This window comes from Helianthus annuus, chromosome 9 (assembly GCF_002127325.2).
Source record: "Helianthus annuus cultivar XRQ/B chromosome 9, HanXRQr2.0-SUNRISE, whole genome shotgun sequence".
Taxonomy (NCBI): Eukaryota; Viridiplantae; Streptophyta; class Magnoliopsida; order Asterales; family Asteraceae; genus Helianthus; species Helianthus annuus.
The window spans coordinates 168,492,956-168,565,044 of record NC_035441.2 but is presented as its reverse complement, the minus strand read 5'-3'; the positions used below and the strand labels follow the sequence as shown (position 1 = coordinate 168,565,044).

General features: G+C 40.3%; 4 protein-coding genes across 4 annotated transcripts; 2 read left to right on the top strand and 2 right to left on the bottom strand.

Moving 5' to 3' along the window:
- Positions 1–18,069: 18,069 nt before the first annotated feature.
- Positions 18,070–30,891, top strand: LOC110879488 (ent-kaurene oxidase). Its single transcript, XM_022127947.2, has 7 exons — positions 18,070–18,220; positions 23,856–24,016; positions 24,124–24,285; positions 24,375–24,515; positions 29,523–29,777; positions 29,870–30,226; positions 30,314–30,891. Exons 1-7 carry the CDS (start codon positions 18,070–18,072, stop codon positions 30,620–30,622), a joined length of 1,536 nt encoding a protein of 511 aa, XP_021983639.1. The 3' UTR covers positions 30,623–30,891.
- A 1,646-nt stretch (positions 30,892–32,537) lies between these two features.
- On the bottom strand, positions 32,538–36,444 carry LOC110879487 (lysine histidine transporter-like 8). The gene is made up of 5 exons (XM_022127945.2): positions 35,952–36,444; positions 34,165–34,298; positions 33,471–33,898; positions 33,197–33,328; positions 32,538–33,114 (listed from the first exon to the last, which is right to left on the bottom strand). Exons 1-5 carry the CDS (start codon positions 36,320–36,322, stop codon positions 32,629–32,631), a joined length of 1,551 nt encoding a protein of 516 aa, XP_021983637.1. The 5' UTR covers positions 36,323–36,444; the 3' UTR covers positions 32,538–32,628.
- Positions 36,445–48,533: 12,089 nt separating this feature from the next.
- Positions 48,534–50,822, top strand: LOC118481825. Its single transcript, XM_035977118.1, has 4 exons — positions 48,534–48,890; positions 49,080–49,770; positions 49,878–50,317; positions 50,694–50,822. Exons 1-4 carry the CDS (start codon positions 48,534–48,536, stop codon positions 50,820–50,822), a joined length of 1,617 nt encoding a protein of 538 aa, XP_035833011.1.
- Positions 50,823–57,698: 6,876 nt separating this feature from the next.
- Positions 57,699–58,526, bottom strand: LOC118481824 (urease-like). Its single transcript, XM_035977117.1, has 3 exons — positions 58,282–58,526; positions 58,027–58,165; positions 57,699–57,932 (listed from the first exon to the last, which is right to left on the bottom strand). Exons 1-3 carry the CDS (start codon positions 58,524–58,526, stop codon positions 57,699–57,701), a joined length of 618 nt encoding a protein of 205 aa, XP_035833010.1.
- Between the last annotated feature and the right edge of the window lie 13,563 nt (positions 58,527–72,089).

The following is a 72,089-nucleotide window of genomic DNA, read 5'->3' as shown; positions in this document are numbered from 1 at the left end:
ACATTTGTTTCCAAGTTATATCAATTATCACCCGTCGGTACTGTCAGACCTGACTTGTGGAAATGTTACTCCTTGACCAGGTGGTAACAAATTTTGTATACAAAACCCCAACATACCTACGATAATTGTATTCTTACAAATACTCAATAAATGTTATTCGCATGGAAAAGTATGTAAGGTTTTGTAAAAACACTTAAAAAAAATAGGATTACTCACATTGTTGTTTTAGATTATCCTTTAGGGTTTGCTGGTGATAATCTATAAATTACAAAAATGCATGTGTGTTAGTATAATAACCCATTTTAACATTAGTAATACCCTCCCCGAGACGGCATTCCAACGACTACGTCGGGCAGAAGCACGACAGCCGTTACGGAACCCTAGATCAATCGGGCAGAGTATCTAATACGTCTCCAGGGGTTATAATACTTACATCGTAGCAGAACCTCGCTATTTAGGGGGTATAAGACTCGGGTATAATGCCCGCTATTTAATTTTGAGAGAAAGAAAAGAAAGTTTGAACGATCGGAAATGAAATCACGAGGCCTTCTTATATAGGGCTGAAAATTGAGTCTCTCGCGGCCCGCGTAGAATAAGCACAAGGCTTACGCGGCCCGCGTCAAAGCTAGGTCAATGCGTAGCTTGTCCGGATCACCACTCGGCTTGACACGATGCTGACACGTGGCCGCACCGGGGCTCGCCTGATCATCAAGCTGTCGCGGCCCATGTAGACCTTAAGGGTCCTTAACGCGGCCCGCCTAAACTTAAATTTTTCAATTTTTATTTATTTTTTAATGTTATGTTACATTTCGGGCTCGGTTTTCACATAAGGGGTGCATTTAAAGACATTTTGGGATATTTTAAATATTTTTAGGGTATCGGAAAAATTATCAAGGGTGTCGGTTCAGGGTTGTTATACAACGTCACAAAAGATGGATTCAAGGTCAACCCGGAAAAGGTTCAGGAGATCGAGCGCATGCCATCGCCTTCCACAATGAAGGAAATGCAACGACTAGCCGGCCGGCTAGCCGCGCTAAACAGATTTTTAGCTAGCCACGCAACTAAATCATATCCTTTCATCAGTACTCTGCGGAACTGCTTAAAAAAGGAACAGTTCCAATGGACCGCAGAGGCAGAAAACGCTTTCCGGGAGATGAAAGAGTGTTTGATCCAACTTCCAACTCTAACTGCACCACGCAAGAGAGAACCACCCATCTTGTACTTATCCGCCGCAGATAACGCTGTGGGCTCGGTACTCATAGTGGAGCGAGAGGGAGTTCAAACACCAATTTATTATGTCAGCAAAATGCTTAATGACCCAGAGAAAAGATACTCCATCATGGAGAAGTTGGTACTCGCACTGGTACATGCAACTCGACGGTTACGCTGTTACTTCGCAGATCACGTCATCACCGTGTTAACCAACTACAGAATTGGGCAAATCCTCTCCAACGCCGAAATCTCTGGGAGACTAGCAAAATGTGCTATTGAACTGGGCGCGCACACGTTGATCTACAAACCGCGTCCAGCAATCAAGGGCCAAGTCCTAGCTGATTTTGTCGCCGAAGTACCGGCAAATCACATCCAAGAATGCGAAGATGAACAAAACCCCACACCTCCACCATCCCAATCAGATATCTAGGCACTGTACACCGATGGTGCATCCAACGAGGACGGTGCAGGTGCAGGTCTGCGACTCGTCAGCCCCAATGGCCAAGAACTCACCTATGCATTCCGTCTCGATTTCAAAAGCACAAACAACGAGGCAGAATATGAGGCTCTACTAGCAGGGCTGCGTTTGGCAATCAAGCTCGGCGTCCAACATTTGGAAGCACACGTCGACTCATTACTAGTTGCAGGGCAAGTACGCGGCGACTATGTCGCGAAAGGGGATATCATGATCCTTTATCTCGAACAAGCCATGCAACTGAAATCAAAGTTCACCTTCTTCAAGATCCGCCATATCAGCAGGAGTGAAAACAAACCCACGGATGCACTTTCAAAACTCGCATCCACCAGCTTCCAACATCTGGTAAAGGAGATACGTATTGAGATCTTGCAAAATCCCTCGGCACCCCTACGCCAAGTCAACGTCATCCAGTACGGTACAACATCATGGATGACACCAATTATTGCATACTTGCAATCAGGTGTTACTCCCGAAAGTAAAGCAGAGGCACGTAAGCTGCAATACAAAGCGTGCCATTATCAGATGGTAGGTGGTATTTTATACCGCAAATCATACATGGGGCCACTCCTACGATGCGTTAACCCCCAAGATGCCACATATCTGATAAGAGAGATACACGAAGGAATATGTGGCATACATGCTGGCCCGCACATGGTAGTGGTCAAAATCATGAACGCTGGGTATTACTAGCCCGGTATGCACCTGGATGCGGTCAAAGTCTTGCGTAAGGGTTTCAATTGTCAGCGACACGCGCCCAAGGCTTTGCGTCCCAAGAACAATCTGATTCCTGTCACCACCGCATGGCCTTTCCAAAAATGGGCAATTGATGTGGTGGGACCTTTTCTAGACGCACCAGGTGCGGTGAAGTTTATCATAATGGCTGTCGACTATTTCACCAAATGGGTAGAAGCAAAACCACTGGCTTCTACCACCGCTATGATAACAAGGAAGTTTGTCTGGGAAGATATCATCTGTCATTTCGGTCTACCAATGTGCATCGTAACTGACAACGGCACTAACTTCGCTGCCGAAGATTTCCAAAACTGGCTAAAAGAACTGAACATTGAACACATATTCTCCTCCGTGGCACATCCGCAAGGGAATGGTCAAGTAGAGAGCATCAATAAGAGTTTAGTCGAAGGAATAAAAGCGCGGTTGGGAACAGCCAGACGTGGCTGGGTCGATGAACTCCCCAGTATCCTATGGGCTCATAGGACTAACCCGAAGACAAGTCACGGTGAGACACCCTTCAGCCTTGTCTATGGCTCTGAGGCGGTGATCCCCGCTGAAGTAGGTCTCCCGTCACCACGAATGTTGGCTATCAACAAGCTTGACAACAGCGATGAACGCAGGCTTGACTTGGACCTGCTAGAAGAAAGGCGTGAAAACGCAGCAATCAATGAGGCCAAGTACAAAACCAAGCTTGAAAAATACTATAACGCACGTATTCGCATTTGCATCTTCAACACGGGAGACTATGTCCTTCGCGACAATGAGGCCTCTAACGCAGAACGCACAGGGAAACTTGCCCCCAAATGGGAAGGACCCTATCTCATCCAAGAGATCTTGGGCAAAGGTGTATATAAACTACAAACGTTAGAAGGGGAACCTATCACAAGAACACAGAACGCACAGCAGCTTCGACGTTGTTACATGTAAGCTATGTTTACCTTCTCTATGTAACCTCATGGCCTGCAGGCCATTTGTCAATAAATAAATGAACAATTCAATGCAACATTGTTTATCTTTTCTATTACAAATGCGTGTTCCACTTTGCGGTATCTGCAAAAATAGATTAGCAAAATCTTCATTCGCGATACCCACACAAAGTGGTGACCACACACAAATTTTGTAATAAGCCAGCAAAGGCAAACTATCAATGTCTATCCGGACGGATACGCACATACGCTTTTTACAAACCTACACAATTCCTAAACCCTAAGGGGATCAAAACGGAAATTGACTACTACCTTACTCAACCGCGCTTTACAGCCAACAGAGTCATTCGTATACTTGCATATCACCTAGACATGCAAATGGCAAATTAAGACTTAATGTTATTTAAGGCCTTAAGCATTGGCCTTATCAAACATTAACTCACATATGTTCAAAAGCAAGAAATAAAAACACTTGTGCAAATTGAATAAAAGGATAAACTTTATATTCCAAAAGATTTCTACACCAATGCGGTGCACAAGAAATTTTACATAAGTTTTCCCCAACATTTACATCAAAAGGAAATAAAAAAAGGGCACGCAGGCCAATCTAATCTTCTTTTGTACCACTGGTGCCCGCATCCTCCTTTGAGCCACCAGCGGTTTCCTCCTCCTCAGGAGGTTCATACAACAACCGCAAACTGTCCACGTAATCTTCCGCCTCCAAGCATTTCTCAATATCTTCAACGGCGGAAATGGACAAGCTGTTATATGCATTAACAGTTGCGGCATAAAGAAGTTCAGTATCTATGCCCTGGAACCCAGATCTTTCATCAGTAAATTTGCTCTTGTAGAAAGGGTTCACATGACTAAGGCATTCGTTGTAACCAGCCTTGAACCCTGCCTCTCGGGCACGCTCCTTAAGCTCATTTACAGCAGTTACGTTCTCAGGCGCATCAAGAACGGTTCCAACAATCTGCAAGAATACAAATGACAAGGTTATTAAAGGCAAACTTCAAAATGGGGAAGACACCAGGTACTTACATGCCCAATGCCGTGATCACGCATCCAATCACGATCTGCCCTAAGCTGATTATGAGAGGTGGTCAACCTATCCCTAGCCTCTTCAGCCCGCCTAGCCCACGTTTCAACCTTAGTAACGTGGGCAGTCACCTCCTCAAGGATAGCCACACGGCTTTGCACATCCGCCTGTTAACAATTGGCAGTAAGAAGTATAAACACATCTTACATACAAGAAAAAGTAACAACTCGTGTGTAATCAGATTTCATACCTAGAGTTCCTCAATAGTTTTGTTCAACTTACTGTGGTCAACATCCGCCTCTTCAAGCACCTTGGCACCGCGTGCCTCCTCCTCTTTTGCCTCTTTTGCAGCCGCCTCAGCTGCAGCCTTTTCCTTCAACAAAGCAGCATTTGCGGCCTTGAGGTTGTTCAACTCCTAGCGAACACGGAAAAGTTTTTCATTCTCTCGAGAACAAGCTTCCCTCTAGCCTTTGCGCTCATCAAAAAGCAATTTTGCAAGATTACGCACCTGTTTAAGGCCGGCGGTTGCAGCCCAAGCCTCAGTCTGCTTCAGCTTTTCAAAAGCAGCTTTCTCCTTTTTCAGCTGCTCTGCACCTTCCCGAGCAGCTTTCACTAGTGCCTCAGCTTCAGCCCGCAGCCGAGCAGTTTCCTCCTCCTTGCGACCCAAGCTTTCATAATCTTCCATAATTGCATTCGCAATTATGAAACTTCTAACCAGCATGGAAGAAAGCTGGTTTACTCGGTTCCCACGAGGCAAACTGCGGGCCCGAAGAGTCTCATAAGGGGTACCCAAACTCCCCAAGAGTTCCCTACAAGCTGAGTGATTGTTGGAAACATCATCCCCTTTCATAACAGTCCAAGGAGGGCGATAATAATCCAAACCCCGATCTACCGCATAGGAGCGGTAATAGAACTCCAATTCAGTCTCTCCGGGCTGAATAGTGGGTTGATCTTCAACCCCGGTCCCCGTGGCAGTTGAACCGGACGCCTTCTCAGCAACGAGAGACTTAGGTTTCTCAGCCACAGGGGACTTCGGTTTTCCATCCCCCCGGTTTTCAGTGTCATGCGGATCGATTAAATTGTTGGGTGAATCCAACGTATCATCAATTGTTTGCACCGTGGGTTTCTGCGCGGTGTCGTCCGTATGCACAAACGGCGGGGTAACCACTTCAATCGAAAGACTTCTTTTATCCTCCTTCTGGGTTTCCACACCCACCGCTTTCGGAGAAGCCGGAGGAGTGGCAAAAACATTGACCGGTTCATCCCGAGTTTCTACACAAAGCAAAAACATTTATATGTTACAAACTGGGATAGCAACACTTGTGTAAACATATTGTCAACTTAACAGTTGTAACCGCGGGTTTGGGCTGCGAGATAGCAGCTGTCCGAGTTCTTCTCAACTTCGGACTTTTTTGCCCACCGGCAGCAGATGCATCTCCTTTCCTTTTCTTATCATTTGCGGGTTTAGAACTCGCAGATGATCCACCCGCAGCCGTACCACCACCTGGAACACCCAAACCCTTAAGGGTGTCAGACACTACCACGTAATCGTTGTATTTGCGTAAACGAATACGAGAGATACCTGCCACCTCCGGCACCAAAGGAGGAACAACAACCGGCTCATGCGGTTTCTTCGCTCTGCGGAACTGCTTATCACCATGCTTCTCCATGTGCTGCTTGGGGACGCCAGTGGCATCAGGGTCTCCCAAGGCCCCAAGATCCCCTGTGTTTCGTCCAATAACAAAACAATCAGCAAGGCCAACTTGTTTACAAAACACTAAAAGAAGAATGCACTATTGTACCTTTGCCTTGCGGCAGCACGGCCTCCATTGCGTCCCGGTCGGGCAACCGGAAGTTGTCACAAATGGTGTAGTTGAACCCTTCCTCACCATCCGCACAAGCCAATACCTCAACCTTGCCCTTGAAATCCGGACAAAACATTCTCCAAAGGGGAGCATCCTCTGATAGCACATATATAAAAAACTCAGTAATAAAAACAAGGAAGCAAGAAACCGCATGGAGAAAAAGGACACTTACCACCACTTTTTTCCCGCACTACGGGCCTTGCCTTCCTACTCATCCTTCCCAACATCATCTGCAGCACCCACAAATGCGAGTTGCTCAGTTTTTTCCACCTAATGATCCGCAACCTCGGGAACCAGTCCACCGTATCCGCCTTGGGGACGCTAATGTTCTCCGGAATAATCGGGTCCATCACATTCCTGAAGGTCAACCTTGCAGTAATAACAGCAGCTTTGATGTAGAAGAATTTCGTCTTCCACTTCGTTAGACCCTTTGGAGGTACCATTAGTTTAGGGCTACCGTCCCGTTGACGGAAAGAGAAGAAGCCCATCGACACAGTCATCTGATAAAACCGCCGGAAATCTCCGAAGGTGGGTTCTATACCAGAAGCACGAAATGTGTACTCAAAGTTTCGAACTTGAATCATCCCAAAAGGACTCAGAAGCGAGATGTGGAGTTTATACCACTCCAAGACCTCAGCAACAAACACAGTTAACGGCAAACGAAGGTTGCAGACGCTGAAAAAATCAGACCACATGGTCATATACCCCGCCAGAGCATCGGCGGCGGTGTCACCCTCTTGTGGGTATATAGCCCCATACTCCGGTGGCATCTGAATATCCTTCATAAGCAAGTCAAACGACGATCTCAACCATCTAAGTACCTGTAAATTCTCCTTCGGAGCATTACCTTCCTCCTCCTCCGCCGCCACCAGCGACGAAGGTTCAGGGTTTTCACCCGGAGTGGAATGTGAATTCGATGGTTCAGCCATCACGAAGAAGAAGAAAGAAAATGTAGGATGAGTTCAGGAACTTCGAAGAAACCTCACCAAAAAAACAAAGGGTTGATCGGAGAAGACGAAGGTTTTCACTCTCTCTAGACCGTAAATTTTTTTGAATTTTCGAAGAAGTGAGGGGAAACTCCAAACGGTAGGGGTGAGCAAATATAGGTCCGGACCGAAAAGAACCGATAACCGAACCGATATTGTACCTACCCCGACCCGAACCTAGGCATGTCAGTCTCTTGGTCGGTTCTGATTTTCAGGTTGTAATCGGGTCGGGTCGGTTCCGGGTAGGTTCCACCTGAAAACCCGACCTTGGAATTGGAACCGATTTTACATAATAACCAAGCAGATTAATCATTGGGCTTAGGCCCAATACCGAATGAATGATTAAAACATATGCAGCCAGAACGTAACTTTATACTTTAGAATGAGACCTAGAGATGAAGCAAGCAAGAGAAGACATATGATTAAAACATATGCACCCTAACTGGAAAGAACTTTATACTTCAGTCCAGGAGGTAGGTTCAATCCGAATGAGATATTTTTCATTTTACAGGAGTTAGCCATTACTGGAAAAAGTTACGGGTCAGTCCAACTCTGGAAAAAAGATATTTTAGCCCCGTCATTCATTACTGGAGATAGCCCCGTAACTCCTGGAAAAAGTTACTGGACTGAGATAACCACTAATGAATGACCTTCAGATATTGTTGCAACTCTGAGTTCTTTGTACTTCCGTAAGAAAACAAAGGCTCCAGGAGGGAATGTACAGACTACAGTGAAAGCGACTTCATGTTCACATGTCAGACTTCATATTTTAGCCTATATAATAAAGGTTTACAAAACATAAAAGTCGGGTCGGTTCTGTACCTGAATACCGACAAACCCGACTCATAAGAGAACCGGAACCGATCTCATATTATAGGGTATCATATCGGGTACTTATTTCATGGCTGATCGGGTATCGGGTCGGGTCGGGTATTCTTCGGGTCGGGTCGGGTAGTTGATTTTGCTCACCCCTACCAAACGGTTTCCCCTTTTATACTCATCGCAATTAATGTTGTACAGTAATTGAAACGTCGTGCATGAAAAGAACGAATTATGCAATGCCACGTGTACAGCGATGGTTCCGCTGACGGTTACCACGCGCGCGTAGCCGCCCACGCGCCTGACAAAAGAGACTTTTACACACCTGCTACAGTACATTAATTACCTTGGGCATTGCAAACGTCCTTTCGTTTCAGCACATGCCAGGTAAATCTCACCAACTTCTACCAACTCACACGTGCGATCCGCCACGTGTCCAACAAAAAAGCGACGACAACATTCAACGAAGCGGCATGCGGTTTCCCCGGTATTCCGCACCATAACCCATACCACATGTCGTTTTTTACAGACCCCTCAAAAAATAGAAAAATATATATTTACACTATATAAAGGGGAATAACCAATATCCTCATAACCCCACGAGCACATGTGGAATATGCAGAGATGACACACACGAGCCCGCACAGGTGTGTCAGATACTCAGAACCAGCGTTGTTCTTTAGACTGCGAAAACCGCTTCTCAGGAAGAAGCAAACCGCATTCCCTTCAAGCTTCAAATCCCTCGTGTCCGGTTCACAACCACAAAGGGAACGCAAACAGGTTCTCCATAGGGAAAAGGATAAGTATGATGAGCGACCGCACATCAGCAACCCTGACTCCTGATCCTTCAAGAGCTACATCAAAGCATAACACTCTTTTAAAGCGAGTCTTCTGTTACAAATCGCAGACACTCATGAGTCGTTGCGGCGAAATGTAACTACGCGAACGGTAGCTACGGAAGAGCCAAACTAAGTCATCACACGGATGAGCAAAGCTACTTCCAGAAAAACTACTTTCCAACTAAGCGTGAAAGAAAGTGGCTACAGAACGAATGCGGACGAGTTTCACCCAGGTTCCTAACTATCCAAGGTGATCTCGTTGAGCAACAAGCCAAGCAACAGCGGTAACAAGTCTGCTTATGACTTTGTTTGCCCACCTATGAGCCGCATAGAATAAACAATGGTGGGCGCTACCAGGCCTATGACCATGTTTATTTGCCCACAGTTCAAGTGAACGATTCACATTGTTCGACCAAACACGGCCAACAATGACGCAAGCCCCCCACACTGTTCGACCAAACATGGCCAACAATGTAAGGGAACGAGGTAACCGCAAAGGACGTGCAGTTACTTGAGAGCTAAACTGGGAGAACACGAATACCCCACTAAGGAGGGATCATCGTTCCATGTCCAGTTGATAAACATAAAGCGATAGCAAGGCACTTACAGCATTGCATCAGCAACCGCAGAGGTTACAACTAGAGTTGCGGACACTGACATCTTCAGTCACCGTCTCAAAGGTTGGTTCGGCACACCAACAGGTAGCAACCACCCCTGATGACATCAAAAAAAGGTAGACCATACTACCGGATCAAAATCCTCGGCTAAGAATTCCGCATCAGACGGAACTTACTCACCGGTACGGAAGAGACGTCACACGACTCTACCAGATTTCCCCGGCTTGATTTACTTGAAGCAGGAGCCATCAGGCTGGCCTAGAATCTTCTCCAACTTCCGAAGTACCCACTTGACCTCATAGTCCAGTATTCCTCCCACATGCAACCTACATGAGGAAACAACACTAGACTGGGGGGACTTGAAGGGGTATGGTCCCAGATCTCGCACCAACATGGCTGCGAGTGACCATTACCATTATCAAAAACCCCCCACCGACAAGAACTTATCTGTGTCCCTGCGGGCACATGCGAACACAGCGGTAGAATCCAATCGGTCAAGGGATGAGAAGACTTACCTTGTGTATGAAAATGGGTGTACACATAGCGATGCGGCTTAGCACCACACCCTGTGAACATTTTCGTCACGATGAGGGATCTGGACAACATCAACAGTCACCACAAGTGGCGACGCGGCCTGGCACCGCATCCCGCATATGTCTTGGCCAGAGCAAGAACGCGGAAACAACAGCAGTTACCGCTAGCAGCGATGCGACACGGCACCGCGTCCTGCTCACAAGGCAAGTGGGACTGACACCATAGAGCAAGTGGCACCAATGACAGTCGCCTGTCAGCCCATACGTAAGCAACAGACTGACACCATAGTAGGATGTGGCATCACCACCGTAACCGACAAGCCTGACACACCTGCAAGAGGCTGTGCGTTGTCAGTCTAGCCACTCAATTACCCTCCTTCACTCCTCGACTATAAATACCATCCCAGACCAGGTTTGAGGTATCTCTTCTCAACTCTCTCACTACTACTACTACTACTATCACACACTTTGCTTCACAAGCAAATTACTGATTCTCACGCCGGAGAGTGGTAACAAGGAGCACCCCCCACCCCATCCTCCTTGTTACGAGTCACAGTTTGTTTTCCTTGTGCAGGAGATAGACCGGTGGACGATCCAGCCACCGATCCTCGGAAAGAAAGGATTAACCCTATTTGACGAGACCAGTGAATTAACCTCTCTTGGTTAACCACTGTTTCATCAATCACTTTACAATTTCCACTGCTTTTTCCGGCCCATATTGAACTAGGGAGTTTGATTTAAATTGATTATATGCAAATTTTGAAAAGCATGACTCTCTTGCATTCAAGCTCAGATGTCGTAACTATGGTGGTATGTAGGTAGATGGTGGAAACTGGATTTTGCTAACGACTACCATCCATTGACACAAACCACCACACATCCATGATTCTGACAAGTGTGAGCATGCCATACCAACAACAGACACTTGCATAAAGGCTATTAAATAAGGTCTTTAGTGTTAGAGACTGAATATAGTTACCTATACAATGGCGGCATTTTTCATTAAAGAGATCGCTTATTTGGAACTAGAATTTATTAACCAATAAGTTTTCCTTCAAAATATTTTATTTCACATATATAGTTGAGATTAAAAATTAATCACAAATAAGTTGTAAGAGTGTTAAGGACTAATTATTAGGCACTAACATCAGTCACAAAAAAAAAAAAAAAAAAAAAAAAAAAAACCAGTCCTTAATATCAACAACAACTAATATATGAATCCCAAATACCAAGTATTCAAGACTAATTGATGTGCGTAAAATGCAACATATAAATTACGTCAAACAAGGCATAAAATCAACCCTTTTTTGATACTAATGTTGGAAAAAGGATCTTTCTTTGTTTACTTTTAATTAAAGGATCAAAAGAGCTTAAACGGATAAAGGGAACATATTAACAACAAAAAACCAACAAAAATACAAAAAAGAAGGATTGATACGACCTGCCGAACCCACATCCACATCCAAAACAACAAAAATAACAAAAACAGAAGCTTAGGCACGGGGCCGTGCCCAGTCAAGGTTCCCTGCAGAAAAAGACAACAACAAAAGATAAACTAACACTGGGTCGTGCTAAGTCAACATGGACCGTGGTCAACTCTAGGATTCGCAGAATCTGAGATAGTACAGCAAATACACTCACCACCGGGCCGTGTCCTGTCACCACGGGAAGTGTTAGTACAAAGATCTAACATCTGTAGTTAATAAAAGGAGAGAAATAGAAGACCACGGGGCCATGCCAGGGGGGCACGGGGCCGTTCCAAAACTCTGTTTCCAACTATATATAGAGGTGTTTGGTTCAAGAGAAAGGCATCCCTTATCAAACCACTTCTCTCACACTTGCCATCAGTCCACCGCCACTACAACACCAACACCCACCACCACCATCCATCTTTCATTTTTTAGAGTGAGTACTAGTCTCGGGATCCAAGATCGATCGTAAGAGTTCTTGTCAATCAAAGGCCATGCTTGGCCAAATCTCTTACATCACTTGGTGAAGACAAATCTTTTATGTATTACTTTTGATTTCCAATCTTTGGCAACTTTTTAATTGGGTATGTATTAATGACTTTAATAACTAGTTTTTTATATTGAAGATGAACTTTATTTAATCATTTCTTCATGTTTTGTTGATTCACTCATTCGTGTCTTTACGGTCTATATAAAGCACGTTAACTGTCTGGAAGGGGGTTAGAAGGGTATTTGGGTAAAGTTTTTGCCTCGTTTAGTGTATAGATCCTGCGGGGACCTGATTCAAGCTTATTAGAACTTCCCTTGAGACAGATAGCATCAAATCGGGGGAAGTAAGAACGACTTGTAATCCCTTATAAATAAATTACTATTAAAACTTTATCCGGCCTTGCTGGACTGTATCCCTGCTGACTCAGACCAATATGGCTGAGGGTAACGTCGTCTTCACAAGAGGGGCCCACCACTTCACAAGACGGGCCTACCACTTTTCGCCTTCACAAGAGGGACTGTATCCCTGCTGACTCGGACCAATAGGTTGAGGGTAACATCACCTTCACAAGAGGGGCCTACCACTAAACTTAGATAGTCTCTTAAAAAGCCCAAAGTGCGGAAATCATCAAAGGATACATAAAAGAGGAGTTTGAACCAAGTGATTTCTTCTTGTCTATTTTTTTTTCATTTACTTTTTTATTTCTAGTTTATCTTTTTAAAACTTTCAAAAACTTTTATCGAAATTTGGTTAGATTAGACGTTAACGATAAGCTGGTATTAAAAGCTCTTGTGTTCTTAGACGACCTCGGTATCTTACCATCACTATATTACGTCTACGATGGCTGCACTTGCTCTAACGTGTGTAGAGTGAGAGTATTGTATCGTGTTTTATAAAGTTAAAGCTTGATCCGCGAATAAAAAGTACTTAAAATATATCTAAAAATTGATACGCACACTCATATCACGTCACTAATAATTTATTCTATGATACTATAGTCCTTAATGGACATTTTTTTTAGTAGTTTTGCTCTGGATCGAAATTGTAGATGACTTTGTGATGTTGCGTCAGAAGAAACGTAGTAGAAGGAAATCCAGACGCGTGGTATCCTTTACACGCGTTAGAAGCGTAAGATTCAGATTGACGTGGTGCAATCACCACACCCCACCCAGCAGGCCTGCACTTTTCACAAATCATTCTTGTTTTAATATATAGGGTAATTGGATGAATGAAAACCTATCGACTTACATTGTTAGTGTCATCTCCAAAATATCATCACAAGCAAAACACGCTATCTTATTTAATAAATCTTTTTTTTTTCTACAAAAGGAACATGTTGTGATGGTAAGTTGTCTTCCCTTTATTCAAAACATGAAGGGTTTAAATTTTGCAAAGTACATGTATATGGGTACTTAGGAACAACATAGATTGTCATTAAAAAACAACGATTTTCAATGGTTGTACAAGCTACACAAGCGTTATTCCAAGGGTTTTTTTTCAGATTGTCACCTAAGTAATTTCAAAAGATTATTTGCATTTCAATCATTTTAATAAAAGAATACCATCTATATAGATACGACATCTATCAAATCATTTTATTAATATGTTACTATTACCATTATTATCGTTGTCGAGTTATTAGTTTATACTCAAAATGTTTATCTTCAACTCTTAATTAGATAAGATGAGACCATCACCCGTATAACTTACTTATGACAGAAAAAATACTCTTTATTAATTACATCTCCATTTTCAGCAGAATTTATGTCGGAGCATCGAAAAACATTTATGTTGGAGTGTCGAAAAAACTAAACACGTTCAATTCGCGGTGGCTTTCAGTTGATATCGATTCGGTATGTTACAATTAAGGTACATAAATCATAAAAACGAATATCAACACTGCTACCAAAGTTGTTCAGATGGTAGCCGTTCAGTTCGTCACGATTGAGAATAAAAAAAAGTAAATCATATTTTATTTCTTTGATTTTAAACAAAATTTATATCGACACATATATTCTGAATTTTATGTAACATTACATTATATTATTAGAATAATAAAAATGAGAAAGGCATCAACTTATAAAAAAAAAAAAATTCGAAGTAACTTTGATAATATGTATGTGTTTCAATTACTTGTATCTCAATTACTACTCACAACTTGATTTGAATAATAATTACATGGAGACTTAGATAAAGTCATATATTTCAATGTCATACTCCTAATTTTATAATATATCGTAAATCAGAAGTTATTTTGAGAAAATAATTTAAAAATAATAAGCCGTGGAAAATTACAAAGGTGGCATGTGTCTAACAATAAAATATATCTACAAGCAAATCACGCCACACTAAATAATAGGATTTGTAATGTAATTCAAATATAAAGTAATTCAAATATAAATAAATAATACAAATGTTAAATGTGTAAAAAAAATAGAGTTAAATCTTGGTTGGTCATTGTGGTTTGTGAAAATAACACACTTGATCCCAGTGGTTCACTAATTACAGAGTTGGTCATAACAGTTGTAATTTTTACACTCGGGTGATCCTTATCACTAACCTTTGTTAGTTTTTTTCAGTTAAGTACGTATGAAATTACTATATTACCCGTGAACAATTAAAAAGAAATATAAAGGAAATAAGGACCCACTACTCATCTTCTTCATCACCCCTGTCTATCTCTCCCTTTCAAAAACCCAGCCACCTCCTCCTTCACAACCTGCAAACACCTCCACCACCACCACCTTCGCCATCTGATCAACACCACTTTCACAAACCACCTCCACATCTCTACCTTCACAAACCACCAAGTTCGACTACGAGAAAGTCTTCAACAAGTTCGACACTTGTATAGGTGTAATTAGCATAACCTAACTGTTCGTTGAAGGATTGTAGGAAGATGATTAAATCGGTTGATGTTGACGGTGACGGTTGCGTTAATTTTGAAGAATTTGAGAAGATGATGAGCAAATAAGTGTTCTGTGCATAAATTGATATCATTAAATTCATCGTTCTCGTTGTTAATCAGGTAGATTTCTTCTAGTTTTTCGTCAGAATTAGACGTATAACTACTGGAATTGATGCTGCTTATAGTCTAATTTGTGAATCGAAGCTTTTACGGTGTAAATTGTTCCACGAACATGTTGAAATCATGATAGATCTAACATTCTATGTTCATCGTCTTACTGAATTGAATCATTGATGAATTGTTAATAGATAATTTGGCAACATCATTGAGAGATTTAAGTTTCAAGTTGTTTTTCCGGTGAATTTGTTGTTGAATTTCAACTTTTCATCGTGTAAATCGTTCTATGAACAACTTTTTATCGTGTTTCTGAATTGATGAATTCCTCTGTTAATGTTAATAATTTTAAGTTTGAGTTGTTTTTCGGTGAATCTGTTGTTTTTCCAGCGAAGGTGGTGGTGGTGGAGGTGGAGGTGGTGGAGGTGGAGGTGGAGGTGGTGGAGGTGGTTGCGAGTTGTGAAGAAGGAGGTGGCTGAGTTTTTGAAAGGGAGAGATAGACAGGGGTGATGAAGAAGATGAGTAGTGGGCCCCTATTTCCTTTATATTTCTGTTTATTTTTTAATTGTTCTTGGATAATATAGTAATTTCACATGTACTTAACAGAAAAAACTAACAAAGGTTAGTGATAAGGATCACCCAAGTGAAAAAATTACAACTATTAGGACCAACTCTGTAATTAGTGAACAACTGGGACCAAGTCTACAATTTTCGCAAACCACATGGACAACAAAGCATTTAACTCAAAAAAATATATAGATTTGGAGTTACTTGTGCACCACACCACACCAGATAATATAGTATGTATATAATAACAAGGCAAATATTATTGAAAGATCGAGTATCCTTAAGAAACAATTAAATGACTAGTAAGTTTTCCACGCGTTGTCGCGGTGTTAACAAAGTACATAATAATAAGTGCAAAGTATTATATTTGATCCAACTGGTTTCTGAAAAAAAAAATCAAAACGTAGAACAACTAAAAGCGTACGTAAAAATAAACAAGGAAATATATTATATTTGACCCGACTCGTTTTTGAAGGGAAAAAAATTTACGTCAAAACGTAGACTAACTGAAAACGTACATAATATATAATAAGCATAAGAACATATTATATTTGACCTAACTCATTTCTGAGAAAAAGTTTGCGTCGAAATGTAAATTAACTGGAATTCACGTCTACACATGCATAAAAAACCACTTAGAACTCAATTACAAAGTTTCTGAAAATTAATATGTTATAAGTATCAATCTTAAAAGTTGAGGGGTAAAGGTATAAATTAAAACTAAAAGACAAAAAAAAATATAAAAAAGAGTAAACTGCAATTTTACCCCCCTGAGGTTAGGGGTCATTGGCACTCTTACCCCCCTAAGGAAATAATTGCAATATTACCCCCCACTGTTTGCTGTTATGTCGCAACATTACCCCCTAAGCTCAAATTTGTTGACTGATCAATAAAAGTATGGGAGAGTCAAAGGGTAAATAGGTAATTTCAAGTTAATTAGTACCTTATATACTATAATAACCCTTAAACTCAACATTATATCACAATCTTACCCCTAAGCTTCTTCACTTCCACCCCTTCTTCCATCCATCCACCTCCGGCGATCCATCCACCACCGGCTTCCAACTAACCTTTAGTGAATCGGAGAACATCACCGGATGCTTACCTGTTAATACCGCTGATTCTACTGGCTCTGAAACAGTTTCCGTTCATCAACAACAACAACCACAACAACAACAACAACAACAACAACTGCAACCGCAACAGTTTCCGTTAGGTTTGAGTTTAGATAACGGTCGTGAAACAATCGGAGGAGCGTTTGCAGGACAGCAACTGCAGCAGCAGCAGCGTGTAAGTTGTTGTTGTTGTTAACCTAATTAGGTTTTTGAATCGTGTTATGTTCATGATTGTGAATTGTAACGGAGTTAATTTTGTTTTGTTGCTGTGCAGGAGAGAAGGGGAAGCATGAATATGAGTGGTTTGTTTCCTCAGTTTGAGAATTTGCTTTGTTTGTATCTTAAGTTTTGGTTCGAAGTGAATGGTATAATGTTTGTGCTATGGTTAAAGTAAGATTAACTCATAACAATATTTGTAATTTGCAGAGTTATGTATAATATATCTTATAGCGAATAATTCATTGTCGTTTTTGCGAGTTAGTTGGGCAATTAGTTTGTTTTGGAAATAATGTTGAGGTACCCTTTTGATTTTTGTGTAGTGTCGGAATTGTGAAAGTGAATTTGAAGTTTTTAAGTAAGAAACTTGACCCGGATTGTTATGATTCTCGTTTCTGAAGCTTGTATGGAATCTTGTTTCTGATTCGGTTGTTGATTGTTGGTTGCAGGTCTATGTTAAATGATGAACCGCAGCTTTGTCCCTATTGCAGTCAACCTTTTTCAGGTAAAAGATGCAGTGGTTGTTGTGGTGGTGAATGGCGGTGGCAGTGGTGGTTGAGGGTGGTGGCTGGAGGTGGCAGTGGTGGTGAATGGCGGTGGCAGTGGTGGTGTAGGGGTAATATTACAGAGTAAACAAAACACAGGTGGTAAAATAAAATGGTAAAATAGTCATTTCACCACCAAGTCAACAGATCAGTCAACAAAATTGAGCTTGGGGATAAGGTTACGACATAACAGCAAACAGTGGGGGGTAAAATTGCAATTATTTTCTTAGGAGGTAAGGGTGTCAATCACCCCAAACCCCAAGGGGTAAAATTGCAGTTTACTCTATAAAAAATTGTCAAAGTATTAATAAAAATACTAAAAGAAAAAAGAGAAAAAAAAGTCAGAACACTGGTTACACGTAATTTTAATATAGATAAACGTGTAATATACTATTATATGTATTTGTTTATTAATTATTGGACCGGAAAGCCATCAAGCGAAGACAAAACATTTCTATATTAATTAATGGACCGGAAAGTATCAAGGACCCACACCACAGTGGATCTTTGCCTGATCAATATTATATATGAACCCACTTTCACACCCCTAACTCACGTGTCTTCTTGGTCTTTTCTCTAGGAAAACAACATAAGGCCGGATGGATGTGCAAACGGTGAGATCAGCGGCAGTAGCATTCGGTGGCCCGGCGGCAGCCGTTGTCGGTGGTGTTTCTCTCTTGTTCCTAAAGAGTGTTCTTTCACATCAAGGCGGTGGTGGAAGTAATCCCAATCATCTACCTTTTGTCCCTGGTACTCTCTATTCTCTCTGTCATTTGAAGTTTGCATTTGTACATTTTGTAACTTTGTGTTTTTTAAATAATTTTCAAAATTTTGTTATAATTTCGACAGTTAAGGCTTTGTGGGCTTGTCCTAAGGTAAATAATGCTGTCATATAGGCGAAAGACGTGCACGGATGGTTTCATTTTTTACCTTTTGTTAAGCCTGTAAACGAACCGAACGTTCATGAACTGTTCATGAACTTGTTCGGCGGAAAGTTCGTTTATGTTCGTTTATTTAATAAATGAACGAACACGAACAAAAAATTTGTTCGTTTAATTAAATGAACGAACATGAACACACCTTGTGTTCGTTCATTTATGTTCATGAACATTCGTTTATGTTCGTTCATTTATTTCGTGAACGTTCGCTTAATTTATGTTTGTTTATGTTCGTTTAATTTTTAGTAAATACATAAATAGTATATTTACATAAATATTAGGTTTTCTAACTACTTATATAAATATAACTAATTAGTATATCTATGAACCCTAATTTAGATGTTTTTTCGGATGAACTGTAATATATTACACTTGTTTGTTCAATCATGTTAATTTATGTTTTATGTTTATTCAAATATGTTCACTTAATTTTTTTGTTTATGTTCGTTTGTGTTCGTTAATATTCGTGAACTGGTCGTTTAGTCTTTAAATGAACGAACATAAACGAACACGAACATGCCCGATTTCTTAATGAACGAACACGAACAAAAAAAATTTGTTCGATTATATGTTCGGTTAAAGTTAAATGAACGAACGAACACGAACACGCCTATGTTCGTGTTCGTTCGGTTCATTTACAGGCCTACCTTTTGTCTAGGTGTGTTATGTGAATGGTGTTTGGGATTGCTTTATTTCATAATTTTTGTCTTATTAACTTTTTGAAAAGTTAAAAAAAAAGTTGTTTGTGATTACTTATGTTAGGAGAGAATAAATTAATAGTCACAATTTCTAACTTATTAACTTTTGAAAGAGATTAAAAAGGAGTTAAAATAAGGAATCCCAAACCCCCTCTAATAAAATGATCGCTTTGTATATAAGTTGTTCACTATGCGTTGGGGGGGGGGGCAAAAAACACACCGAACGACAAGCAGACATAAAATCGTCGAACTATGTAAACCCGTTGCAGTGTGTTAATGCGAAAAATAAGTCCGAAACGTAAAACGTATAAAAGAATAAGTAAGTTGATCTAGGACCCGTGTTTTGTGACGAACCTGTCAAACGATGAAAAATAGACGCGTTGTGACAGGCTTTGTCAAACCGGAAAAAGTAGACAAAAAACGTTGAACCCCAAACGCAAGTTATGGCGTGTTAGCTCAAAATTTAGAATGAAACGTATAACGAGAAACTGATCGACCTATACAAACTGTTAAAAAAACCTATGCGATACCTACCAAACTAGAAAAATATATATAAACTTTTCAATTTTTTTCTTCTCATTTGACGACTATAAACATATCTCCTTCTTTATTTCCCTATAACGGCCAGTGGGACGATATTAAAGGCGTTATCAAGCCCCGTAATGCTCCTATATCGTAATTACACGCATGCTCTAAGATCTACTTAAATGTTAATCCACTTTAATATATATGAAATACGAATTATATAATAAACCCGTAGATAATATAATATTAAAATAGTATACATACCTTTTGATCACTAAACATGAGAAGCTACACGAATGGTTCAAACTAATGCATATAAATTTAGGTGGCATATAGTATATATAAATAATGGTTTTAATCGATAAGTACTTAACATTGATAGAATCAACAAGTAACATGAAATATGAAGCTCGGGTTAGGTCTATGTATTAAACGAGTTTATTTTTACGCCGAATATTTTTACGTCGAAGCTTGTTTAAGCTTGAGTTGATTCGAGATTTTAGTAAGCCAATCTCAAGTAACTTACAAGTGGCTCGGTTATTTACACCCCATATTTAAAAATTTTAATATGCTATTTAACTTTGCACATTAGATTTTAGTAATCCGACTATTTTTCAGTTGATCAATAATAATTCCAACTGATAATATTTTTACTAGTCCTAACTTTCTAACTATTTTTTAATGAACACTCGTTAAAAAACTTTACCTAGTTAGTTTTTTTTCTGATGTAGATATGTGAGAAGAAAAAATAATTTGTTTATGTCAACATCATAATCCACATTAGTAAAAAACAAAAACAATTATTTTTTTCCACCTCATATGTCCAGGACAATAAAAACTATCCATGTCAGTAAAAAAAACTAATTGAGTTAAAAATTTTGAGTGAGAGTCCATTCAATAAAAAGTAGTTGGAAAGTTGAGATTGATAATAAAGAATATTCTTAGTTGAGATGGGGTACTGAGGGCATGTTTGGCTAAGCTTTTTGAAACAACTTATTGACTTATTGGCTTTTGAGAAGTCATGTCTAAAAAAACTTAGCCAAACATGCCCTGAGAAATGATTCAATTATTAAAATTCAGTTTCCTTTATTTTTAAACTAGCTTACTGCCATAAATAAATGGTCTGCGCTATTAGGGTGTAAGGAGTGGTTAAACACTTTGGAGTGGTAAACTAAAAAACCGACCAATCAGAGCATTCCATGTCAATCAGTGAAAAGTGTTTAAACTTTGGTGAAAAGCGTTGGCAATGGTTTAGACATTTGATAAAGTGAAATTTTTTTTTTTAAAAAGGAAAAAATGTGATTGGTTGAGAGATGGAATGGACCCCACCCACACACCCCCTCTCTCTTTCCTTCCTCCCCTTACCGATTCGGCATGCCCCCACCGATTTGGCAAACTTTGGTGATTAAACACTTGTTGGCGGTGGTGTTTACCACTCGGTAAAGGGGTTTGCCACCCTTTACCGATCACCACACCGTACACCCTTAGATTTAAAGTGAAGTTGAAGACACCCCACTCCTGGGTGTTTTGTGCCATGTGGCAGTCCAGTCAGTAATGGGGTGTTATGGAACGTTTTTATAAAATGGGTGTAGTGGGGATGTGGACATTATGTTAAAAGGGTTGTAATAGAATTTAAATAAAAAAACTTCAAAAATTGTTATTGGCTAACCAAAAAGAGATGCACGATGATTGATCAAAGAATTAGAATTTCAGCGTGGAAAAAACACCCAAATTCATGTCCGCTACGGGTGTTCTAATAAGATTAAATCACACAGATGATTTCTATAGAATATATAGATCCTGGTTATAAGGGCATACGGTGTGGTTTCGGTAAAACCACTTTACCGAAGTGGCAAACCAATGCCAACTATGTTTGCCGAACATCATTTGCCGAAATGGTTGGAAAATCGGCGAGTGTATGCCCAGTGGCGAAGCTTGACGCTTTCGACAGGGGGGTCGGAAACATATATATCGAAAAATTTCTATAGAACCGGGGGGTCAAAAATGTATATACCCAAAAATTTCTATACGAAAACTACACTATCGAACGAAAAGTTCGGGGGGTCGGGCGCCCCTCCCGGCCCCTTCAAAGCTGCGCCTCTGTGTATGCCGATTCGGGAAGAGGGAGAGATGTGAGAGAGAGGGTATTGTGGGGTGGGGTCCAATCCAATCTCAACCAATCACACCTTTTTCCTTTTTAAAAAAAAAAAAATAGTTTACCACTTCACCAAGTGTCTAAACCATTGCCAACATTTTGAGCATAGTTTACCACTTTGACATGGCACACTATCATTGGTTGATTTTTTAGTTTGCCACTCAAAGTGTTTAACCACTCCCTACACCCTAATCATTAAGTATATAAAATTGTCAGGATTAACAAAATAATTACTTTAATTCATGCGTATGGTTTTTGCGGCTTCATACGCTTCACATGTTAATTCCCTTTTATACACTAACATGTGATTCCCTTTTATAAGAATCACATGTTAATTCCCTTTCATACGCTTCACATATGGTCCCTAAATCAATTTTATAAACATATATTCAAAATAAAAGAATTTTGATTCTTATATTTCTAATAAATATTATTTATTGTAACTATTTTATACTAATAACATTGAATATAAGAAACAAAAAAAATGAAAGCTGTTAATATATTATAAATTACTAGTTTATAGACCCATGTATTACATGGGTTTTAGGATACACCATGATTGTAAAAGTCCCGTCTAGGCTCCGAGTACTCGCTACAAGTTAGGTTGTCGAGCCCCGAGTACTGTTCCCCTAGGCTAATTACTCCCCGAGTAATCTCCGTCTAGGCCGAGTATTTCCCGAGTACTCTCAAATCCGACTAGGGAGCGTCTAGCGACTTTTGCAACCATGGGATACACACATGGAGTTGATCGAGTTATTTGGGGAAATAAATGTGTTTTCCATTTATATAAACTTGAATGAGTTTTTTTTTTTTTAAATAAATATGTTATTGTTGAGGTTCATTGCGTTTGAAGGACATAACCATTACAGGTTTCAAATTATTTTTTATGTTTCATATTATTTCTTGCATCACACAATTTTAATATGAATACATATAACCATAATATGAACTATACATACGAACTTAAAGAAAATATAACATTACTCATTTTAAATATTTTAAATTTTAATATTTTAAATGATGCGTTTGCGAAGTAAGAATTTTGTTTTTGAACACAAAATACATAGTATATTTTATTTCAAATTAATATTTTCTTATTTTATTAAGTGTTATCAAAGTAGAAAATGAAATGGAATTAGTTCATAATCTAAGATTATATATATTAAACAAATATATATTGTTTATACTTATCTTTAACATCTGTGAAAATGATAATAACAAATTATAAACTTGATAAGGTTTTAAATTTTTTGTTACGTCAAATAGTGATGGGTGTACAAATTTTTGGTTATTACATCTTCTTTTGATAAATATATCTTTATTTATTAAAATAGAGATTTTATATTAAAGTATGGGTAAGTAGATAACTAATATTAATTATTAAGAATTAAGAATATTCAATAGATATAAATATGATTATAAGATTATTTCTAATATATATTAAATTCATTCATTTAATAGTTTTTATATTAATTTACTTATTATTTATTATATAGTTGAGGTAGCATAATAAATTGACACATAACATTTTGATAAAATACTTTTTATAAGAGAATGCCATTTGGCATTAAAGTTACCTTTTTATTTTTTATTTATTTATTTTTTTGAATAGCAAATTTGGATCACTGACGAACCACTGGAGTATCATCGTGCCACCAAGGGTACCACCCGATCATATCCATCTTCACTAGGCATAATGCCTATACACCAATTCAGGATGAAACCCAATAAATATGAGAAAACCCCCTTGTGGGAATTGAACCCATGACCTATTGGTCCCAAAATTTTATCCCACCCGAAAATACCACTAGACTATAAAGCCATGAATAGTTAGTTACCTTTTTATTAGTACTAAATTATAGATTGTATCCACAATACTTTCACTAATTTAAGATTTGAATAGATATTATTCATTAACATTAATTTCCTTGAATGAAGATTAACAAAATGTGCATATAGGATGAACACCAAGGGCTTGTTGAGGGGTTGAGTCTCATTGTACATGTAAATTAAGAAGCAAAATAAGAAATTAATCATATTTACACCCTTTTATGCCTTTGGTTATGCAGTGGTTCCAGGGTTGCCATTGTTGGGGAATCTGCTTGAGTTGAAGGAGAAGAAACCATACAAGACTTTTACAAAATGGGCAGAAACTTATGGCCCTATTTACTCCATTAAAACGGGAGCCACCTCCATGGTTGTCATCAACTCCAACGATATAGCTAAAGAGGTACTACACCTATCTTATGAAATAATGTGTGTTAAGATGTTGTAATGTCATTGGTTCAATCTATAATCGTTGTTATAGTGATATCCTAATTTCATCTGATATTGTAGGCTTTCGTCACGAAATTCAACTCAATTTCAACAAGAAAGCTTTCTAAGGCATTAACGATCCTTACTGATGATAAAGCCATCATAGCAATGAGTGATTATGACGACTATCACAAGACTATCAAACGACACATCCTCACCAACATGCTAGGACCAGCTGCTCTGGTTGGTGCTCGTTATTATATAATCCTTAAATATGTGTTGTTTGTGCCCATTAGGTTATATTTACAAAATCTAATGTTGAATAATGGCAGAAGAAGCACCGAATCCATAGAGACACCATGGTGGAGAATTTATCAAATCGACTTCATGATCTGGCACCGAATTCTCCACATGAAGCAGTGAACCTCCGGAAGATTTTCCAATCTGAACTTTTCACATTAGCATTGAAACAAGTGAGTTCTTCCGAGCCTTATTTTTCAATCCAAAGAAGTATGAACGATTTGATAAAATGATGTAAAACGTCAACAAATAAAAGACCGATAAAGAATTCTCAAAGAAAGTTAGTTAATTTTTAATGCGTAAGCGGTATTATAAGATCCCTTTTTTAGGGAATTCTAAATTTGGCAGGTTTGCCAAATTTTCATAATTAAAAACAATAAACTGAATATTTGTAAAATCACAAGTGTATATCAAGATTCACACTCAATTTCTGGATACTTTATTGGTGAACAAAAGCTGCTATAAATAGCATAACAGACACGATCAGGAGCACCAACGTTCTCCTCAATACTCGCAACAAACAGACCCATGACTCCACGAACTAAACACCAGTTTGATCTTATCTTGATTCACTAATTCCCTCAAGTAATGATAACGGACATCAATGTGCTTGGTTCTCTTGTGAATTACTGGATTCTTAGATAACTTTATAGTCGAACTGTTGTCACATATTATTTCAACAGTACCAACTGATCGACCTTCCAGCTCCTCCAGCAACCCCTTTAACCAAATCACATGACAAGCACACAATGTAGCACCCACATGTTCTGCCTCGGTACTTGACAGAGTAAAAATCTCTTGTTTCTTTGAACTCCAGCAAGCATTACCCAGCAAACAGACATATCCCGAAGTACTTTTCCTATCTTCCTTATCCCTTGCATGGTTGCTATCAGTATAAACCTGCAACTTACCCTTCGGTTCATACAATAAGCCATAATCATACGTACCTTTGATGTATCTTAAAATCCTTTTTCCCAGCTTCAAGTGCTCCTCTCTTGGATCAGACATAAATCTTGAAATAAAACAAACAACATAGATCAAATCCGGACGTGTCACCGTGAGATACATCAAACTTCCCACTAATCTCTTGTACTCAGTTCCATCTACCTCTTTCCCCACACCTACCTTTGTCAATACAGTACCAGGCACAATCGGATTTCTAACAGGATTACCTTCCCACAGATCAAATCGCTTCATAATGTCCTTTGCATACTTCTTTTGGCAAATTCCAATCCCAGCCTCACTTTGAACCACCTCTACTCCTAGGAAGTATCTCATTTTGCCCAAGTCTGTCATTTTAAATTCCTGCATCATGGACCTTTTGAAACTGTTGCACATCACCTCATCATTACCAGTATAAATCAGATCATTCACATAAAGGCTAGCAACCACAACTTTATTCCACACCTTCTTGATAAACAGCGTGTGATCATAACAGCTCTTCTTGAATCCTTCCTTAAGAAAGTACATCTCAATATGTTTAAACCAAGCTCTTGGGGCTTGTTTTAAACCGTAAAGAGCTCTTTTGAGTCTATAAACTTTGTTTTCTTCACCCCTCTTGACAAAACCCTTGGGCTATTCAACAAACACTGTTTCCTCTAATTCTCCATTAAGGAAAGCGCTTTTTGCATCAAGCTGATACACCAACCATCTGTTCTGAGCAGCCACTGCTAGAAGACTACGTATTGTATCCCAACGAGCAACAGGGGCATAGACCTTGTTGTAGTCTATTCCTTTCCTTTGAGCATATCCTTTCACCACCAAACACGCTTTAAACTTATCTACTTCTCCCTTTTCATTCAATTTCGTTTTGTAAAGCCACTTCACCCCGATCGGTTTGACATCTTTTGGAGCTTCAACCAACTCCCATGTGTTGTTTTCTTCAATGGATTGAATTTCGACCTTCATAGCATGCAACCATTTCTCATCTTTAGATGCTTCTTCAAAATTAACAGGATCTTCAGAGAAGCTGTACATGACCAATTCTGCTTCATCCTCCGAAAACCCTTCTCCACTCTCGTAATCCTGCAACTGAACATGTGTAGTAGTTGTTCTAGTTGATGTATGACCACCACCAACTGTATGCGTGTCATTTTCATCACCTGTTTGGGTGACCGTAGTACCTGCATCTTCACTAATCTCTCCACTCTCAATGTTATCTGATACACCTTCCTGAGATCGAGTATTTTGCGGTGTTGGATCATGATCACCGTTACTTGATTCTCCATTGTGTACTACTTCACCAGCCAATTCATTATCTGGTATCACCATTTCATGTGAACCAAACTCTTTGATCTTCCAATCCCACTTTTGGTCCTTTTCAAATACTACATCTCTGCTGATCGCAATTCTTTGTTGAATTGGATCGTATAACCTATAAGCTTTGGACTCTTTACTTATACCCAAAAAGATGCATTTGTGACTCTTATTATCCAGTTTAGTTCGTAACTGAGGTGGAATGAGAACATACCCAATACACCCAAAGATTCTAAAATAGTCCACATTTGGTTTATTCCCAGACCACCTTTCTTCAGGAACTTCATTTTCTAGTGCTGCGGTGACACACCGGTTTAGAACATGACACCCCCACGAGGCTGCCTCAGACCATAACCACTTAGGCAGTTCCTTTTCGATTAAAAGACAACGGACCATGTTCAATAAGGGCTTGTTACGCCGTTCTGCCACTCCGTTTTGCTGTGGAGTGTAGGCAGCAGTAAGTTGTCTTTTAATCCCATGAGTTTCACAGAAAACATTAAACTCATTGGATGTAAATTCTCCACCTCTATCACTTCTTAGGGATTTAATTGTTAACCCGGTTTCATTCTCGACCAAAGCTTTAAATCTCTTAAACATTTCAAAACTCTCACTTTTCTTTGACAAAAAGTACACCCACCCCTTTCTTGTAAAGTCATCAATCAGAACCATAACATACCTTTTGCCACTGTGAGAGACTGGAGTAATCGGCCCGCACAGATCCGTGTGAATCAGCTCCAATTTGTTTGTTGCTCTCCAGCTACTCCTCTTTGGAATGATTTCCCGCTGCTGTTTTCCCTTGTTGCAGACTTCACACACCTTTGATTGCTCTGCAATTTGGGGTAAACCTTCCACTAAGTGACGATTTTGCATAGTTCTTATCGACTTGTAGTTCACGTTGTCCAAGTCGCTTGTGCCATATATGGGAGTTACTTTCTTCATCAATCTTACAAAACTTGCCAACTGTGGGTTTCACTACGCCATCCACTAGAAACATTCGGTTTTGAGTCATCACCGAAGTGGCTAATAGGCCCCTTTCAGGGTGATAAAGCTTACAAGTTCCTTTCTTGATAATAATAGTCAACCCTTTCTCTTGTAGTTGACCTAGGCTCAATAAGCTGGATGTAAGTTCTGGCACATAGTAAACTCTAGTGATTATTTGAACCACCCCTTCAATTTCCAGCCTGGTGTCACCTATGCCTTTCACTGTCAAACGAAGATCATTCCCCAACTTGACACTGTGATTGAACCCTTCATCTAGTCTTGTGAACCAATCCTTACTTCCTGTCATATGATTTGAACAAGCCAAATCCAAAAACCAAATCCCCTTCTTTGGTTCTTTGGTAACATCGACATGTGCCATAAGAAGTAAGTCTTCACCCTCATCAAACTCCGTGTAGTTCAATGCTTTGCCTCCATTTGGACATTCATACTGAAAGTGCCTAGTTTATGGCAATTATAGCATTCGACCTATGACTTATCAAAATCCGGGCGAGATCTTCCACGTTCACGCCCTCTTCCTCTACTTGATGTCATCCTCCCTTGTCCTCTTCCACGTCCTCCGCTCGAGTCATTCTCCGTCTTCAACACTTGATCATCATATGTTTTTCTAGTCAACTTTTGCTCGTGTACCAATAAGGAACTTTGAAGCTCATCAACGGATAGAGCATCAATGTCCTTGGATTCCTCAATGGTACAGACGACATAGTTGAAATTCTCTGTGAGGGAACGCAAAATCTTTTCAACGATTTTGACATCTGATAATTCTTCTCCAAAATTCCGCATATTATTTGCCACCGTCATGACTCTTCGAACATATTCAGTGAGTGTCTCTCCTTCCTTCATTACTAGCAGCTCGAAATCTCTTCTCAACCGCTGCAATTGGGCTCGCTTCACTCGTGCATTCCCCTGATAATTGGTCTTCATTGCCTCCCAAATTTGCTTGGCTGACTCTTTCTGAGTTATCATTCTCAGAATCTGCTTGTCAATCGACTGGTACAAGTAGTTCTGAGCCTTCAAGTCTTTCAACCTCATCACCTCCAAATTAGTTCGCTGAGTAGGAGTCAATTGTTCTCCTTCCCTGGGTTCTTTGAAACCGTGGTCGATTGCAACCCAGTACTCCTTCGAGCGTAGCAGAGTTTCCATGACCAAACTCCAATGGTCATAGTCGCCGTCAAAACGAGGAACACTTGGAACTTGAAAATTGAGGTTTCTTCAGCCATTGTCACACAATGAACACTCTCAATTCCGTCCCAGATTGCTCTGATACCACTTGTAAAATCACAAGTGTATATCAAGATTCACACTAAATTTATGGATACTTTATTGATGAACAAAAGCTGCTATAAATAGCATAACAGACACGATCAGGAGCACCAACGTTCTCCTCAATACTCGCAACAAACAGACCCATGACACCACGAACTAATGACTCCGTAAACCCTAGCGAAAAGACTGGAAAGACACGAATAAACAAACAGACTACTTGCATGGGCCATAAACTGGACTCATGCTAGACTCACACATGGGCTTATAAGCCCATTATTACACAAACCTAAAGCTAATAAACCTTCAATATTGAAAACAAAATTATAAAAAGTCGGGTAAGTGATGTCAATCAACCATTTATCCGTTTTAGGCTAAAAGTGAAATGAGTGAAGATTGCAAAATTTAGGAACAATCCATAAACGAGAACCCTAATGGATGGAATTCGGGTCTGATGTTTGGGCCAAACCGCCTATGACGATCCGGTTGGTCAAAACATTTCCATTCACTGGTTATGGGTCCTATAACTCCAATCCTACACCTTGTTATGGTAGTTTGAAGTTTAGGCCTTTCTACCATGTTTTTCTTGCCCCACTGGTCTAAATAAGAGTTTGTCAACCCTTGGACCAGCTTCTCATAAACTTAATTATATGAATTTGTAGACATTTGGGAGGGATATCGAAAGCATTTATGTGGGTGATCTTGGAATCACAATGACAAGAGATGAGGCATTTCAAGTTTTGGTGCTTGACCCAATGATGGGTGCCATAGAAGTTGACTGGAGAGACTTCTTCCCGTACCTTTCTTGGATCCCAAACGTCAACTTCGAAACGAAAATCGAACAAATGTATATACGAAGAGAGGCTGTGATGAAAGCCCTTATTCAACAACATAAAAGGAGAATAGATTCCGGGGAGGTAAATTAGTAAATCATACCACTTCATTATCTCATTACGATTTATTAATTGAATTCTATGTTAACCTGGCTTATGTTTTCCCTACAAATCAGAATCTAAATAGCTACATCGATTACTTGTTGTCTGAAGCACAAGGGTTAACCGAGAAAGAACTCATAATGTCACTCTGGGAACCAATTATCGAAACTCCAGACACTACTATGGTCACCACAGAATGGGCAATGTATGAACTTGCAAAACACCCCAAGAAGCAGGCTCGTTTATATGAAGAAATCCAAAGTGTTTGCAGGTCCGAAAAGATCACAGAGGAGAAGTTGTGTATGATGCCGTATTTAGCGGCTGTTTTTCATGAAACTTTGAGAATGCATAGTCCTGTTCTGATAATCCCATTAAGATATGTGCACGAGAACACAGAGCTTGGAGGGTACCATGTTCCTGCTGGGACCCAGGTTAGTTTAGATGCCCCCATACTATGATTAGGAAAATGAATAAATCTTAAGTAAGTGTTGGCTAAAGGTAAATGATATGTTTTGCAGCTCGCTATAAACATATACGGGTGTAATATGGATCCTGAAATCTGGAAGGATCCTCAAGACTGGAACCCAGAAAGATTTCTTTCAGAAACTGAACCCATCGATTTGCAAAGAACAATGGCGTTTGGAGGGGGGAAAAGAGTTTGTGCTGGGGCTATGCTGGCTATGTTGATTGTGTGTGTCTCCATTGGTAGAATGGTGCACGAGTTCGAGTGGAGCCTTAAAAATAACACGGGAGACGACATTAATACGCTTGGGCTCACGACACAGAAACTTAATCCGATGCTTGCGGTTATCAAGCCCCGAAACTAACAATATGGAAAAACTAATAAGACTACGGCCTACCTATATATGATGTACGTGTTTTTGTGATTCATATGTCGAAATGTATCAAACTAGTGGGATTCCACACACTACGAGACGGGCTTTTGTTCGGTGCAGTACGGTTTATTTCACTATAAGTGCAATTAGTGTATTATGTATAACAATTAACATGTGCTTTACGTCGATAAAAACCATAAAAACGAATACCAGTATCAGAACCGATGTTTGGCTGATATTGATTCATTTCATCATAGTACCAGTGTTATACCGGCACACGATATAGCTTCCAATGCCAAAAAATACTCTATTCCAATGTTGTTCGGACAATATCAGTTTGGTTTGTCAAGGTAAAGAAAAGAAAAATAAATTTCTCTGACTAGTTTGATCTTAAACAAAACTTTTATTTAGACGTAGATAATAATAAATATGTCACAACAGGATACACAAAATTTTATAATTATTATATTATGTTACTAGAATGATGAAAACGTTAAACGACGTCACTTTATTTAAAAAACTAAATGGTTGGGTAGCTTTGATAACTTGTAAGTTTGTGTTTGGATCACTTGTACGTCAAGGTAAAGATAAAAAATCAATAGCGATTCACCCACTCGATTTTGAATAAAACTATTATTGAACCCATCCAAAAAAATCACAACGGTGACTATGTTGACTCCGCCCGGAAACCACATGGACCTAAGTTGCATTTTATTCTAAATTCTATTTTTGTAGTGAAATTGATCACTCCGTCGTATCGAACGGGTTCCTCTACTATTATTACAATTGTCTTTATACAAGGGAAATTAAATATGTAGTTTTGGTTTTGAGTATAAAAAGAAACTTGTATCCATACATCAAAGAAAGAAAAGAAGTGAAATGAGAGATAAAAAGAGGTGAAGAATAAAAGAGAGATGACTGCATAATGCCTTAAACATGATATGGGAGAAGATATTAATACGCTTGGGTTCAAGATACAGAATTAACGGTATGGAAATACTAGGAGGATTAAACCGCCAAATGTGAACCAAACCCGCTTAATGCCAATTATAATTATAACTATAATCTGGATTATATTTTAAACAAACTTAATCCAGATGCTGTTATAAGTGTTTTTATTGGCAAGTTGCTTTAGTAGAATTTCTTGGGACATTAAATTTCTTGCATTGATCCTTAAACTATGGCTTTAAATGTGATAGTTTGAAGTCAAATTGAGTACATGTGGGATAAAACTTTGAAGAAGCATATACTAAATTAGGGTAAAGTTCTTGTACAAATAATCTTAACATACTAAACATACAAATTGAAGGAAAACTCAAAAAGACAAGGTGGCATTTTTGTAATTATCAATAACTATCAAAGTTACTCTACAAATACCTCTAAAAAAACCTAACCACTCCCCCCACCCCCAAAAAAAACCTAAACCCCCCACCCCCCACCCCCCCCACCCCCCAAAAACCTAAAAAAAAGCTACCCCCCCCCCCACCCCCAAAAACCTAAAAAAAAAAACCTAACCCCCCCCCCCCACCCCCTAAAAAAACCTAACCCCCCCCCCCCACCCAAGCTAAAATGCTAAAAACTAAACCCCCAAAAAACCTAAAAAATCTAAAAAAATAAAAAAAACACACAAATTATTTTATTTTATTTTTTTAACATTTTTTATTAAAAAATCGCTACTTTTAGTAGCAGCAAAAAAAAAAATTTTTTTTTTTTTTTTTTTTTTTTGCTAACGAAATGTAGCGATTTTTTAATAAAAAATGTTAAAAAAAAATTGTGTTTTTTTAGGTATTTTTGGTTGTAACTTTGATAGTTGGTGGTAATTACAAAAATGCCACCTTGTCTTTTTGGGTTTTCCTTCAATTTGTATGTTTAGTATGTTAAGATTATTTGTATTTGATCTTTTGCCTACTAAATTATACTTGATAAAATTTCAAACAACTTACAGTCACAAACATACAGTTCTCTAAACAACTGCAATCAACCATGATCATCAACCGTTAGATTGGTTTGAAGAACTTCAGTTTAAGTCCACTATTAACCATGCTCCAAATCCCACCCAGTGAAAATGCTAAACTGAAGGCAATCCCGAGCCACCCGAGTGTCCAATTAAAGTACCAGTTGAAGCTATATTTGGCAGGTCTCTTGATAAGAACCCACATGAAACATGGGTATGCGAATGTGACTGGAAGGGTCAACCCTCCTAACAAACCAGCAAGGCTGGAGAGGAAAGGGAGTGCTACACCGATAAAAAAATTGATAAACCCATAGACCACTCGGAAACCTGATCTAACCCACACTGAGCATGGTCGGTTCGTGCGGCTTGTGTAGCTAGCTTCAAAACTGTCGAAAACTGGCATGGAGTATATTTGAAAACTACTCAGGCAGCTGAACACAACTAGCAGGAATGTCATTGCAAGTAGCCCTCTTGAAATATCATGACTGTGGAATGCAAATAACGCGTTCAGAATCCCTCCTGATGGCATCTAGAAAACAAAAAAAAACACAAAAATTTAAGTTTTGTGATTCGTTTAATGATTTAGATAATCGCAAATCCTATACACTTACAAGGTTTCCGTAAGCCCAAAAACCTCCAATTGCCACTGGGAATAGACACATTGCAATGAAGAAATACGCAACCTTGGCTCCTTTCCACATTGGCACATGAGCAGGATGCTTGAATGTTGATGGCATTGTAGACTAAAATGAACCATAAAACGTAGGTTTATTGTAATTATCTCTACCATAATTAACATATGTAATTTAATACCTTAAGGAGTTTTCACTTGTATGGTCAAACATTGTTCAATTATAAAGTCAAAACAGAACACATATTACATACCTGAATCTCAAGGACAAGGTTGTGGCCTCTAAATGCAAATGCAATGATACCAAGTGCATTAAGAAACGAAAAAATTGAGGCTGAAAATGAAGGCAATGGGACGGGTTCGTATGAGATGTTGGGTGGGCGTTGTTGGCTAACCGAGAGAACCCAGACCATGGTCGAGTAAAAGATGGCAGTGATTGCCCCTATGAGTGAAAGCCCGGCAATGGAGTTCAGGTTCGGGAGCTGAGACAACACGATGCATAACGTAGTGAAAACCAGATACCACTCGACAGTGGTTAACGGGTTTGAGGTACAAAGCGGCCCACAAACGATCTCGAAGAAGAGTTTCATTGTCTCGCCTCCGATAAGAATCAATGCTGTTGCGGTTCCTGCTGACAAGTAAACCGTAGGGAATAGAGCTAACCATAACCCGGCCCGTTCACCTAAACAAAATATATGAGATATTATGAACTAGTTAATATCTATTAGGAGTGGAGAACATTTTAGGTCTGTCACAATTTTTATGGGCAATAGGGTTTCATGTTGTATCTGACATATAATATCATGTAATGTATGGAATCTCTAATGGACAAATATGAAACCAATTTTTTCAAATATATGTCAATTATTTTATAAAAATATTTTCATGACAATATCAACACTGTCAAATCATTTTTATAAAAACATTTATAGAGCGGGTGTGAATTACCAAAAGCGGCTTGAGCAAGTTCCACATATCGGTTGTACCTCTTCCCCGGAACTGCTTCATGAAGTTGTACCAGGATCCACAATGTGTATAATTGCCAAAAGTATGCTATGGTTAATGACACTATGCCCCAACTCCTACATAAACCATGTATGGTAGATATAAATAATTGTTATTTAATATTGTAAAATTTGTAACATTTCTTCTAAATGTTAAAAAGTTCATATTTTACTTAACACATCATTATACAAAATCCTGCTTTATAAATTATAATAATTTTAAATATAACCAAACAAATAAATGATTAAAAAACTCAATTTTTATTTGGTAAACATTTCTACTTCAGGATGAAAGTATAGAAACAGAGACCAATAATTGAATAGTACATTTTCATAATAATAGTAAAACAATAAATGATTTGACGTCTACTAATGTAACTGTACACGACAATTGTGTACATTTGTCCGTGCAAGGCGTGCATAAACTTATTTAAATAGATTGTTTTTTTTTTTAACATTTTATTTGTTATAATAAATACTTACAAATGATGTTATGATTCATACTTATACGTCAAATCATGTGTATTATTTTAAAACATGTAAAAAGCACTGCCATAAGACTGGGCATTTGCCAATCAAATTAACGGTCTAGAAACCCTGGTCAATAATAATGACACATAAATCTATATAACTTTAACTTTCAACTTAAATAATAAAAAGATTACACTTTAGATTAGAAGAAAATCAAATAAGTGAAAAAAAGTGACACTTTATCATGATGTTATCGATGAAGAAAAGGAATCACCATGACTTTATGGCAAAAACAACGGAATAAAACAAAATGGGAGACAATTTTATTGGGAAAAAGAAACCTGTTTTTATAAGTTTTTCTAAATTTACAGATTTAAGAGTATGTGAGGCAGAGGCACAATTCTAAATGGTACTTACAAGTACCCTAAATCCCGATCTTTCAACCCAAAACTACCCTTGCATCGCAAAACCCACAAACCGACGCCTACATAACGCTACCCTCATCGAGTACTTATGCCCGTGACCCTTGCGACAGTGTAACCGCGTTACCTGAAGTACCCGCAACCACTACCCGCCTTATGCCCTAGTACGGTAGTACCCTAATAAAACATAATTACAAAAAAAACAACAATATAATCCTTCCAAAATTATGGGTATTTTCTTACATTTAAAACGCAAAATACATACATTTTATTAATTAATTGAACGGATCAAACTATACACTCTTCTTTCTGAAATGTTACAAGTAAAAATAACATTTCATTACTAAAATACTAAAAGAGAAAATTGCATTTTTCGTCTTTTACGTTTTCAATGAAACTACAGACGGTGTCCTTTAAGTTTAAAAAGGCGATGCCCTTTAAGTTTTGTGCCAAGGACACCATCTACAATAATGTTCAAACATAAAGGAAAAAAGCCAGTGTAGTTTTTAAACTTAAAGGATACCGCCTGCAAAATCACTGAAACGTAAAGGACGTAAAATGCAATTTTCTCTTACTAAAACGAAAACTAATGATAGTTTAGATATAAAATTATGATTGTTAATTCACTAATTAAACATAAACTAATTAACAGTTAACAATAGGCCTCAAAATACTAAAATAAAAAGTATTAATTTGTGCTTCGTAATTATTACAGGTATAAAATTATGCAAAGACAAATAATACAAAAATGACACGACCAAAACAACTTTTCTTTTTTACTAACAACTGAACCCCAACCTGTTAATGTTAACTAACTAAAAAAGAAAGAAAGAATTACCAGCCGAGAAAAGAGAAAGCAACGGGCAACACAAGAGCCTGAAAGCCGACACCGGCGTTGAGATTATGAAACGCCGCATAATGTGCATTGCCGTTCCGGGACTCGGTGATCGGAAGCCATGCATCTTGCGGGTTTAACTTCGTCAGGTGCCCCACTTCCTCCAAATACCCTTTCATGTTAACCAACACCCTCTTCATCGGCGTACCTATCGGACTCAAAAACCTCGGTGAAATAAACGACGTCGGTGTCCACGCCGTCGACGACTTCCCACCTTCCTTCGACATCTGCCCTGACGGCGTTTGTATCTCCGGCGTCGACAACCGTGGTGTTGTCGGTATGGATATCAGCTCCGTTTCTGGTCTCTCATCCATTCAAACGACAATGTTGGTAGTAGTAGGAGAAGAAATAATTGAAAGTGGAGTTCTGAGTGAGTGACTGAGTTCTGACGGTCAAATGTGTGTATTATTTATAGGAATGGTGTGGGAGTTTGGGAGGGAGAGATTGTGGCCGTTGGATTGAGTTTTTGACGAATCTCGAGTGAAAGTGAGAGTGGTGGTCTGAGTGAGAATCTTTGTGATGATGTGTATGATTTTATTATGTGTCGTTTTTCAATGGACAAGTCACGTTTACAGTTGAACCCTCAATTAACTCTTTGTGTACAATTGTAACTGCATCTCAATAGGGTTACAAGAGAAAAATGGATGATAAAAAGTACAGTGTATTATGCATCTGTCTTAGATAAATATCGTAGTTTTGTAATGGAGCATGTTTACTTATGATCACATTTCATTAGTGTTTATGTAAACATATAAGTACTAACGTGTCACTTTTCCATCTTTGTAGCCTCGACACATTTTTTCAATAGTCAACATGGGATTCTCAAATTATTCATTATCTTCAACATGGTAATGATTATGTTTGTATCGATATCGTACCCATGTTGTGCGGTTGTATTCGGTTTGTTATGGCACTGGTGTGTTTAGGCCTGTAAATGAACTGAACGAACACGAACATAGGCATGTTCGTGTTCGTTTATTTAACTTTAACCAAACATGAACATGATGAACACGAACACGAACTCGAACATATAATTGAACACATTTTTTTGTTCGTGTTCGTTCATTAAGAAATCGGGCATGTTCGTGTTCGTTTATATTCGTTCGTTTAAAATCTAAATGAACAGTTCATAAACATAAACAAACACAAACGAACATAAACAAAAAAATCTAACTGAAATTTTTTAATACAAATAAACAAACATAAATGAACATGATTGAACAAACATATACGAACACAAATGAATGTATTGAACAAATATAAACAAACACAATTTAACATTAGTGAACGCAAACATACAAGTCTAATATATTTTAGTTCATCCAAAAACACATCTAAATTAGAGTTCACAGATCCTAAATTTTAGTTTTTTATATAAATATTAAGTAAGTGATGAGTTAGGATCTAAGAAAAATTTTAAAATTTCATTTTTTATTACTAGAAAACTTAATTACTAATTAGTTATATTTTTATAAGTAGTAAGAAAACCTAATATTTATATAAATATAACTATTTATGAATTTTCTAAAATTTAAACGAACATAAACGAACGTTCATGAACATAAATGAACGAACACAAGGAATGTTACAGACACTCGCTACAAATGAAAATACAAACAAACAATAATTGTTTCGTATTAGATAATTATATGAGAAAGTTGGTTTAGTGGTTAGTTACTTGGTTTCTCTCCTTGAGATCTCAAGTTCAACTCCCATTATCATCACTTTGAAGAACATTGATGGTGGCAATGAAGTTTCGCCAGTTCGAAACCGAGCTGAACCGGGTTTTACCGCAGTGGGCCTTCGGGCGGCGGGTTTTCCCCGAGAAACTGGTGGCTTGGTGACTCGGGTATGCATCAAACTTTGACCGTTATAGAGGGGGGATGCATTTGCTCGATTGAGGGCATCACAGGATGTTTATCCGGTGATTGAGTTGGCCGCAAAAATATATATATTTAGCGTACCTCTATTTTTGTTGAACTCCTTCATAAAAGGAGTAATTTGTTGTAAAACTTTATTATATATCTCATATAACCACTTACTCCTAAAACCATACATCGTTGTTTCTCATCTTCCCACCCATGGCGTCTTTGTCTTCTACCACTGGTGGTCTCAATTCCTTACACGCCCTTCTTTCAACCATTTGTTCCTAAAACCCTACATCATCGTTTCTCCTTTTCCCACCCATGGCGTCTTCGTCTTCTACCACTGATGGTCTCCTTCCCCTACACACCCTTCTTTACATGATGCCTCTCAAACTATCATCTTTTAACTACTTACTATGGCGAGCCCAACTCCTTTCTTTTCTTATGAGAAGTTATTATCTCATATTGACAGCTCTTCTCCTCATTCGTCTCCTACCACAATTATTGAAGACAAATTTGTCCCAAATCCAGAACTTGCATCATGGAATGATCGTGATCAACATGTCGTCATTCTCCTCAACTCTTCTCTTTCCAAATAGGCGACCAACGAAGTTCTTACTCTCATAACTATATACTATTGTAACGCCCAACTTTTTAAGTTTGAATATCAACATAAACTTCATACCAATTTTAGAAAATTTTTGACATGACCCATTCGTAAAGAAGACGATTTCCTGCTTTTTAACATAATCAATCAAAATACATTCTACGACACTTACAAAATATGCTAAAATTTAGAACCTTACACATTTCATCAAAACATTAAATCCGAACTATTCAAAATAAAGTTTAAACTTCAAACTACTACGATTATCCTAGTTACTAGTTAAACATTTACTACACAAAATGGTAATTTGACCCATTCAAAATAAGCAACTTGAACCGGAAGCGCATAAAAGTCGACATTGTGTGTGTTCGGTTCGAGCGCGCCGCAATTTAAGCATGGGATTTACCTATCATTCATAACAACAAAACATTTGTTAGTTCGTAATACATAACAATTCGAATCCTTTAATTACCTATCATTATTCGACTCGTTAACATGACATGTTACTTTACTAACATCCTTACTTCCATTCGGAAACATCCAACATACCACTTTCCGACTCATTTGTAATGAATCGCTACATACCATACATTTCAACATACTTACATCATTTGACCCGTTATGAACAAGTCAATTCCTAAACATTCCAACAATCATTCTACTTATCATTCCAACCCATTTAGACGGGTCATTTCATATTCACTACAACATCATCTTTTGAACATTTCTCAATATAAACTCTTTGCCTCTAATCAATCATGATCCATAATGGAAATTTACACTAAATTCATAGTACCAAATAGTATCATTCATAAATCTACAAATAAAGTAAATAAAGTTCATATAAACTTACCGTGATCTTGAGATGCTTGTGACTTCGAGTGACTTGTGCCTTCTTCTTTCTTCGTACCTATACGTCATAACTTCATACTTTAGCTTTCATAAACATTACTTCACACAAGTATCTTGATTTAGTCATCATGGCTTACATAATTACACATACATCCATTTTCATTTACATCACCATTAAATCGAGAGTTCATGTCAAATTTCAACTAAATCATTTTTATGCATTTCATCGAACACATGGCGTGCATACTACTTATAAAGTATGAAGTACAAGTAATTATAACACATCTATCCTCTTTCATCAATGGGTAAACGTGATCTTTCACAATCAATATCATAACCCTAATTCATATGACTTATAGCAAAATACCCATCAAAACCACATTCTATAGCACAATTTAACATCAACATCACCCAAATTCATTTCATAACTTTTCTTAACTCTAATTTCCTACAATTACATGTGGGTTTTGCTCCAAACTATCAATGTAATCAAAATTGCACATAGAAAAACTTCTATATGATCCTGTTATGTAGCATTCATGTTAAATCACACATTTAATCATGGATTATGTTGGGATTTAACCCTACCAGAGGAACAGATAATTAAAGCCAAAACTGGATCAGGTCAGTGGATCCAGAATAAGCAGATGTTATGCATACAAGTCTCTCCCCTTGAAAGTGGTTTCAACATCTGCTGACCTCCTATCTACTGATCTTACAAACTGCTGACCTACAACTACTGATCTAGTCAAAGACTGATGAAGAACTAAAGCCCTGCTACCCAATCTACTGTCTTAAGTCAAGCACTGCTGATCATGACAAGTACTGTTGGGTTCACAGCAGTGGAAGGATGCAGCAGCAGTTTTGTTTTCTTTATGTAATGTAATGTAATATCAGTAGTTAGCATAGCAGAGGTTGTATAGATCAGAGGTTAGAGTTTGTTAGGAGGTTAGATGTCACTTTCATGGTGACGTCAGCTTAGATGTTTCAGTAGTTTGCTCGTGCCTATAAATAGAACAGTGCTCTGTACTGTTCCATGAGCTCTTTCACCATCTTCTTCCTGCACGAACAAATACTGTGAGCTCAGGCTGAGGGGGAGTTTGTATTCATTCATGCATTGTAATCGTTATTGAAATAAATTCAATCTTTCGGTTCTTTGTGGAAAATGTTTGATTAAAGCAATTCTCCTATTTGATTGTGTACAAAGTTTGTTTCCATTATAATTCTGCTGCACAACTCATTCATCTTCATCTTATTTCAAACGTAAAACACAATCAAAACCAAACTCAGATCCTAATAGATTACACACAACCATCAAACATCACTAAATCATGAAATTAAACTTACTTGATGTGAAATTCACTTAGGGAATGAGCATTCCTAACTCATGCATTGGATTAATCACTGATTTCACCTTCAATTTGATTGAATTTAGTATGTTAGGGTTTTGAAGGAGAAGCTCCTCCTGGCTTCCTTCTCTCGATCGCACACACCCACACTAAAACACTGGGCATTTTTTCTTTAAGGGTTTTAATTATAAAACTTTCATTTTTAACCCCCTATCTTTTAGAACATATCACTTTATCTCATTTCTACTTACTAACTTGGTAAACTTTAATACATATATAAGATTTTGGATTTGTTTAAATGCTATAAATTTTAAAAATGCTAAAATTTCATGTTTACCATTTCTTTTCGTCAAAGTATTGCGATTAAGCATTGTAACGTGTCATACGAAATTTGGGGTGTTACAACTATTACAAGGAAAATTTTGATGGCGCTTGAAAATGCTTATAACAACTCTTTCGTAAAGCGTGTTCATTCGCTTTGCCATTCTCTTCACCAACTTGTAAAAGGTAACTTATCCGTTGTGGATATTGCTCGACAATTTAAAGCCTACTGTGATCAACTGGCTGCTATAGGCCAACCTGTTGCTGAAACAGATAAGCTACAATGGTTTCTCTACGACCTTGAACCTTATTTCGAGACATTTTCTATGGTTATTCGGGCTACAAAACCAGAACCTTTATTTCGAGATCTTCTTTCTCAGGTAGAAAGCCATGAGATGTTTCTCATGTCTCTTCATGGTACTGCTTCTCCTGTTGGTTTAATGCTTAACATCATCAGCCCAAATCTTCCCAGAACCATGGTAGGGGTAATTCTTCTCGGTGTGGTAGTTTTCATGGTAATCAATTTGCTACTCGAGGTTGCTGGTCAGGTCATCGATCTCCCCATTGTCAACTATGTCGTCAATGGGACTATGCATCCTTTTGTCCAAGGTTACATACTTATGCTAGCTGCACTCCTTGAGATGAAAACATGTCAATGTGTTCCATGCCAAATGTCATGTTACTCATGACACCCCATATTGGATTGCGGATACGGGAGCGACTGCTCACATACAACCTGACCATGCTAATCTTCATAATGTAACTCCTTACTAAGGTAAAATGCGTGTCACTTTTGGCAACCGTAATACACTCCCTATTATACATACGGGTACCTCATTTAATGTTAACAATTCACCACTTCATGATGTGTTAATCATTCCACACCTCATGAAAAAGTATTATTAAGAGTAAATTGCCAAAATCGTCCTTGAGGTTTAGGCCTTTTTGCCAGTTTCATCCAAAATGATTTTTTTTTTTGTGCCAAACAGCCCTTCACCTTTGGCCTTTTTTGCCATTTTCATCCAAGCCACTAACTTAGTTCACTTTTTATGTTAAGTTGAAAGATATTTGGATGAAACTAGCAATTATAAAACTTCATGGACTATTTTGGCAATTTACTCAAACTCTTTCTAATTTCTTTTATTTAATTAACTTTGTCACGTATATATAAAATAGAATCTACATGCAGTTTTTATAAAAAAAATAATAGTTTTGTCATATAATTTTTTATAAATTTTCATCCAAACCACTAACTTAGTTTTTTTTTTTTTTTTTTTTTTTTTTTGTTAAGGTGAAGGATGTTTTAAATTTGATAAATTTAGACAAAAATTAATATCCAGTTTTTTTATATAGCTGGAGCACATAACAATGTATTACAACTTTTAGTATTTAATCAAGTGTAGAGATAGAAAAAGTTGTAAAACTTTACATATTTTTAAATGTGTTGAGCACCCAAGAAATATGTTGGCAGAAATAAAATATTTATCTAGTTAAGATTATGAGGGTAACTAACTAATATTTATTCTGAGTGGTTTGAGTAAAGATACTTTTGGTTCATTGCATTATACTTACTATTTGGTGGGTAATTTTAAGGTTTGGTAACGATACGTTGTTTGATGGGGGGGGGGGGCAGTGACTTCTGGTTTTTGTTAGGAGCGAATTTAAAAGAGTAGAAGATGAATTACAAACTTGGTACATATGATAAGATTTGTTTATTTGACATTTTTCTATAAGGTCACTACCATTTTAATTTTATAAAATTTAGATGTTGAAGTAGATTTTATTTTTAAAAAACTGATGTATATAAAAAAATTGAAAATTATTTTTTGTCTTACTTTATAAACTTTAAAAGATCCTTCACCTTAATATAAAAAAATAACTGAGCTATTTGTTGGATGAAAATTTATAAAAATTATGTGACAAAACTATTAATTTTTTTATAAGAACATCATGTATATTCCGTTTTATATATATGTGACAAAATTAATTAGTTAAATAAAAGAAATTAAAAAGAATTTAAATAAATTGCCAAAATCGTCCCTGAGCTTTTATATTTGCCAGTTTCATCCAAATATCCTTTAACTTAACAGAAAAAGTAAACTAAGTTAGTGGTTTGTATAAAAATGGCAAAAAATGCCAAAGGTGAAGGGCTATTTGGCACAAAAAACTTATTTTGATTGAAACTGGCAAATAGACCTAAACCTTAGGGACGATTGTGACAATTTACTCTATTATCAATTAGCAAATTAACCTCGAATCTTGACGTCCTATTTTCTTATCCCTCTTTTACTATTCAGAACCACATAACCCACCAAGTGCTAGCTAAAAGTGGTTGTGAAAATGGTTTATATGTGGTACAAGATGGACCTAAAGCTCTTTTTGCAAACCATGGTGTTATGAATTATGGCATCAATGTTTAGGTCACGCGTCTTTTGATGTTATTTCTTTGTTGCACAAGTCGGGTGCTTTGCGTGTTACTTCGTTGCTACCTAAACCTATTATTTGCAAGTCTTACGTCAACTTTCTAAATATCATAAACCAGTAATTATACCTGCATTACGCTACAGGATAGTGCCTTTTCTTAGTGTAACGTTTTGACGGGCTATTTTGAAAATCCAAACGAAGGGAAAACACACTAAGTAATAATGATGATCCAAAAAGCAGGAAAAACTAAATCGTTATAAAAACGTATCTTAAAAAAATCACCAAAAAGAAATTATATTATATAACATCTTAAATTACAAAGTCGGTGGCACAGCCACCGACAAAAGACAAAATTGCCCCGCGTTTCTTTTGAAATTGAATGATGCTTTTGAGTATTTAAGGAATTTCAAACCTAAACACACGTGGTGGCTTCTTCAATCTCCATGGCTTCCTCTTTGTTCTTTCCTTGGTTTTAGAACGGACGATGGGGTTTAGATTCCCTCATACAATACTCAAATCGTTAAGACAAGATTAGGAGAGTATCGAACGTAAGTTTCCTTTATTTTCAGATGCACTTTGAAGGGGTATGGTCCCAAAAAGTCGCGCAAACCTCCGCCCCAGGTTGCGTGCGAGACCATACTCCTTATTTCAGAAAACTTATTAATAATATCCACGCGCGACCTACACACGTTGTAGTTTATCCCGCGCGAGGCAAGGCCCACAAGGGGCTCAGATATCAGCACTTAGCATAAAACAATGGAACAAATGAGCATGCTAACCCTGCGCGGGTTAGTTGCTGTCCAACAAGAGCCACTCAGTAGGGAAGCGCACGGCTACCTACAGTGGTACATAAGGTACAAGTGGCAGTAAAAGGAGCCAATGAGCGTCTAGCAGGCTCTGGTCAATCGTGCGCCACGATCGCCTGACGAGAAGTACACAAGGACGCCTACATGGCACCAATCAGAGGACGGAGACAACTGTCCCACGATCTCCACTTGTCTGCTGATGACAGAAGGACAACAAGGCCGACAACAATGACACGTGGCTCCAATCAAGGTGCGCCAGCACCGACGAACGTCTAGAAGCCACTAAGCGGTCGACACCAGTGAGACAAAGAGCATATCCGTTTTGTTGTCCGCTTCCGGCCCAAGGCCCATCAGCCCATAACCCCTTACACCTCTCCGGCTATAAATAGAGACCTCATTCCACAGGTTAAACATTCTATTCCCTCTACTCTCACTCTTAGCTCTTAATTACTCTCAAAGCGGTCGCTTATTCTCAAGCCGGAGCCTGGTTAAGAGGGAAACCCCCACATTCCCCTCTTAACGAGTAACGGTGTTCTGTTTTGCAGGATCGATTATCAAGTCGGAGCTCAAATATCCATAAGAAGATTAACCATTATGAAAGGAACATAAACCAATCTAATTAACTTCCTAATTAGATCAGTGTTTCTTCATTGGCGCCCACCGATTTTTTCCTATAACCACCCTCATCTTCTTTTATTTGAGCCTTTGACATCTTTTTCATCCTTCGACTATGACTGGTCAAGGAACTATTCCAGAGTTCGGTTTCGGAACCAACTCTAACACGGCGTTGGGTGAAGGAATCCAAAACTTCCAAGCCCAACAAATCGAAGAAATCGGCGAAGTTGAAATCACCAATAACGGGGGTTCCGCGCGGGAGCTTCACCCGCATCACCCAAGTGGTCACCCCAGGGAACAACGGAGAAGGACCTTCGAACACAGCGCCACCTCAAAATGTATCTGCATTACTAGGCTTACCAGAAGGCGAAACCCCAGCCTCGTGGTATGCCAAGAACATCGCCACCATCAATGCAGCATACCAATCGCTGATCGCGCAGCCAGCAGTTTTGACGGCAGAACCGTCCTTGGTCACCCCTCAGAGTCAGGGGGTGCGCCAAATGCCCCCACCAGCCAATCTACAAGGCAGAATCAACAGGCCTCCCCCTACAAGACGTTTAAGCGTACAAGACACGCGCGATACAAGAGGGGAAACGGATAGTTACTACGACTATCCGTCGAACCTTCAACGAGGCCCTGTTCATAGCCGGCTCACGCCGCGCAACATGAACAACGAATGGGAAGAAACGGACCCGTATGATCCCACATGGGAAGGTGACGAGGAATCGTCAGTCTTTAATCGTTTACCAAAAAACCATGAGTACTACAAGCCAAGACAACACATTGGCTACACAGAAGAAGCTGAAAGAGATTTCCGCCTGGCATACCGACCAGCGGAAGCTGCGGAGCACTCCAAGTTTATCCCGAAAATTGCACTCGCGCCGCTTTCACGAGAGAAGCTACCCCCGACTGTCGGGAAATTCAATGGATTGACTGATCCAGACGATCACGTCAGAACATTCACGAGTGTGGGCTGCATGGGAGGTTGGAACATGCCCATGTGGTGCCACCTGTTCATTCAAACTCTTACCGGGGCGGCTCGCGCCTGGTTTGACAGCCTTCCGCCTGGGAAGATTAAGTCATGGACAGATTTCAAGACCCAATTCTTGAGCTACTTTAGCCAACAACGTCGCTACCAACGCGACACAGCCGAAGTAGAAGATATTTGGCGAAGAGATGGTGAAGGTCTGGAGGACTTCATTACGCGTTTTAACAAAGAATGTCTGGAAATAGGCGGCGTCAGTGAGCAACTCATGCGCTGTCACTTCAAAAAGGCTATACGCTGCGATAGTCTCATCCGAACCATCACAGGCAAAGATGGAATGCCAAAGGAGTGGGATAAACTAATGGAAGCTGCAAAAATCGTCGCGCAAACTGAGGAGTCCCTTGCTGGTGGAAAGGGCTACTACCCTGAGGATCGATTCTCAAGAGGAAGTACGCGCGACAACAACAACAAGCGTAACAAATACAAGAGTAATGACTGGAAGTCTGAGAGACCAAGAGGCCGCGACGACAGGCCGCGCTACAGAGAAGATGCGCGAGAAACGATTGACCGAATTGGTTACAGGAAGGCGGTCAGAGACGACAATCGTGACAAACACTGGACTCCGCTCACAAAAACGCCAAAGGAGGTATTGATGACGGAGAATATCGATTTCAAGGCTCCCAGGCCAATGACAAACAAGAAAGGGCAAGACCCCAACTTGTACTGCGATTTTCACAAAGATTCAGGGCACCTGACCAACGACTGTTATAGCTTGCGCCAAGAAATCGAGAGAGCGCTCAAAAGCGGTAAGCTAAGCCATTTAGTGAAGAATGTACGCAAGGAAACCCGTCAACTCCAGCGCCACGACGAAGGAAACCACAAAAAGGTCCGACGACTAGAGACTCACATGGTCAACGGACCCAGGTATAGCGCGAAAGAGAAAGGCAAACGCCCTTATGAACCTTTTTGGCAAGAGCAGCAAGTTATATTTCCGGTAGTGCGCGGCGGACCTCGCGCCACACGTCCCGTCGTCATTACCGGTATAATCGGGCATTATGAAACTGACTACATATTCATAGACCCGGGAAGTACTGCTGACATCATTTACGAACAATGTTTCAATCAGTTGGATGAGGAGGATAAAGCGAGACTCGAGCCAGTCGATTATCCTTTATCTGGCTTTTGCAACGAGATGGTTTTTCCACTCGGACAGATCAGTTTCCCCGTCACGCCCTCTGACGGGAAACACTCAAGAACAACAAATGTGAACTTTATGGTAATGCCAGTGAAATCGAGGCATGATGTGCTTATTGGGAGGGAAACACAAGGTGAGCTAAACATGGTGACTTCAACGCCCCATTCTGCGATCGGTTTCCCAACCAAGACAGGAGTAGCAATCATATATGCCGAGAAAGAAGTAATGTCAACTGAAGAGCTGCGCCCAACAAAGGCGGCGAAGGTCTCCACGACCGAGCCAGAGAAATGGGTTTTAAACCGGAAATACCGAGAGCAGACTGTGACAATTGGCCACGCCATTTCGTCAGACATCAGAACACGTCTAAAGCAACTGCTGTTTCGAAACATGGATATATTTGCCTGGACCCCGGCAGACATGACCGACGTCCCGCGCAACATAACCGAGCATTGCTTAAACACGTACCCCTCTGTCGAGCCAAAGGTCCAAAGAAGGCGCAGCCTAGGAGCAGACAAGACAAAAGTAATGAACGAGCAAGTATGTGAGCTGCTCAAAGCCGGGATCTTGCGAGAGGTAAGATATCAGAGTTGGGTTGTGAACCCAGTGATGGTCGAAAAGTCAAACGGCGGATGGCGCATGTGCGTAGATTACACCGATCTCAACAAGGCGTGCCCAAAGGATTGCTATTCATTGCCTGAGATCGATAAAAAAATAGATTCTCTCGCGCCATACCGGTGGAAGTGCTTTTTGGATTGCTACAAAGGATACCATCAGGTTCAGATGAAGCTAGAAGATGAAGACAAGACAGCGTTCAGAACTGATCTTGGAATCTTCTGCTACACAAAGATGCCTTTTGGCCTGAAGAATGCAGGCGCGACATATCAACGCTTGATGGACAAGACCTTTGCAGGTGACATCGGAAAGCATATTGAGGTTTATATCGATGATCTAGTGGTTAAAAGTCCCGAGGAGGACCAAATGTTGAAAGACATCGAGAAAACGTTCAACTCATTGCGCAGCGTAAATATGAAGCTAAATCCAGCCAAGTGTTCTTTTGGCATGGAAGAAGGGAAGTTTCTAGGCTTCATTGTCACAAACGGCGGTTTCAAGGTGAATCCAGAGAAAGTACAAGCTATAGAACGAATGCCCTCACCGCGAAACATCAAAGAAATGCAACGACTGGCCGGCCGACTGGCCGCGCTTAATCGTTTTCTCTCCAATCACGCCGCAAAGTCGTATCCCTTCATTAGCACGTTGCGCAACTGTGTGAAGAAACAGGAGTTCAAGTGGACACCGGAGGCAGAAACAGCTTTTCAACAGATGAAAGCGTATCTAATTGAACTCCCTACCCTGACGGCACCGTTTGAAAAAGAGCCCCTCGTACTGTACTTGTCCTCCTCGGACAAGGCAGTAGGGTCAGTATTGTTGGTCGACAGAAACGGAGTGCAAACTCCGATCTATTATGTCAGCAGGGTACTCACAGACCCAGAAACAAGATACTCCACAATGGAAAAACTGGTTCTTGCGCTACTACACGCCTCTCGAAGGCTGCGCCGGTACTTCACAGGCCATGTGATAACTGTGCTTACAAACTTCCACATCGGCACTATACTGCAAAAGCCTGAGACATCAGGCAGGTTGGCAAAATGGGCCATTGAACTAGGAGGCCATAATATCTTGTACAGGCCACGTCCAGCCATTAAGGGTCAGGTCCTAGCCGACTTCATCACAGAAGTGCCGGCCGATAAAATCAAGGAGTGCGAGCTGATAGAGACTCCCGAGAAAGAGGCAACAGATGAAACTTGGATGCTTTACACCGACGGGGCATCAAATGAAGATGGCGCGGGAGCAGGATTGCGCCTGGTGAGCCCAGAGAATCACGAGTTTACTTACGCCATTAAGTTGGACTTCAAAAACACCAACAACGAGGCTGAGTACGAAGCATTTCTGGCAGGCTTACGCCTCGCCATCAAAATGGGAGCCAAAAGCTTGCGCGCACATGTTGACTCACTCCTGATAGCCAGTCAAGTAAATGGCATATACGACGCGAAGGGAGAAGTCATGGCTTTGTATCTGGAACAAGCGAAAGAATTGCTCCAACAATTCAAATCTCACAAGGTTATACACATCAATCGCTCCGAAAACAAGCCAGTTGATGCCTTGAGCAAGCTTGCCTCGACCTCCTTTCAACATCTTGCCAAAGATGTAAGGATAGAGGTACTCAAGAATCCATCGGTGCTGCTGCGACAAGTGAACGTGATCGAAACGGGCCAACCTTCATGGATGACCCCGATAATCCAGTACTTGCAAGAAGGGGTACTCCCTGAAAACAAAGCGGAAGCGAGGAAGATCCAAAACAAAGCCCTACAATATGAAATGAACGGCGGTATTTTGTACCGAAAGTCCTTCCTGGGGCCACTACTGCGCTGTGTGGACCCCCAGGATGCGAACTACCTGATAAGGGAGATCCATGAGGGGATCTGCGGCATTCACTCCGGGCCACGGATGGTTGTCGCAAAGATCATGAGCGCCGGTTACTACTGGCCTGGTATGCATGTAGACGCGCTGAAGGAGATCCGCAAATGTGACTCTTGCCAGAGGCATTCTCCAAAAACACTGCGCCCCAAGAACGATCTTATCCCTGTATCCACTGCATGGCCCTTCCAGCAGTGGGGAATTGACATGGTGGGACCCTTCCCGGATGCTCCCGGCGCCGTAAAATTCATCATAGTTATTTCACAAAGTGGGTGGAGGCCAAAGCCCTTGCATCCACCACAGCTATGATTGTGCGCAAGTTCATCTGGGAGCACATCATATGCAGATTTGGCCTCCCGCTCAAGATTGTAACAGACAATGGCACCAACTTTGCATCGGAAGATCTCAAGAAGTGGATGAAAGAGATGAAAATTGAACACACTTTCACATCTGTTGCGCACCCCCAAGGCAACGGACAAGTGGAAAGCGTGAACAAATGCATTGTCGAGGGAATAAAGGCCAGATTGGGGACAAGGCGACGAGGATGGGTTGATGAGCTCCCTAGCATCCTATGGGCTCATCGAACTATGCCTAAAACGAGTACCGGCGAGACCCCTTTTAGCTTGGTTTATGGCTCAGAGGCGGTTATCCCGGCGGAGATTGGCTTACCCTCACCACGCATGACAGCGGTCAACACAATTGACAATGAAGCGGAAAGACGTCTTGACTTGGACTTGTTAGAAGAAAGGCGCGAAATCGCGCGAATCAAAGAGGCCAAGTACAAGACCCAGCTAGAAAGGTACTACAACACAAGGGTACGCATCTGTACCTTCACCCCAGGGGAATACGTCTTCCGCGACAATGAAGCGTCAAACGCGGAACGTCCAGGAAAGTTGGCACCTAAATGGGAAGGCCCATACCTGATCCACGAGGTCCTGGGCAAAGGGGCCTACAAGTTACGCACCCTAGATGGCCACATCTTACCACGAACATGGAACGCGCAACAACTGCGCAAATGTTATATGTAACTTACTTCGGCCTTGCACCCGTTTTTACTTTCCTATGTCGGCTATACGCCATTAGCAATTAATGTATGAAGGCCTATGCGCCCATTCCAGACTTAATGAAAACATACGACATGTTTTTCTATTACATTTTTTCGTTACAAATGCATGCTAAACTTTTGATTAGCGCGAAACACTCCAGCATTTTAAAAATTTGTTGACAAGAACCGCCTCCAAGGTCCTCCGCGAACAAAGCGCGAGACCGGGCGGTCACCTTTTACTTAAAAGACACTTCCATTTATTCGAGCTAATTTAACCTAAGTTTTGACAGCAATGCAATAATTGCAACGGAAAAAACGAAAACGATTCATATAATAAACTTGCGCAACAGCGCAGCATTTACAATCAAGTTACAAAAGACAATTACAAGGCACAAATGCCTATCAACCTATTCAACAACCTATTCTATTCATCGCGTCGATCACCATCATCCTCTCCGTCATCCTCACCATCATCATCGTTGCCATCATCATCACCATCTCCACCGTCATCACCAGCTGGTTCTTCATCGGATAGTTCGACAGTAACTGGTGGGTCGAGGACTGCTTTAAGACGCTGGCACCAGTCGTCTTTTTTCAAAGATTCCACAACCAGATCCATGATAGGCAAGGTAAGGTTGTCATACGAGTTTTCAGCATGTGCAAGCGCAGCATCAGCACGTCCAGTCACCGAGCAATGGCTTACATCAAATTCTTGCCCTAGCACCTGCTCAACGTGACTAGCACATTCCAAGTAACCTCCCCGATGACCCACCGCACGCGCCGCATCCGTGAGAGCAGCAACGGCGCGATCGAGCTCGCCAGCATTTAAGATGGAGTTGGCAACCTTCAACAAAAGAAAAGCGTTAAGGACAACCCTCAACCAGATGGAATCATAAAAGACAGAAGTACAAACTTACCAGCGCTACTCCACGAGTGCGCATCCATTCAGCCTCCGAGACAAGCGTGTCAACGATGCCTTGGGCCTCGGAGTAGTTGGTCTGAGCCACGTTAAGCGCGGCAATGCTGACAGCACGCGCCTCCTCAGCTGTAGCAGCCTTAACCCTCTCGGCCTCCAGGTCGATCTCCAACGACTCACATCTATCGATTTGCTCGTTCAAGCGACGTTTAAGCTCCGCAATCTCAGCGTCCTTGGCGTGGAGATCTCTGTCCTTGCTAGACAGCTGCACCTTGGCCTCAGATAACTCAACCTGGAAGCCGACAAAACAACTTAGGCCGGTTTGTTAACAACATAACAAGAATAAATGAAAACAAATAAACTAACCTCCATCTGCTGCTTGGCAGCCTTCTCTCCATGCGCCTCCTCTACCTTCGATGTCAAATCAGCAACTTTAGCCTCAAGATCAACAATCTTCTGTCGAGCCGCGTAAGCGCGCTCGTTGTCTTGGGCGCAAATACGTTTAAACTCGGCCTTCTCCTTGGCCAGTTGCTCCTCAACATTGTGGAGTTTCTTTTGCAGGCCCTCGCGGCCCCGTTCTTCGGCCTTCTTATCGGCTTCAAATTTGGCTCTCTCCTCACCAAGAGCAGCCTTGGACTTTTCAAACTCAGCAATACGTTTTAACGAGCGCTCACGATAAGCCTCCTAGTCGGCGCGCTCTCTAACCATTGTTCGCCATTCACGAACTATCTGGTGATTGGCAGCACGAGCGTTGGCCTCTCCAAGTATAAAGGTGCGATATAATAATACATGGGGTTTCGCCCTTTGCCGGTTGACCTCTGCAGGGGTAAACGAATTCAAAAACCACTCGCGGCAAGGGCCAAATTCATGAAATGTATCTTTTTGCTTTAAGCTCCAAGGGGCTTGGTGAGGAGCATCGCCGCGTTCTTCTTCATTGTAAGTTTTATAGTAGATATCGCCAACGGTGTCCTTTGCCCCGATCACGTTTGGGTTAAAACCCCCTGCACCACCAGAGCTCGCGCTGCTAGAAGCATGTCGACCCGCACCCTTAGAAGTAATGACATGCACGGAGTGGGTAGGGTTTGTAACCTCAGGCCCTTGAACATTATCAGGCTGCTCCATAGCCTTCTTCTTTTCTAACTCCTCCAGGGCCCTCTTCTTCGCCGCTTCGGCCACCCTCTCCTCCTCAGCCTTCCTTTTTCTCTCCTCCTCCTCCTTCCTCTTTCTCTCTTCTTCATCCTTCCTCCTCTTCTCCTCCTCAATCTTCTTCTTCTTTGCTTCTTCTTTCCTCTGATTCTCCTCCGCCTTTCGCTGCGCCTCAGCAGCCTTCGCGGCGTCCTGAGCAGCAGTATCAGAGGACTTGATAGTAATCTTCGGCCTCTTCGACGCAGCCTCACTGAACGTGACACCCTTCTCAGGGGTCTTCTTCTTGATCTCTGTAAAAATAATGCAAGTACATTTAAGCAAAGAGAAAAGTATTAAGAAGAGAAGCAAGGAACATACCCGGAGAAAATTTATACAACGAGCGCAAGTTGCTCGTTTTCCCAACCACGGGAAGCACAACAGCAGTAGGCGCGGAAGCCACACCAGCCGTGGTTTCGCTCCTACCTCTCTTCCTGCCAATTAGTCGGGCAGCAACATCTTCTTCTTCCGCCTCATCATCTTCAGGGGTCGCGCCAGCATCAGGGTTACGAGAACCCGCGCTCCCAGAGCTTTTTGAGCCGCCCGCTCCAGTTTTTGTTTTAGCTGTGCGCGGTAAGCCTTCAAGTGAGTCACTGACTATAACAAAATCCTCTAAGTCACTTTGTCGGAGGCGAAGAGTACCTTTATCAGCAGCAGCGGTTGCGCGACTAGGGCCAGTCCCCTTGCTGGTCACTTCAGCATCTACCTTCGTCTTCTTCTTCTTCGAGGGTTTCTTCTTCTTCTCCTCTGGGTCAATCCCCAGGTCGCGCAACACACCTGCAAAGATTTTAGACCACGAACTTAGCTCGCCGTTGGAAGACCCTACTGACTCCTCGCTGGAAAGATAGAGAATCTCTTTCCCAGCAGAAGTCACAGAGCGCAAAGGACGAGGTTTAGGATATTGCGCACCTTCAGTAGCGGTTGGCGGCGAAGCAAAGGCACCTTCAACCGGAAACATGAAGTTGCCCTTAATCTGGTCATACCAGCTTTCTTCATCATCGCGCAATGGGCGCATGCCCATGGAACCACCAAACGTGGAGAAGGCAGCTTGATAGAGTTGCGCCTCTAAATATGAACATAAGTAAGTAACAATTAAAGCAAGCTACTTCAAAAAAGAACAAAGATAACAAACCTTGATCACCGATCTTCAACACCGGAGCCTCCCTGCTGCTGGGTGACCACTGGTCACTCATCTTAGCCGCGACCAGAACGTTTTCCCCAAACACCCGATTTGGGGTTGGAGTCAACTGCTGATACCATCGGGCATTCTTCGGAATCGGAAGGTCTTCCTTGGGTATTGCTTCAGTCCAATCCCTAAAGGGCATAGCAATCGGCAACACCTCTTCACGGATGAAGAAGAACTTGGGTTTCCAGTCGTGGAAACTCTTCGGTGGGTTTAGCAGAATCTTCTTCGCCGCACCACGGCTTGCAAAGGAGAAGAAACCCATCGTCCTCTGCAACTGGTAGAAGGCCCGAAACTTATCGACCGATGGCTCAATGCCATGAGAATGGCACAAGAACTCGAAGTGCCGTACCCTAACCATCCCGGGTGGGCTCATCTGTGATAGATGAAAGTTGTAATGATGAAGAATATGGCCCATGAAGTTGATCGCCGGCAATCTAAAGTTACCCTGAAGAAAGAAATCTTCATACAGGGTAATGTATCCAGGTGGTGCATCAGCCGCGGTCTGGCCCTGAGCCGGATACCGGGCATCCCACTCCGGTGGGAATCGAAAGCTCCGAACGATCTGTTCAAAAAGCCCTAGATCCCACTTGAGGACAGGAACTGGACCTTCCTCGACAGCAGCAACTTCCTGATGCTCCTCACTCATCGTATCAGAGAATAAATCTGGAAAAAACTCGAAGAAAAACTTGAAGATTTGCAGAAATCTTGAAGATGTGAAGAACCAACTTTGAAGATTCAAAGAGAACTTTGAGAGAGAGTAAGAAGGCAACGAAGAGAAGTGAGAATCTCTCACCTCTCTTCGGATATATATACCCATCGCATTTAATGCGATGGGTAACCGTGCCGCTTTCGCCGCTAGGCTAACCAATGAGAAGCTGCCACGTCAAGCGGGAAACCAGGGGTGACGGTTGCCACGCGCGCGTGGGCCTCACTCTCCTGACACGAAGTGCAACCGCCGCAGACGGCATGATGACACCCGTGCCAGTGGTCAACTCAAACGTCGCACTCAGCGAGTTATCCAACCAACTTGTCAGAAGTTCAAATTTCGAAGTTTCCCGCCATAAAAATAACAAGTAACTTCATGCAAAAGTTACATGAGCCGCGCAAGCTAAACGTCACCTCCAATAAACCTGCGCGCCTGATCAGACAAACAATAATCCCTAAAGACCTGCCTTGGTACCTGCGCAATTGAAAACAACGTTTTCCACATGCGCCACACCAATCAGGATCAAAAGAACATTTCCCCTATTACACTTATTTCTCTTATTTTTATTAAGTCCAGAGCTCCAACCACTTGTGTTGCGCATGGTGCAGCACTGGACTGGGGGGACTTGAAGGGGTATGGTCCCAAAAAGTCGCGCAAACCTCCGCCCCAGGTTGCGCGCGAGACCATTCTCCTTATTTCAGAAAACTTATTAATAATATCCACGCGCGACCTACACACGTTGTAGTTTATCCCGCGCGAGGCAAGGCCCACAAGGGGCTCAGATATCAGCACTTAGCATAAAACAATGGAACAAATGAGCATGCTAACCCCGCGCGGGTTAGTTGCTGTCCAACAAGAGCCACTCAGTAGGGAAGCGCACGGCTACCTACAGTGGTACATAAGGTACAAGTGGCAGTAAAAGGAGCCAATGAGCGTCTAGCAGGCTCTGGTCAATCGTGCGCCACGATCGCCTGACGAGAAGTACACAAGGACGCCTACATGGCACCAATCAGAGGACGGAGACAACTGTCCCACGATCTCCACTTGTCTGCTGATGACAGAAGGACAACAAGGCCGACAACAATGACACGTGGCTCCAATCAAGGTGCGCCAGCACCGACGAACGTCTAGAAGCCACTAAGCGGTCGACACCAGTGAGACAAAGAGCATATCCGTTTTGTTGTCCGCTTCCGGCCCAAGGCCCATCAGCCCATAACCCCTTACACCTCTCCGGCTATAAATAGAGACCTCATTCCACAGGTTAAACATTCTATTCCCTCTACTCTCACTCTTAGCTCTTAATTACTCTCAAAGCGATCGCTTATTCTCACGCCGGAGCCTGGTTAAGAGGGAAACCCCCACATTCCCCTCTTAACGAGTAACGGTGTTCTGTTTTGCAGGATCGATTATCAAGTTGGAGCTCAAATATCCATAAGAAGATTAACCATTATGAAAGGAACATAAACCAATCTAATTAACTTCCTAATTAGATCAGTGTTTCTTCACACTTCGATTAGTTATTCTGATAATCCCCTTTTTATTTGCCCTAATTTTTTTTTCCCTTTTGATGGTTGTCACCGGTGGCGGCCATGGAGTCCGTCAGCGAGGATTCTGATCAAATTTTAGCAGGGGTTTTGAATATGTTTTGATGACAGCCCTTAAAGGTGCAACTTTCCAAAAACTTATAATTGGATGATGAAGAATGATAAGTGTCAAAAGCTCTATCAGGTACCATTCTTACCTATTTGTTTGTTCTAAGTTTTTTTTTTCAGGATCCGAAAAATATGAAATGATATGTTTATTTGTTATTTCCTATATTTGACGTGATGTCTTCTAGGTGTTTGATGAAATGCTAGATGTGTTAGAAGTAAGCGATTGTTAAATTTCTCTATTTTATTGATTCTTAGGCCATATGTAGTCATAAAGCTCTTTGTGGGGCGTTATGCGACAAGTGGCGAAACGCGTAAGAGCGGGGCTTTATGAGGCTTAATATCACAAGAGGGTGTATAGGGGTTATATATGTATGGGGCTTTGTATATATGTATGTATATATATGTGTGAGAGTGGGGCTTCATGGGCAACGCTGTTATGCATTTCGCGAGGAGTAGGGATTTTTCATCCATAGCGCTAGCCGTAGTGGTGTGGCCAGGCGCTATGGGGCGCCATGGAGGATTCCGGCGGTATATACTGCCCCACTACGTATAGTCTTATGTTGACCTTTGATTTGGTTATTTTTATGTGTATACCAAGTGTGTTGCAGGGTATTTAAGTGCATTTTTTGAAACTGAAATCCACGTCCAAACAACTTCAATTAATTTTCGATATCACTTTGCTTATTTTTTATGTTCATGGTTGATTTTGGGTTTTGGATAGAGATTGAGATAATGAAAGAAAAATTCCCAAACTGTGGCTTCGAAAAGATATGTCTGGTTATAGGAATGGGAATGGTGTTTTTACAACTTTGGCTATCTTGATTTCAATTGCTAATCTCTATGGTAAGCCAGAATATTAACATATCAATACAAATTAATAGTAAATTCAGTGGCAAATTATTCCATCTTTATATTGTTTGGAGTTTGTAAATTTCTTGAAATCTTAGCCACACTTTTTGGACAAATATGGAGCATAGAACCGTTATGCCCATAAAAGAAATCAATATGGCAAAGAGAAATTAAATGGCTTCTATGTGTGAGCAAAATGTTTTGTTGTGTGGTTTTGGAAGATTTTATGGTAAATTTGATAAAAACAAGTTTTGACATATAAAAGTTACACGATTTAAGCATAAAAAATTATGCATTGTTTTATGGAGATTGGTCAGTCATTTATGTTGATTGTAAAATTTTACCTCTATAATTCCATCTAAAATTTGTTCATAGGAGAAAAATGCTCGGATAGTCCCTGTGGTTTCGCCTTTTTTCACCTTTAGTCCCTAACTTTCTAAAATTACCTCAATAGTCCTCAACTTTTCATTTTTTGTTCCCGGATAGTCCCTGGGTCTAACTTCAGTTTGTTTTCTCTGTTAAGTGGGTGTGAAATGACCAATTTACCCTTTCCTTAACATGAAAGCTTCTAGAAAACTTGGTCCATCATCACTTCCACTTTGAGAATCTGGTCTAGGTTAAACTTAACCAGAGTTTCCCAAAGCTACATGCTTTCATCTTTTACCTGTGGTATGTCTGAATTGTTCTATCCTTAAATGCAGCAATTGTGTGTTCAACGAATCCAGATTCATTCAAGGTGTCTGTATGGATATTAACCTGGATATCATATTGGTCTGCAACAGCCAAACAATTATCGATAGTAGCAGGAGTGGTTCCCCAATCCTCATGAAGCTTTAGTCCCATTGCACCAGCCCTAATTATTTCATGTATACCTTCTGGTTTAGCACTATTACCCTGAAACACATATATAGCATAATGATATATCATTTCAAATTATGAAATTAAAGATGAAAGAATGCATTTTTTATTTGGAAAAAAGTAGGTATACTTTCCCAGTAAAACCAAAATTAAGTGGCAAGTCATCTGTGGCTTGCAGCATAGATTTCATATGTATAGGTCCGGGGGTATAAGTAGTCGCACGGGTCCCGTCAGCAGGTCCCGTCCCACCTCCTATCATGTTGTGATACCTAAACACCATCACATCCAAAAACAACAAACAAACTAATTACGATTTGGGAAATCAAGTTTTTTCATGTTCTTGAACCAGATTCTCAAAGTGGTAGATTCTCTGGTTAAGTTTAACCTAGACCAGAAGATAACCGTTACAACAGCACACTCACTTTCCGTCATGGAAAGGTCATACCCTCCGTCTTCTGAAACACAGATAAGAGGAAGAAAGGTTTTAGTGGTGAAAGATGTGTTTGAGGAAGTAGAATACTCATGTGCGGAGAGAGAAGGTTCTAGAGAGAGAAAGTAGAGTGGAGTTAGTTGAAGGAAGGTTGAGAGTTTGAGAAGAAGATGTGTTTGAGGAAAGGGTAAATTGTTCATTTCACACCCACTTAACAGAGAAAACAAACTGAAGTTAGACCCAGGGACTATCCGGGAACAAAAAATGAAAAGTTAGGGACTATTGAGGTAATTTTAGAAAGTTAGGGACTAAAGGTGAAAAAAGGCAAAACCACAGGGACTATCCAAGCATTTTTCTCTTGTTCATAGCTTTGAATTATTATATTGACAGAGTTTTTAATATGATGTTCAACTTCGCAGGTACCACTATTGCAGAATTTGCATGCATCCTATTCAAGCGTTTGTTACTCTATGTCAGGATTAATCGGAGACTATTGAAGAGCAGCACGTAGTTATCAGGTAAGCTTGCTTCACACATCATCTTCAATATACACCATTTGTTTCTCTACCTATAGTGTCGTCTTTATCACCTACTATTTGCCGTCGTTTTTTAGTCTCATCTTTTCTTTAAACTTTACCAGTAAGTTTACGACTTTGGGGGTCTAACAACATGTTTGTCCCATTGGTCCAGGATAACAAGACTCAAGCCAAATCGACCATTTATATGCTCTATTAACCAAAAAGATTTACAAGCATCAACCAGCTGATGGATAATCACTGTAGACTAATAGGTTTTGTCGTCATTTTTACCACATAATGATGAGGTATTGATTTATATGGTTTGATGTATGTACATGTCAAGTTTGTGGTGTTCATACAACATATCAAAACGATTTGTTGAAGTTTTCTAAAAAAATGAGAGTATGAGTTCATTTTTATATTTTAATCTCCAATACCTACAAAAGATGTTGGGTGAACTCACTGAATCCGACAAACGCCTCACCGAAACACTTGCAAAACTGACAGCTAAACTTGCCACTATCCGTGTAACACAAACTGAATTGAGAATTATAGTTGACGCACTGTGCGCACATTTCTATATAACTTAAAGTGCAAATTTGGTATTTTCAGCACCAACCTTTGACTTTGAAAAACTTCCACTTTTACTTATAGTTTTGTAATTTATATTTTTTGCATATAGAATTTTCCTTCTTTACCCTCTACTTTTGTAACTTCTATTTTTACCTATACTTTGGTAATTTACGTTTTTTGTACACAAGCTTTATACTGACCCATCAACTTTTAAACTTTGCTTTTTACATTTTGGCGTAAATTTGGTACACGCTTTCGTGCTTTATTTTGTATGTTTCCTACATATGAATCGGGTCACATAAAATATGTTTTGACTTGATGGTATAAATTCGAGTTAGTCGAGTCGCATATAATACATTATAATTGTATGGTATAAATTCGATTTGCTTTACGTTTTAATCAAATTGCAACGCCTCTATAGGTTACATTGAGTTTAGTCGTATACGTCGAAATACGCATTTTTATCTGATTAACACATCACATAATGCATGGACTAATCCGTTCGCCGTTTGCGATGTACCCGCGCCGCAACGCGCGCGGGTCTAATTACTAGTTCAATATTAAAACACTAATACTTAATTGGAATTACAGATGGGAAAAAAATGAAAAAAGCTTGAAAGAAAGCGGTAAAAGAACAAATGAAGCTAAACAAGTAAACATAAAAGTTGAGAATGTGGAACCGAACCCGGGTTGCATGGATTTTTTAGTGTAGCAAATACCACTGTACCATCTCTTAATATATTTATAAAGTCAAGTGAATATGTATATATTAATCTAACGAATGGCGGCAATGCTGGCTCTTCCAACTTTTTATTGTAGCTATATAGAATTTCCTTTTGCACTTAATTTAAAACGGTCTGAAAATCCTTTAGACCTTATTCATTGTAATTTATGGGGGTCGGAACCAGTCATTTCAGCGGATGGTTATTTGTATTATGTGGCATTTGTGGATGATTATTCCCGGTTCACTTGGCTCTATCCCTTGAAAAGTATAACAATTTTTTTTCTCCAATGCTTATTGCGTTCATCAAGCTTGCTCAAATACAATTTTTATGCAAAATAAAAGTCTTGCAATCAGATGGTGGTTCTGAATTTGTTAACCACACGGTCAGAAAATTTTTGAAAGAAAATGCTATTTTTCATTGAATCTCATACACCAGAGAAAAAAGGCAGTGTCGAATGTAAACATCCACAAATTTTTGAAACGGGTCTGGCAATGCTCTTATATGCACACGTACCTGCTTAATTCTTATTGGACCGATGCATTTTGTTGAGCAACATTTATACTTAACAAATTGCCTACAAGTATCTTGGATAACAAATCACCATTTGAACTCCTAAGATCTTCATTATGTGATTGTTGCATATTCGGATGCCATGTTTTTCCCTATTTAGGAGATTACTTTCCACACATGCTTGCGCCAAGAAGTATTCTGTGTGTTTTATTGGTTATAGCACTCAATACAAAGGCTATCGGTGTCTTGACCCGACTACGTCTCTTATTTATATAACCCACCATGCTCGGTTTAATGAAACGGAATTTCCATTTCAAGGTTAGTCGACATTTCCACCTTTATCTTCTTTGGAGCTCTCCATTTTTATTGATGATCTACCTAGGCCAGAAACATTCCACCCAAGCCCACCACCACTCCCGCACCAACCCAACATGTTAAAAATTATCCTTTCCAATTATGTCAGCACACTTCTCAACCAGTCCACATCAACCAACCCACCCCAACCATCCAGATTCTCCAAACCACTCCCTACTTACCAATCCACAAGCTCAAAACACCCAACCCAACCCAACCCAACCTAACTAATCCGACACCTCTTACCTAACGACAAGCCCATAAGCCCGAACCACAAATTGCCACCAACCCAACTCTTAGCCCTAAAACCACCCAACCGCCCCTAGCCCAGCCTGCAAGCAATGCCCAAACCCAACGGATTAACCCTACCCAACATCCCAATAATACATCAACCCATCCCATGTTATCGCAATCCAAAAATGGTGTTTTTAACCCAAAGCATACAATCGATTTTGCATCATTAGTATATTATTTTCCTTACACAACCTTATATGCTGAAACTTTACCTAGAGGTTTCAAAAGGGCAGCCAAAGTTCTACGTTGGATGGAAGCCATGCATGAAAAATTGATGCTTTGAACCAAAACCATGCTTGGACTCTTGTGTGACGCCCCACATCATCAAATATTGTAGGCTCTAAATGGTTCTATCGCATTAAATATGAATCTGATGGCCCAATTGATCAATACAAAGCTGGATTGATCACTTAGGGGTTCACTAAAATATCGGGTCTAGACTACTCTTATACTTTTAGTCTTATTGTGAAGGCCTCCGCAGTCATAATTATGCTCTCTCTTGCCATTCTAAATCAATGGCGCTTGCATGAGTTGGATGTTAAAAATGTGTTTATAATTATCCACTTATATGAGATAGTTTTTATGGAGGAATCACCGGGCTTCACTAATCAACAATATCCTAATCATATCTGTAAATTATCTAAGGCCTTGTATGGACTAAAACAGATACTACGAGCTTGGTTCCGACACTTGAGATCATTTCTTCTTGCCTATGGTTTCACTTGCAGTCGTGTTGACCCATCTCTTTTCATTTATCAACGTGACTCGTGTATCATGTATCTCCTTGTCTACGTTGATGATCCCATCCTCACCGTTGTAATGAGGATGTTATTGTTGCCCTTCTCTCCCATCATAATCAAGAATTTGCCATTAAGGACCTAGGCAATCTCAGCTACTTTCTTGGATTAGAAGTTGCATACACTGAAAATGGGTTGTTTCTGTCTCAATCCAAATGTGCCACTAATATTCCGACCCTGGCTGACTTGTCCTTCACATCAAATGCTTGTCCACTCTCTTATATCACTCTCTACCGATCTCTTGTACTACAATACTTGACTATTACTAGACATGGCTTGTTTAATATTGTTAATCAGGTTAGTCAATTTCTTCATGCTCCCAACGTATACTCATTTTTAGGGCGTTAAATGAATATTTTGGTATGTCAAAGGGATGATATCTTTTGGGCTTCATTTCACTCATCCTCACAAAAGTTCTATTCTTGTATACTCGGATGCTGATTGGGCTAGATGTTTACAGACAAGACGTTGTACTTATGGTTATTCCATCTTCCTTGGTGGAAATCTAGTTTAATGGAATGCTAAGAAATAGCACACGGTATCCAGGTCAGGTCACGTTGTGAATCTGAATACCGTGTTATTGCAACACGACTACAAAAATTGTGTGGATAACTCATCTTCTAAGAGAGCTTCATGTGATCGTCCAACTCTTTTAGTTGACAACAAGAGTGCTATGTTGAATAAGATGAGTATGTTATTATTAAGTTTAAGATGGCATATTGTTGAATAAGAGAAGAAAATCTTATTAGTTATCTTAATTATTGATGTCTCCAACACTCTCGAATTAAATTGATGTTTGTTGATAAACTTAGTATGTTTATATCCAAAACTTATGTAAAAAATGTGAAGAGTGGCAACACGCATGTAGGTATGCTAGTTATAATAAAAAAAAATATGAATCTTAAAAAAAGTACAAAAAGAAAATTAATATAAAGCTATAATACCGCTATTCATTAATCCACATCTTTTAATATATATATAGTATGATACCCGCGCGATGTGGCGACGACGACGGTTTACGTGGTATTCGTTTTTTTGTTAGTTTATGTTCTTCCCATGATATATTATGTTGGTGCACTTGTGTCTGTACTTTGTCTGTATTCGGTCTGTATGTAAACGATGTCCTTGGTAGTCTGTAAGTTGACCAAGTCAACTATCCTCCTAGTTTGACTTGGACAACAGTTGAAAGATGTTCTGATCGAAGGATAGCCTCGAAGGATACACCTAATCCTTCGAGGTGATCGAAAGATATGGTTCGACCATGGTTCGACCATTAGACTTCGAAGGATGATCCTTCGAGGTCCATGCTGATCTTTCGTGTGAACTATGATCGATAGATGATCCTTCGGACCATCTATCAGATCCTTCGATCCAGACTTCATGAGCTGGGTATATATACCCATGCATGTGTTGAGTTTCGGCAGACAGACACAAGACAGAAAGAATACACACACACAGGCTGAGAGCATTCTGTCCAAACTCACACACACACCTTAGAGAGTTTATAGAACATTTCTGTAAACATTGAGCTTGTAACCGAACCCTCATTGCATTAATACAAGTTGTGTTAATCGGTGAACTTGTGTGTTTGTTTCTCTACTTGCTACTAACTCGGTTTGCTTGCTAGCTTGGATTCCGCACTCGCTAGTAGGTTTGTATAACAAGGTTTAGGTTCGTTATCCTCCGCGAAACAGGGACCTACAAGTGGTATCAGAGCCTCGCTCTTTACCTTGTTTAAAACCGGGTTTTTACAAGTTTTGGTGTGTTGAAACACTTGGTTTTGCACCTGTTTTTACTTAGTTTCTTGCATTTTCTTTGAGTAAAAACGTGTCTAAACTAACCGGGAGTGTTTAAAGTGGGGTTGGGTAACTTGAAAAATTGTTTTAAGAGATTTTGAATTTTCCGGCTATATTCCGGTTCAAAATTCCGGTGACTTGTGTTGAAGATAAGGTTGCCATTTTTGGGCATTGTTTTTGAAAGTCAAAAAGTTGGTGAAGATTTGTGTGCAGAACATACCTTTCTGCCGAAAGTACTTCACCAACCCATCACCTTTTTCACCAACCTTTCACATCAGATCAGTCTGTGTCAGAGGTCTCGAAAGATATCTTTCGACATCGAAAGACTATCCTTCGACATCTGTCGATCAAGGAAGGCTCGAAAGATTGTTATCCTTCGACCCATCCTTCGAAGTCTGAGTCATATCCTTCGAGAAAGGAATCTAATCGAAAGACAAGTGTCCGAAAGATAAGGATCTATCGTATTGGTGAATCTTTCGAGATCTGTTGTTCGAAAGATAAGGATTTAACACGAAAGATAAGGATCTTTCAAAAGGGAATCTTTCGTGTTCTTGAGTCTTTCGAGATCATTGTTCGAGAGTCAACAGTAATCTTTCGAGTACTGTTGATCCTTCGAACAAGGTTATATCTTTCGATTGTGGTCTGCTTATTGTTAACAAGTTTCTGTGATTTCAGATCTTTCGACCAGGATCTTTCGGTTGTGTTATCTTTCGGATCATTCTTACTTAGCATTTATTTTGCTTATCTATCATGAATCCGAGTTGGTGGGGAAGTCCGGCTCCAGACAGTGGAAAATACATGAATACCAGTCAATCTCCATCATGGGCCGAATCTCCGGTATCTACATCCTCACAAACAAATGCCACTCAAGCTGGTCAATGGGCGTTTGTTTCAAATCAAACTCCGAGTATTCAAAGTCTTCTACTAAGCGAAAGTGAAACCGGAAGTTTGAATAGGCCTCCAAAGTTGATGCATCTTAATGAATATCCGGGATGGGTTGATCGCTTTCATACATACATTCTTGGTCAAAATACAGAGTTATGGTTGCGGTTCACTACGGAATTCGATCAAACTATCGAGGTTGCTGCTTCTTCGACAGCTACATTTGCCGATCTTCCTGAGGATCAAAAGAAGACGTATGACTTAGAAAAGAAAGCATACGCTATTCTCACTCAAGCACTGAGCAAGGATATTTATCATCAGTTCGTCAGTTTCAAGACTACGAAGAAGCTGTGGGATGCATTGAAGACAAGAGGAGTAGGTAATGAAGCCACACGTCAACTACGACGAGATTTACTGAAGAAAGAATTCGATGGCTTCACATGTATGGATAAAGAGTCCTTGGGAGATATGACAAGCCGTTTCTATCACCTACTTACTGAGCTGACCAACTTTGAAGTCACAACGACTCCAACAGAGGTGGTAAAGAAGTTTGCTGATGCATTGCCTCCTCAATGGAATAACTTCCTGGAAATCTTGAAGTACAACGGAACGTTGAAAACTACAAATATCAACGATTTCGTGCAGCTTCTGGAGAACAAGGATCAGGAAGAAACGTTGAAGGCAAAGAGAGTTGCAGTGCCACAGAATCCAGAGATGTATTATGGCACCTCCACTACTTCATCTGCAAAAGCCGGTCCACATGCTCCACTTCAAACGGCGTTTGTCACAAGCACGGATATGTATGGCAATCCAGTGCAAGTTCCTGTAAAGCCGCCTCCAACCACAGATCTGTATGGAAATCCAATACAACCACCTCCTCCTCCTCCTGCTCAACAACCACAATATGCGTGTTATGGAGGAACATCATCTGCTGCAGGTCAACAATCAAAGTCAAATACAGTACAGCTTGACACTTCAAGTTTTTCTAAAATCAGTGTAGAAGTAGCTAAGGAACACATGGAGCTGCTTAACACTGTAGTGAGCGCGTACTGTGGGTTAATAGAAGGTCAGATTGGCAACATTAATCTGACACAAGAAGATTACAGGCAGATTGATAAGGAAGAGATGGACTTGATGGATATCAAGTGGGCCTTTGCGAGTGCAGTAAGAAGAGCAAAGGATTGGATGGAAAGTACTGGCAGAACCAGCTTGGAAAGTAAGCGAGACACCAAGTATGGGTTCGATAAGCAGGCTGTTAAGTGCTTCAACTGTGGTGAACGGGGCCACTTTAAAAGGGAATGTACAAAGCCAGCACAGCACGGGAATCAAAATCCCTTCAGAAACCGAGGCAACCAGCAGAATCAGAACAGAAACACTGAGCGGTCATTGGTGCCTGCAAATAACCAAACCAACCGAGCACTTGCAGTTCAGGTGGATGAAGGTTGTGACTGCCAGTTGGGTGGTGATGCTCCTGATGAAACAGCATGTTTTGCTCAGATTGTGAAGGAGCTAGTTCACACCAGTGGTGGAGAATCTTCTGCCAGTGGTGGTGAATCGTCTGAAGATGAAGACTCCTCTGGATACAGCAGGAGTGCTGATGAAGAATCATCCAATTCTGGTGATGATTATGTGGGTGAGACATCGAATGCAGCAATCGATGCAGATATTGATGAACTCTTGGAGGAAGCTGCAGCAGAAACTCAAAGAAGATCTATTTTGGTGGATCAAGCTGCTTATACTTCGTCTTCTCTCCATTCAGCCTTTATGGCTAATGTCGACGGTTCATCAAGTCAGGTATGTGTCGATGAACCCACTGCTGTTAATTGTGAGGAATGTGCTAGGTTGCATGCTAGATGTGCTGAAATGGAGAAAAGTATGTTTGAGTTGCAAGGCAAACATGATGCTTTACAAGCTAGTTTGTTTGACTTGCAAGACAAACATACTACTGTGAATGAGAATTTGAGTGACTTGCAAAGCAAGCATGAGGCTTTGCAAGAGAAATATGATGTGACATTCGTCCACAATCAGAAGTTGACTGTGGATCTCTCTAAATGCACAGAAGCCAACATGTTTTATGAAAACCATGAAAAAGAATTTAAGTCAGTAATTGAAACATTAAAGAAGGATAAAACTGAACTGACTAAAATGGTTTCAAGAAAACAAACTGATATTAATTTGTATATATCTCGCCTTGAGAGTATGCAAAAAGAGATGGCTTGTGTGAAAACCGAAAGTGATGCGATCCAACTCAAGCTAGACAGTTATTTGAGTTCTAGCTATGTGTTAGATCACATCATTGACGTTCAGAAGGAAAAGAGAGATGTCACATGCATAGGGTACAAGAAGTGTCCACCACCAGTGAGACATAATTATGACGCCATGCCTGATGAAGAGGACAGGGTATTCTTTGAACCTTCTGTGCCTCTAGATGTTAAGGAGTTTGCTGCAGGACTCGGATACCAAAAGGAAGTATCCTCAGATTCAGATGTGTCAGCAGATACATTTGTGAGTGCTGAACAGAATCAAGATCCTCCAGTTGTGATTGAGGATGCTGATTCGTCTGATGATGAATCTGATGATACTGTCCCAGCAAAGTCTGATGCGGTAGTCAAAAATGAGGACATACCTCTTGAGAATCACATTCTATGTGATCCCCCTGTCAAACCCGCTAAGACTGTTGCAACTGAGTCCTCGTCTGAGAAGGAGTCGGAGAGTGTGAATTTGCTGTACACTCTAGTTGGTGATGATAAAATTTACTCAGACAAAGATTTTCCCATTAAGAATGTTAATCAATCCTTAATCTGCAAAGTCTTTGAGAATTCGACGAGTAAGTTCTTGGGAAAGGCAGGACCTAAAGTTACAGTTACACAGTGTCCACCTATTCCAAAGGCTGAAATTCGAAAGCAATTTGGCAATAAGAAACTGCCAACAGTGCCAACACAGCAAAATCACACCAAACCCAAAGGTAAAACACCGGCTCAAGCTAACAAGAAGCCGAATCAAAAGAAGAAGAAAACTGTTAACTTTGTGAAATCGACGGGAACAGACAAAATTGAAAAGTTTGAAAATCAATCTAACTTAGATTTTGTCAAGAAAGCTATTGTCGAGAAAAGAAATGAACCAAGCAGTTCAAAACCTAGTACCTCGGGTTCACAAAGTTCAACATCATCGGCTAGACGATCACATGATTCTTCGGGGTTTGTAGAACGAAGATCATGTTTTGAGTGTGGAACCATTGGGCACATTATTAGAAACTGCCCATATCTTCATAAGCAGAAAGGAAAGGTTGATGATCCCCGTGGCAAAACTGACCGTAAGCCAACTGTTTCCACAAAACAAGATCCCCGCCTTGTAAAAGAAAGGGAAAAGAAACAGAAAAGGCAACAGGTCAAGAAAATTGAAAAAGCAATTAAAACTGATGTGGTTCAAAAACAATCTGTTGCTGTAAAACCAGAAACTTCTACAATTTCAAACAATCAAGAAGTTAAAATTTTAAAGAAAGATTCTGGTAAAACAAAACAGACTTGGAAACCTAAATCGGTTACTGAATCAGGGGGACCATCACAATTCACCAACCATCAAAGACAAGAAGTGATTGTCATTGATGAAAATGGAAGACCCAAGACCACAATGGCTTGGGTCCCCATCTCCAACTAATTCATTTGAGTTCATGTGCAGGGTGCTTCAGGAGGAACTATCAGTAGTCACTGGATTGTTGATAGTGGGGCATCCAGGCACATGACAGGCGACATGAGGCTTCTCTACGACGTTAAATCTATTAGAGGAGGTTATGTTGCTTTTGCTGGAGATAAAGGTGGATATATAACGGGTGAAGGAATGATATCTAACGGGATTGTCAGCTTTGACAAGATCAATTTTGTGCAACAACTTGATCACAATCTTCTTAGTGTTTCTCAAATTTGTGACAAGAAATTTTCAGTACACTTTGATGCTAATGGATGTTATGTGCTGAAACCCGGCTTCAAAATTCCAAAAGAATGGATTCTCTTGTCGGCTCCAAGGATAAATGATTTGTACGTCCTTGACATGAGCCAGGCTATTACTACGTCTGCACAAGCAACTTGTTTCGTTTCTAAAGCCACAGAAAAAGACACTATCTCTTGGCACAGACGAATGGGTCACATTCACTTACGCAAAATGAATCATTTGGTTTCAAATGAATTGGTGAATGGTGTTCCCCTCAAAAATTTCCATCTTCAAGACATCTGTGTTTCGTGCCAGAAAGGAAAGCAAACAAAGAAGAAGCACCCTACAAAGAAGATCAACACAGTGGCAGTTCCTCTTGAGCGTTTGCACATGGATTTGTTCGGTCCTGTCAAGCACAAGAGTATTCGGGGTGATCAATACTGCCTCGTGGTTACTGATGATTATTCAAGATTTTCTTGGGTTGCGTTCATGGCACACAAGAGTGAAACCTTTGGCATTATCAAAAACTTGATCATTCAGATTGAGAATTTGTATAAGTTGAAGGTTAGGCAGATACGTAGCGACAATGGTACTGAATTTAAGAATCATTCCATGGCGGAGTTCTGCACTTCAAAGGGTATTCTTCATGAGTTTAGTGCAGCTTATACTCCTCAACAGAATGGTGTCGCTGAACGTAAGAACCGCACATTGATCGAGACTGCTAGGACAATGTTGGTAGAGTCACAGTTACCCATTCCATTCTGGACTGAAGCTGTGGCCTCTGCATGTTACACATTGAACAGAGTCCTTACAGTCAAAAGACACAACAAGACCTGCTTTGAGCTTCTTCAAAAACGGAAACCAGATTTGTCTTATCTAGAACCGTTTGGAGCTCCATGCACAATCATCGATCCTAATGGAAAGTTTGGGGCAAGAGCAATTGATGGATACTTTCTTGGGTATGCCACCCCTAACTTACGAGTCTGGAATCTAGAGACTAAAAGGGTCGAGGAATGGTCTGAGGTCAGAGTACAAAGGCACACCTTGCCAGTCAAAAATCCGGGTCAACCTTGGATGTTTGAGTACGATGACTTCTTCAATTCGATCAATGTTGAAGCCGTTGAAGAAAATGTTGCGGCTAGGATGTTTTTCGAGAGTGACAATGCAACAGTTTCACCGGTGGTTCGTCCGATTCTTGTTAATCAAGAACCATCTTCTTCGGTGAACAATAATACTCTCAACAATGAGGATTTTCATGATGCAAACGAATTGAATGAATCTTCAGAGGATGATGAATTTCTAGATGCAGATCAAGAAGCTCCTACAACAGCAGTTCATGGTACTTCAGAGGGTACTCCTCCAGTGGATACACATAGAACAGCTGAGACTACTGCATCATCCTCTTCGTCAATTCCGGGTCTTGAATTGGTTGTTGATCTTAATCTTAACAACCTGGGTATAAATGTTCCAGTTCCAGATAATCCAGAAACAAGGATTCATAATACCCATCCTCAACAAAACATCATTGGAAACGTGCAAAGTGGCGTACAAACAAGAAACATGTTGCGAAACAACAACAATGCAGGCTTGTATGCAGCTATTCGAGAATCCGGGCAACAAAACGACTGGTCCTTCGCGTGTTATGTCTCACAAGAAGAACCAAGAACGTGGAAAGAAGCCTTGAAAGATAATGCTTGGGTTGAAGCAATGCAGGAAGAACTGCAACAATTCCAGAAGCTGGGTGTCTGGAAACTAGTAGAGAAACCTGCTGGATACAAGAAGATTGGTACCCGTTGGGTTTTCAAATGCAAAAAGGATGACCGCGGAGTTGTTATCCGGAACAAAGCTCGTTTAGTCGTTCAAGGTTTTCGTCAGATTGAAGGGATCGACTACAACGAAGTCTATGCACCAGTGGCACGTCTCGAAGCAATTCGAATCTTTCTAGCCTATGCGTCCTTCAAAGGATTCAAGGTTTATCAGATGGACGTGAAAAGTGCATTTTACATGGTGTGGTTGAAGAAGAGGTGTACGTCGAACAGCCTCCAGGTTTTGAAGATCCTATCCATCCCGATCGGGTTTGGTTGCTCAACAAAGCTCTTTATGGTCTACATCAAGCACCGCGAGCTTGGTATGCAACCTTATCTCACTATCTGCTGGAGAACGGTTTTCGTAGAGGTCTTATCGACTGTACTCTTTTCATCAAAGAACAAGATGGAGATCTTCTTCTGGTACAGGTATACGTTGATGACATTATTTTTGGTTCTACTAATGATGTCTTGTGTAGGGAATTCGAGCGCATCATGCAGGATAAATTCGAGATGAGTGCTATGGGGGAAATGACTTTCTTCTTGGGCCTACAAGTGCAACAAACGGAGTCTGGGATATTCATCCATCAGACTAAATATGTTGGTGACATCTTGAGCCGGTTCCAGATGTCTGATGCAACGCCCATTGGTACCCCATTGCCAACTAATCACGGAATTACTCCAGACTTGAAGGGAGAAGCTGTTAGCCCTTCAATCTACCGCGCTATGATCGGATCTCTCATGTACCTCACAGCATCAAGGCCAGACATAATGTACCCGACGTGCCTGCTTGCCAGATATCAAGTTAACCCGAAGGCCTCACATCTTGCTGCTGTTAAAAGGATTTTTCGTTATTTGAAGGCGTACCCCGACACCGGTCTGTGGTACCCTAGGGATAATAACTTTGAATTGGTAGCTTTCAGTGATTCTGATTTTGGCGGATGCAAAATCGACGGTAAATCCACAACGGCTGGATGTCAGTTTTTAGGAAGTCGCCTGGTCACATGGCAGTGCAAGAAGCAGACGTGTGTAGCTACATCAACATGCGAAGCTGAATACATTGCTGCCTCAAGTTGTTGCTCCCAAGTTCTTTGGATTCAACAACAAATGCGGGACTACGGTTTTGAATTCCTAAACTACTCCTATATACGTTGATAATTCTGCTGCTTTAGATATCACTAGAAATCCTGTGCAGCATTCAAAGACCAAACACATCGAAATCAAATATCACTTCATACGTGATTGCTTTGAGAAAAGGCTAATCGATGTTGTTAAGGTCCACACCGATGACCAACGTGCCGACTTATTTACCAAAGCTTTTGACAAATCTAGATTTGACTTTTTATTATTGGTAAACGGCATTAAGGTCAAGCAAGAGTAAACCAACATCGGAAAATCATTTTTGTAAATATCTTTGTGTGTTTTAAAATTATCTTCGTTTATTGATTTTAGGGGGAGTAAATCCAAAAATCTGAAAATCCAAAAACATCGAAAAAGTTCAAAAACACAAAAACAATAGAAAATCAAAAATGAGTTTCCTGGCGAGCAAAAGAGAAAATGATAGTACGTCAGTGGTCTATCC

What these genes read in the sequence shown, in the direction of transcription:
- LOC110879488 (XM_022127947.2), top strand. Translation starts at nt 18,070, where the DNA reads ATGGATGTGCAAACGGTGAGATCAGCGGCAGTAGCATTCGGTGGCCCG. An exon ending in TCACATTAGCATTGAAACAA is followed by an intron (nt 24,516 to 29,522) that starts GTGAGTTCTTCC and finishes ATGAATTTGTAG; the next exon opens with ACATTTGGGAGGGATATCGA. An exon ending in GGAGAATAGATTCCGGGGAG is followed by an intron (nt 29,778 to 29,869) that starts GTAAATTAGTAA and finishes CCTACAAATCAG; the next exon opens with AATCTAAATAGCTACATCGA.
- LOC110879487 (XM_022127945.2), bottom strand. Translation starts at nt 36,322, where the DNA reads ATGGATGAGAGACCAGAAACGGAGCTGATATCCATACCGACAACACCA. An exon ending in GCTTTCTCTTTTCTCGGCTG is followed by an intron (nt 34,299 to 35,951) that starts GTAATTCTTTCT and finishes TGGTTTATGTAG; the next exon opens with GAGTTGGGGCATAGTGTCAT. An exon ending in TTTGGGCTTACGGAAACCTT is followed by an intron (nt 33,115 to 33,196) that starts GTAAGTGTATAG and finishes TTTGTTTTCTAG; the next exon opens with ATGCCATCAGGAGGGATTCT.
- LOC118481825 (XM_035977118.1), top strand. Translation starts at nt 48,534, where the DNA reads ATGGAAAAACTGGTTCTTGCGCTACTACACGCCTCTCGAAGGCTGCGC. An exon ending in CGGGAGCAGGATTGCGCCTG is followed by an intron (nt 48,891 to 49,079) that starts GTGAGCCCAGAG and finishes TACGACGCGAAG; the next exon opens with GGAGAAGTCATGGCTTTGTA. An exon ending in AAAGGTACTACAACACAAGG is followed by an intron (nt 50,318 to 50,693) that starts GTACGCATCTGT and finishes ACTTTTGATTAG; the next exon opens with CGCGAAACACTCCAGCATTT.
- LOC118481824 (XM_035977117.1), bottom strand. Translation starts at nt 58,526, where the DNA reads ATGAACAATTTACCCTTTCCTCAAACACATCTTCTTCTCAAACTCTCA. An exon ending in ACGGTTATCTTCTGGTCTAG is followed by an intron (nt 58,166 to 58,281) that starts GTTAAACTTAAC and finishes GATGGTGTTTAG; the next exon opens with GTATCACAACATGATAGGAG. An exon ending in ATTTTGGTTTTACTGGGAAA is followed by an intron (nt 57,933 to 58,026) that starts GTATACCTACTT and finishes TATGTGTTTCAG; the next exon opens with GGTAATAGTGCTAAACCAGA.